Genomic DNA, 71,218 nt, shown 5'->3' on the forward strand with positions numbered 1-71,218 from the left:
CGCAGGCACAGCCAGTCGCTGCCGGGGAACTCGAGCGCGCGCTCCCGCTTCTCCTCAGCTCGGCGAGGGGCGGCGCTCGGGCTGCGGCATCGGAATGGAGAAGATCTTTAATATATCGAGTCCAACCAGCTACGTAACTGCCAAAGCAGCTGTTATACCGTGTCTCTAAGCGCTATAGCCCACACCTGCAGGGATGGGGACTCTACTGCTTCCTTGGGCAGCCTGTTCTCGCGTCATTCCCATGAAGAAATTTTTCCTGATGTCCAATCTAAACCTTCCCTTGTGCAACTTGAGGCCATTTCCTCGCTTGTCCTTTGTCAACAACACCGTCCTCCTTGCTGCAACCTCCTTTCAGGTGGCTTTGGAGAGCTATGAAGTCTCCCCTCAGCCTTTTACTCTCCAGACAAAACAGCTCCAGTTCCCTCAGCTGTTCTTTGTAACTGGTTTTCTGCACCATCTTCATTTATCTTCTCTGCACACAGCTGAAAAACTCGACACCGTTTTTGTAGAAAAATGCCCAAAACTAAGCACAGCACTCAAGGTGCAGTCTCATCATTGCTCAGTACCTCCTTAGTCCTGCTGCCCATGCTATTTCCGATACAAGCTGGAATGCCATTGGCCTTCTTGGCCACCTGGGCATGCTGCTGACTCATGTTCATCTGGCTGCTGATGAGCATTCCCAGGTCCTTTTCTGCTGTCAACCCCATTGCTTGGAGTTGTTATGACACAGGTGCCAGACTTGGCATTTGACTATACAATTGGACATGGCCCATCAATCCAGCCCATCCAGATTCCTCTGCAGAGCCTAAGAAGCAGATCAACACTCCTACCCAAACTTACAGAGGGTGTACTTCATCTCCTCACCAATATCACTGATTAAGATGTTAAAGGAAACTGGCCCTAATACTGAGCCCTGGAGAACACCACCTGTGACCACTGCCTAATGGATTTAACTCCATTCACAACAACTCTTTGGACCCATCCATTCAGCCAGTTCTTTATCTAAAGAATAATACTCTCATGCAAGCTGTGAATGCGCAGTTTCTACAGGAGAAAGCTGTAGAAAAAGTAGAAAACACACCTTGTCAAAGAAGGGAAATAATATTGCTGAATTTAGGCCACACAATCAATAAGCCTGTAACCCAGCAGGGACAAAGTTGCTTCCTCTCTGCACCATAAGTAGACCATATACAGGTTAATGAAATCACTTAAGATGTGATGTTTAAGCATCCTCAAGAGGACATACTTGGTTTAGTTTTATCACCCTATAATTCCTAAAATGTCATCAGTTTTGACTTATCATGACATTGCAATAAGGAGTGGTAATGGAAAGAAAAAATAAAGCGCTCCATGAATCAACTTCAGAAGTCTGTGTGAACTTTTGCTAGAAGTCATTATAGGATTTATCATAGAATCATAAAATCATTAAGGTTGGAAAAGACCTCTAAGATCACCCAGTCCAACCATCAGTTCACCCCCACCAGGCCCACTGCCCACGTCCCTCAGTGCCACATCCACACTGCTCTTGAACGCCTCCAGGACAGTGACTCCACCACCTCCCTGGGCAGCCTGTACCATTGCATCACCACTCTTGCTGAGAAGAAATTGTTCCTAATATCTGACCTGTACCTCCTCTGGCGCAACTTCAAGCCAGTAGAGGGAACCAATTCCACCCTGTCTGTTGCAATCAAGGTGTGTGGGCACTGCAAAAGGAAGTGCTCATACCTGGCATAATGGGTGCAACCCCACTTAACTCTCTCTTTTCCTTTCCAATGTATCTGCATCACAGGGCAGCTTAGAAATAAGGAAATTCCAAGTCCCATACAGATGAGTTTGTATTTTATAAAGCAACATATGTAATCTTTTCATAGCCTTGGAGGAGACACTTCTAAGTCAATGCAGATGACTTTTCATAGCCATGAGCACGAAATCAGGGGTCTAAATAGTTGAATGCTTCTATTTAGACATATTCATTTTATTGCACAGACTAAGAAGAGATCAAGTGGTTAGACTGCTAATCAGTAACTCACAGGATGACTTTCAGTTCTCTGTAACATCCAGCACGAGCTTCAGACAAGTCTCTATTGATTCATCAACTCTTAAATTTTCATTTTTTTACCATATGTTTTACATATTCTAAGCTATCATCTGGACCTGCCTCATTATTGCAGGACTTATACAAGTACATTTTTTTTTCCAGATAGGAAACATAATAGTTAAATGTTGAAATGCTTCCTGAATATTTTGCAGTTTTCAGCCAGGAGCCCGGTGTTCTCCTGTAGGGCCTGATCACTTTCCAGCACTACATCATTCAAGGTGGAGTGCCAAGCTGGACTTAAATTGTCCAGCCCCAAACACTACTGATTTGTATTAAAAAATATTTCTGAGCTTGCATGTATACATTGTTGTTATTATCTTTGCTTGATTTAAACCAAGATAGACAATAGAAGATTCAATGTAATGGTGTTTATGGTGTTAAAGAAATGGGATTTTACTATTTAAAATACTTCTCAAAGTGATATCCATTATAACTTTTCTAAAACAAGAAAGGCTAAATAGTTATCTTTTCATAACTTCTTTTCATAACGCCACTGTCTGATTTTTAAGAACAACCTCTCCAAGGCACGTGGTTTCTTACAAACTTGGTAAACATTAGCTCAGAAATTAAGTTGGGTTATTACTGCCTGAGAATGTAGAGAGATACTTTGTGAGCAGTCATCCTACTAAGAAGGTGACATTCTCAGAGTCTTCAATAATTAAAATGCTGTTATTTAATTAGTCTCTCCTAATTTTCTCTCAGAAGACATCATTAGGATGAGCATTCTCAGTGCATGCAGCATGAAAACGTCAACCAGTCTGTTACTCTCAACAGCTAAGAATCTAGAGATTGAGTGTCACAGAAAACCTGTGCACTGATGCTAGAACCATTGTTTCTATTGCCTTTTGAGGTGAAATACAAATTCAATGATATTTCACAGTTAAATAAACAAACATTAAAAAAATAAAATAAAGGACATAGCAAATAAAAAAGTTTATTATTCAAACATTTTATTTCCAGAAATATCTGTCTATGAACTATCAGCTTATGAACTTGTAACTAGGTACTGCTGTCCCCACTGTCTGCTGTGGGTCCCACGCTGTGGTCCATCTGCCCTGTCAGAGCTACAGGAGCATGTTGGGCTCCCAGGGGCTCCCACTGCGGGGCTGCCCAGGGCCGCCTGTTAGGCGGTGTCAGCACAGCCATGGCAAAGCATTGGCTGAGGCACGGTGGGGCAACCCAAGGAACCAGCCACTCTGGTGCCTATGGGTGCTGGAGAAGCTCCTGCTGTGCTGGGCCAGGTGTAAAAGTGGGTGCCGTGAAGAGCAGAGCATTGCAAGGCAGAGGAGCAGAAGTGGCACTTAATGGTTGCCACTCTCCGCATGCCTGCTGCAGGATCTGCTGGCAACAGGCTCCTTTCCGGCCCAGCAACCACTCTTTGCACAGGCTGGGCACCTGGGCTGCTCCTCAGAGGGCTCTCATTCAGCTCTTCCTGCAGGAGAGGAGCAGCCACATCTCTTCTAGTCAGGGCAGCTGTGCACTTGCAGTGCTTCAGCAGCTGTGGGTAATCTCTCCTGAAGCAAAGGTTGTACTAGAAGAATAACTGAAAATGTATAGGAGAAGAGTTAGTTGTGAGCAGTTTGGGACTGAAAGACAGCAAGGCACAGGAACTAAGGCTTTTAATTGCTGAAAGTAAATATGGATATTAAAATGTCTATCAGTCAGTTCAAACCTAGAGCTTAGGCTGACTATGATATGTTGCAAATGCACTGAAAGAAGTAGACTAATCACATCCTCATTTATTTATCTTTCCATTCCACATTGGATGTAACTTAAATATATTTTTTAAATATATTTTATTCACACTTCTATTACTCAGCAGTGCTACCTCTGAAGTATCTGCAAAGGCAGAGAAAGAAATCAGGATACAAACATTTACTGCCATCCCCCTCCTCTCTATTACCAAGGCTTACTTTGTTAGACTCTCCATTGCTCCCACCGGAACGCTGTGAGAGTTGGTGGAGCAACTGATGTGCCTTCCTATGAGCAGCAATGCCCCTTCTTCTGCCCGGAATGCAGGAAGTGAGATAGTTCTTATGCAGTCAGTTTGCAGCGGGGTAAATCCACGCACATTAATCTGAGGAATGAAGCCTTTCGTGCTCTCTGTCCCACAAACTCTGAAAGGCCCTTTCTTTCCCTGTGCTTCCACCTGAAACAGTTCTTCATCAATTAAAGCACAGTTCCCACTGTGACCCCACCAGGTGTTCTCAAACCAGTCACTTCCAATCAGTGTCCAGAGTTTCTCTGTAAAGCTGAGGGCTGTAAAGATACTGGTGGTGCCAATATTCTCCTCAGAAGAGGTATGAGGTGAACATTTTGTTTCGTGCTCATTGGTAAAATGCTGTGAGTCCTTTTCTTCTTCTGTTGGTGCCCTGCCAGCATTCCAAGCTCCTGGTGGAGCACAAGGAGAAGGACAGCTGAAGGACTCAGCCAGCTCCTCCAGAACCCAAACAGAAGAGGTTCATGCTGCAGATGGTTGTCTTTTTATATCTCCTGTCTCAGCCTGACCAAGTTTGCACTCACAGCCATCTCATTGAGGAGCCGCCCTTCATCCTGCTAGTTAGCAAGCAAAATCCCATGGAGCTGTTGGGGGTTTCTCTGGGAGATGCTCAGATGTCACCATGGCACCCACATGTAATTGCAGTGACATCTCCACAAGGTGCCCAGGGCCTGGCTGGTGCAGCAGCCCAAGCAGGCATTGATTACCCACACTTGTTGCTGGTCCTGCATAGGGCCACAGGTGTTGTCACTTTACTCAAGGAGCAAATAAAATTGTGTCTGAACTTCTCACCCAGACCCTTCTTCCCTTTCCCTGTGTAGCCCATGACTTGATCCCTTCTGGCCTCGATGTCCCTCTGGTTCTCCAGACTGAGGTGGGCACCATTTTCCCATGCAGTGTTAACAGAATGGTGATCTCTTCCCAGTTTGTCACCATTTCTTGCACGTGTTCTGTGACTTCAACAGCACAGCTTCTGCAAGGGAGTAGCTGTGTGCACAGGTGATGCTCCACCATGCCAGCAGTCTCCCAAAGATCACATCCCGCTCTGCAGGATTAAGTGCTTTACCTGTAGAGAATATTCTATGATGGATATATAGATGAAATGTGTTTTGCAAAATGATAGAATTTGAGCAAAAAAAAAAAAAAAGCAAAGTCACTCATACGGGCCAGCAGGAATTGTTGGACCATTGCATGGTGCTCCTAGTTGACTCTACTTACATAAGCAGCTTGTGGTTTAAATCTTATTATTCAGCACTTCAGCTGTCCATTTCACTTTGGTCCAGGCATCTTTTTTTTTTTTAGAATTAAATTTATTCAGTGTTTGTTTCTGTTCATAAGGAAGGAAGAAGGGAACCAGGCAGCAATGCTCTGTGGCAATGCTGCCCTATACTATCTTGTATTATTTCTGGAACTGCTCTCTTGGTCCAATGTATTCCGTGAAGTTTATGCTAGCTACATTTTTTTTTAAGCCAGAATACTACTAAATCTAGAATATACATATGTATATATGTACATTATTATAAACATATACATGTATACATTAATCTATACTGAACTATTACTAAAATACTCTATTATAATCAGGAAGTATTTAGGACTCCAGTGTCTAATCATGACTTTGACTTGGCCTTGATCTTTTTTTAGCTATTCATTTATATTCTGTGCAGACATCACCATGCTAGAGGACCATCCAAAGGTCACAGGGTTGGCTATTGGCAGTTGGCTGCCCTTTCAACAGCCCAAATCTATTACTGTACACATGGAAATCCCCAACTTATCTGTCAGCATATGTTTGTCAAATTCTGGGATGGTAAAATTTAACAAGATCTTGGGAAATTTGTAAAAAGGGTAGAATGTTAAGGGGCTTAGATTCTATTTACTTATTCCACAGTGGGAACCTGAGAAATTGGAAAATAAGGGACATAAAAGTGTTTGGTGAGATTGTGAGTAAAATACCCGATTGTGTTTGTCAAACAGTGCTGATGTTTGTCCAATGAACAAATGTGAGCATCATGTTGATGAAAACCTGAGGATCACACCTAGTTTGCAGTGAATCACACTTATACATGACACACAGAATTGTGAACCACATAGGACTGAGCATTCAAGATGAGCATTATTCTCTTGGTAACAACAGCAGTAAATTGCATAATCTTTTTCCAGACTGGTCTTATCTCACCTGTCACAAAATGAGAAGGAGTGCTCTAATCAGCTATGAGTACTTCTTAGGTCATTGGTGCAAAGCTCCTGAGTTAAATGCTACTTGCATCCCAGGCTTATCTCACTTGCTGGTAGAAGCAAGACAGGAAAGAAAGACGACTTTACCATTAGTGTATTTTTAACTCAATATATGAGCTTCCTGCTATAGCTAACCCAATTAGCAGGTCACTCCTAAAGTCCCCACTTCTGGGGATTTTAGAGAGGAGTTGTCTTCGCATGGGGTGGAACACTTTGAAAATGTTGACTTATTTTAAAATAGTGTTCGCAGTCCCTCACTGAGCTAAGGATCCATAATGTTTGATTCTCTCTGCACTCGTGGCAAGAGATCAAAAGTTTTTCTAATCAAACAAGATTGGAAAGGCTGATAGTCTCAGAATGGAAGTGATGCTGTTTCAACTATTTTATGTTGCAGGTACTATTCAGGTATAAAATAGTGATGAGTCACAGATACACTACACACCAAAACACAATCCAAGGACATCTGCTTTATGAGGGAAAGCAAAATCATTGAGCTCTTTCTGGTTTTGATAAGAAAGATTCTTTGGGTAAAAATAACAGATTTAGATGGCAAGTTCTGTTTTCCATGAGAAAGCCAAATCCAGGCATCAGTTAAGGCCTGGGGAGTCATCTCTCTTCAGTTTTTGAAATGGTGATGTGTGAGTTTTTTTTCCAGTGCATTGCACAGTATCTGGGAAATACAAACCAGCTGCTATTATGTTTGGCTGCTCTTGCTGGAGGTGGGAAGAATTTATCAGCATGTATGGGATGTGGAAACTTGGAGAACATCAAACTGAGGAGTGGGGGAAAGTCATTTTAGGCTGTACTTTCAAAAGATAGGAAATACTGGAACAGGATGGTGGGCTGAGGATTGGATAGCCAAAGACTTTTGCAGAAATAGCACTCAGTTGAAGTCATGAAGAGTAAAAGAAATCACAACTGTTTGCAGACTCCTAGAAACAAGCTACTATCACATCTGATCTGCATTTCTTTCACTCTGCTGATGCTAAATAAAGCAAATATAGCTAAGTGGTAGGATTGTGAGCTCAAACCTCAACTTAGGTTGGTTGGCACTTGGGCCATTGAGGTCTAAGATCTTTCCGCACTGTGTCCTGCCTTGACTAAGTGGACCAATCTGGAATTTTCTAAGGGTTAGTCTAAAGCAATAATAAGCTTTTAGGAAAAAAAGATGGAGTTTCTTTTTTCAGTTTTTTAATACCTCATTTCTCTACCCAAATATCTTAAAGACCTTGTCCAAGTAACTGAAGATTTTCTTTCTCATGTTACCCCTGTTCATATTTGGGAATTAATCTTAGGTTTTGTGATTCTATATCTTCAGAATATACTTGTTGAGAAACCTATGAAGTCTCCAGAATCTAGGCCAGTGAGAGTCTCCTGGCCCAGCTGCTTCTGAATCATAGAATGGTTTGAGTTGGAAGAGACCTTGAAGTTTATACAGTTCTAACACCCCTGACATGGGCAGAGGTCTCTTCCACTAGGTCAGGTTACTCAAAACCCCATCCAAACTGGACTTCAGTTCCAGAGATGGGGCATCAGGCCCAGGGACTGCAGAGCTCTCTTCATCCTGCTGCCAGCACAAATTGTGACCCACTAGCATGACCTGGGGAAACTTCTGCATATCCCATTATTTCCTGGCTGCTCTTTCAGCCCCATGTATCTACCAGCAGCTGGGCAATTAGCCTGACCCTATACTCAGTTAGGAATCAAAAGAATTCAAAGGATACCTTTGCAGCCCTTTCTGAGCTGCATGAACTTTCCTAAATGTAACTAAATATCATGCCTTGCCCAGTGATGCGTAGTCTTCCCTACACAATTCCTTAAGTGTTTAAAGAAGTGTTAATAACTAAACGCTATACACTTCTGTAAAGTAGGAGATATAATTCCACATTGTATAAAGAAGGAAATCATGCTGTCATGCTAAAGGCCCTGGAGGGATCCATGCCAAAATCTTGGACCATATCACAAGATTTGATTCCAACATCACATGTTAAATCCCTAAACTGTGACTCTGTATCTGAACAGTAGTCACATCACCTAGCACTTAAAAAAACCTGTTAAGATGAAAAATACACTATTGGTATTTAAGTTACACAGTAGGGAAAAAGTAATACAGTTATATAAATATCATTAATGGACAATTGCCTAAGTGTATAGGCAATGAATATAAAGATGTTACAATCACGAAATAAACAAGAGAGTTTAGCAAAGCAAATTATAATAACAAAAAGAGAATAGGTAGAAAGCTTACCTGCATCCTAGGCTCACTACAAAACTCCAGAGGAGGGGATCTCCAGAAGAGATCCTTCCTGCCCGGTAGCCAGCTCTTAAATGGGTCTAGGAGAGGTGCAGCCAGGCTCCACCCCTTCCTGCAGCACAGGTGAATTGCCTTCACTCATTGCTCGCCTCAGGTGATCAATCAGAGGTTCAGGCCGTGGTTCAGCAGTTCCCATACATTAAGTATCATTTAAGCAGCAAGACACAGTTTAAATGTAAAAATTAAGCAGAAACATTTTTTAATAACAACTTCAAAACAGATAATTGTGAAAGTACCAGTGTTGTAATATTCATGCAGCATAAGAACAGAATGGAACAGGATAGAACAGAAAAGAATAGTTCACTTGGAAGGGACATTCAAAAGATCATCTAGTCCAACTGTCTGACCAGTGTAGGGGTAAACAAAAGTTAGAGCATTTTACTGGGGATATTATCCAAATACTTCTTGAACACTGACAGCCATGGGGCTTCAACTGCCTCTCTAAGAAGCCTGTTTCGGTGTGTGACCACACTCACAGCAAAAAAAGTTTTTCCAAATATCAGCCTGAGCCTCCCCAGCACAGCTTTGCCATGCATCCAGTCATTGATTTCCAGTGAGAAGAGATCAATGCCTCCTTCTCCATTTCCTCTGCTCAGGAGATGCAAGGAGCAGTGAGGTTGCCACTTGACCTCTTCCAGACAAGACTTGACAGTCCAAGTGTCATCTCCTCACAGACCCTTCCAGTGCTATTGCCAGCTTTGCTGCCTTCCTCTGGATTCTTTCAATAACCTTTTTATACTGTGAAGCCCAGAAATGCCACACGTGAGATTCAGAGCAAATTTTCTGGTAGTCATTCTCTTGGGTGAAAGTGGTCCAAAAATATATTATAACTTCACACTGGTTATTCTGATCCACTAGCAGAAGTCCTTCTCAGCCAGCTGGCAATGAAAGCAGAAGACATTAAACCAGTGCTTGAAGTAGAACACTGTGTGGCAACAAGCCATGCCACCACTTGCTCTCTCACTTTGAACATCAACCCTCCACATATATACATGGAAGTCATCTATGTTCCTAATATCTCCAGAAACTGACAGAATAATTGCTTGCTTGATCACTTACAGAGGTTTTGGATAGGTTGGCCCAGAAGACAGCACTTTCACAGATGGAAATGTTGGAAGGCAGAGTCTACAGAACTCTGAACCATACTGCTAAATTTTTTGCTTCGTTTGAACTTCACGTGCTTAAGAGATAAAAGAAGACATTGACAATTAGACTTGCTTTGTGCATGAACTCAGAAGAACACTGTGGAATAGGATCCAGAGAGAAATCTGTAGAGAAGATGAAAAACCCAAAGCAGTCATTCAGCAACATATGATTCTATTTATGATGGTTTTGAAGAAATAAGTAACTCCCTTTGCTCTCTTAGGCAGTCTGATGTCTGCCTTTCAAGCCTTCAGTTTGAAAGTTTGAACTCTAACACCTACTGAGGTACTTCATTATGCTTCTATGCCTCCATCCTCTGCGGTAGTTTGTCTTGAATTTCTGTTACCACTGGCACGTACGTAAGAACTACAAAACAAAAGGTGGTGTTCTGATGAGACTCATGTGAGGTTATGAAGCTGAGAGCTAATAATTGATTTTACGTACTGGGATCACAGTCCAAACTAAAATAAAAAAACACTGAGTATATATTTCCAAGGGTGTCATCCATAGTATTTTTACTTAAAAACTAATAAAAATAAATCCTTATGCTTTATGTCTAGATGTCTGTGCTAAAGAATTCCAGATACATACTTCTGGTGTTTCTCCCTTAAATTCATTAGAGTGAATCCTTAGCATAACGTTGCACAGACATAGAAAATCACTGGTAACACAAACTGTTTAGTGCTACTGGTATTGGAATTAACATTTCAAGAAACGTGGGCTGTACTGATAGCTGGTTTTGTTAATTTAAAATTAGTTTTTATTTTATTATGACTATAAAAGTGTAGGAATCGAGTGAATAGATAGGAGTAATTTTCATTTTAATTATTTGAATAGCAACTTCATTAGTTCTATGTGTTTAAAGACAATAGTCAAAAGGCAAATAGGGTGATGATCTGAACTGTTTCCTGGGATGTACAATTTGTCCCCAAAAATGTGCTACCCCACCTACCTTTCACCTTTTCTTTTGATGCCAGTGGAGAATACTTGAGACTTCAGTGTTAAATATCATAACATTTCAACGTTTCGTCTGAAATAGATGGCTACCAGATGTTACAACCTAACTGCACACATCTGTTGGAATTCAAACTTCAAACATAGAGTTCCTGCATCTTGAAAGATGGGATTATTCAACATTTTTATGAGGATCCCTTAATTGAGATAATCTAGAGATCAGTATTCTGTGCTGCCTTCCTGATAAGGTGGCATTCTTGTTGCTCTCACAAGAGTATCAGGATCGAGAGATCTCAAGCAGGAGCTATGGCAGCCTGGATACAGTCCATGATGTTAAGACAATCAGCTGGTACTGACAACAGAACTAAACAAAGGGGAGTAAATAAAAAGGAAAAAGAATTAAAACAAGAAGAAGAGTACATGTCTAGTTTGTAGATTTCTTTTTATTTTTCTTCACATAGTCATCCACACTTGGATTAGTGTGGATGACTATGTGAAGAAAATCACAAAGTTAAAACTGGGATGTCAGTAGAGGACTTACACAAAAGTGGTATGGGAAATCTTTTGCTTTGTTTGACAAACATCACTGAAGCAGAGGCATTTTCTAGAAGTGATTAAGGAATTTGACATGTTAATATACCATAATGTTGAACAGTTAGAATCAAAATTGTTAATAGGTTTCAGATGGCACAACAGTATATTGTCCTGATGCAGTTCTCTTTGTATTGTCTTCAAAGGCTCTTTGACGGGAGCTGGATGAATTTCTTGAATATGTCCTCTAAGGGGCAGCATTGAAGAGCAGGTATCTATCTTCTATTCATAATCTGAGGTAAGTATAAATAAGGGACTACCAAATCAGTACTTATTCTCTGTTGTCTAGAAATAACGGTTTTCAAAGCTATTCAATACGTTTGTTTGAGAGTCATTACTGCAAATACTGTTAAAAATCCTTTAGCAGACATATTTCAGTTAAAGTGCTAAAACCACTGGCACAGAATATCGGCTGCTGCTGGGGATTCTGGCACAGGTTCTTCTGGAGGCTGACTTCTACCTGACAGCAACAAAGTTTGATAAAAAAGTGTACTGGCTTGAAAGTCTCGTGGCTGTATCCATGGGAGCATGATGACCTCAGCCATCATTGAGTAAGTCTGTAATGTTCTGCAACATTTCCTCCAAGTAAGTTCTTTAGCAAGATACATTAAGCATTTCCTTAGGACAAGAAAAGTCCAACTGAAGTGGAGTGACAACTTTTACATGACTGTAAGAGAGCTGTCCTTCTATCCTAAGACAGTTTATTATGGTTTAATGACACAATCAGTAAATAAATTTGATGTGTTTGTGTTTTAGTGCGTTCAGGAAAGTGCTAATGTTTCTTTCTAGCCAGTGCTAGCTTTGAATATTTGTCTGCTAATCTCCCAGTGCATTGCTGCATACTGTCTATCCATATCCCTCTTCATCATTCCCTATTCAGATGACCTGCTGCTATTCTTCCTGTATTTAATTTCTAAAGGTTATTTGCATCTCTGTGCTGATGTGAGTGTATGTTTGCACCTGTTAATTTCTGACAACAGCGATCCTTTTCCAGTAATATTTCTAACTTCAGCTTTCATCTTACTCTTCATCCAATAAATATTCAAGGACCTTTGGCAGCTTCCTGTCTCAGAGGTTTATGTTTTCTTCCTGTCAGCATCATTAGCTTCCCACAGTTTTTGTCTACAGATTGCTGGAGCTTTTCAATAGTCAGACTTTCAAATGATTCAAGTTGCAGTTATTTCCAGATGATCACAAGACAGGTGAAAAAAATGTTGAGTCAGCTCCTGTCATTCTGCATTACCTTGACTAAGCCAATTTTTAAAATTTTTCTTTTAACAAAAACCAAACCAAACCAAAACAAACAACCCACTTCTCTAGTTATTTCTCTACTCTACTCATTTCATGCTGACTTGAAATGGTTATCCTTATAGAAGAGATTGAGTCAATAAAGAAATGGTATTGTTATGGGTGGTGTGAAGGCATTTTTTCAATTACCATGACAGGCAAAACGGAATATACCATTTTAGTGTCTGGCAAATGCTGAGCTTTGCAATCAAGGTGTTTTGTTCTTTGTTGCTTTTGTTGTTTTCCTTAGTTCTACATGTAATGTGGAACTAAAAGTGTAACTCACCAGTTTTTATGTTTTTAAAGTCAATTCTCTGTGGCAAGGAGCAGCTTCGACCTGGTCAGACTCAATCTAAGTAAAGAGGAACAAATGTCTCCTGCAGAGGTTTCAATTTTTTTTTTTTGCTACAGCAATAATGTGCAGCAAAATCAGAAATATTCATAACTGATTCTTTTCATGCTCAGAGGAATTTGTAAAATGAAGATTTTGCTGTAGGAGCAATTTTAAGCAAAAGATATATATATTTTTTTCATTTCTCCTTGGGACATCTTCCATATGATGGAATATTTAAAGTGTATTTTTAAATAGTGACTGACAATCTGTGAAACACCATTTTAGCACGAATGAGATCATATGCTACTAAAATACTACCTATACTAGGAAGCCAAGATGAATTGAGAGTAGCAAAGCTAAAAAAGAGAAGGCAACAGGTGTTTTATTAGATAGCAGATATTGGCTTTTTTTTTACATCCGTAGAATAACTTATACTTCATTCTAAAATTGTTACAAATTTGCATGTCTCTGCTACTGAGCATCAATGACTTTCAGTGTTCCTAATTCAGTGTACGTCTCTTTAAGATGTTTTTCATGATATTCTCCTCTTGCTTATCATCAGCTTTGCAGTGTGATAAAGCATTAACAAAATTTTTCTTGGTTTCTAGGCATCTGATGTCTAAGAGTATGCTGAAAATGAAAAAGCACAAAATAAAATAAAATAAAATAAAATAAAATAAAATAAAATAAAATAAAACAAAACAACGGTGTTATAGGCATCCTGTAATTTTCATAAATATGACAGTAAGATGTATATGCAGACTGTTATAAAAAAGTATTATTTGTGTTACAATAATACAATATGTTGAATAATTTTCTTAGATACATAGATTTCAATCAGACTACAGAATAGGAGAAGCGGGATGTATCTCCTTCCCAGATTTACAATGTCTTCAACTACTAGTTTCAGCAAATCACAGTATTGAAGCACCCTGAATTTCAACTTCCCCATTGTTTAAAATGGATTTCTTCTCCAGTGTATTACTGTAAAGTAATTTTAAAATTTTTTAAAAAATGTGCTATTTAAGTTCATATTGTTATTTCTTGTAGCACCTCAGTAGTAAATACGTGACAAAAAATGGTTACAGTCAAATCATTCAACTTGATATTTCAGATTTAATGTCCTATATATAGAATGCCACAATGTTCTGGGATTCTTAAAATATGCTGCCTTACATGAAGTAGTAATTCCAGGTGACCAAGCATTGTGTAAAGCATAGAACTGATACTTAAATGAATTTAAATCTTGGCTGTTTGTACAATTTTGATATCTTAGCTCATGATTATTAGTCTTCTGGAGAAGAACCCAACTTAGGATGTGCACATTCAGTAAAGCACAGGTGTTTCTATCTTCCATTGTAAACCGTGGATAATAATACAAGGTTTAACTAGAAACACTGACATTTAAAAATATGTATACAATGGATTCCAAACATGATGATGAACTCAGTTTTCAAATACATATGCTGTTTAAACAGAGTACAACTGAAGTGTCAGTCAGGAAATGTGGAGTGTCAGAGCTTTCTGGAAAAGCCACTCCTGAGCTATTCAGCCATACTTTCTGACCAAGACCCTTCCTGTTATGACTACTGAAGATCTTGCATATGATAAGATTTTATGTGGAGAGCCTTTTTTAGGCTTTATCGTAGTGACATGTAATAAAGCCAGCTGTACCATCTAAATGTCATCTGGCAGAAGAGATTACGTAGGACCATTCCTATGTTTCCAGTCATTAAGGTTGGAAACCTAAGATCACCCAGTCCAACCACCAGCCCACCCCCACCACGCCCACTGCCCACGTCCCTCAGTGCCACATCCACACGGCTCCTGAACACCTCCAGGGAAGGTGACTGCACCACCTCCCTGGGCAGCCTGTGCCACTGCCTCACTGCTCTTGCTGAGAAGTCTTCCTGATACCCAACCTGAACCTCTCCTGGAGCAATTTGAAGCCATTCCCTCTTATCCTATTGCTGTTACCTGGGAGAAAAGGCCAACCCCAACCTCACCACAGCCTCCTCTCAGGTGGCTGTAGAGAGCAATGAGGTCTACCCTGAGCCTCCTCTTTCCAGATTGAACAACCCCAGCTCCCTCAGCTTCTCCCCATCAGACGTGTGCTCCAGACCCCTCACAGCTCTGTTACCCTTCTCTGGACACGCTCCAGGGCCTCTTTTACTGAGGGGCCCCAGACTGATTACAGTGAAACCTTGGCTCTGTAGAAACAAAAAAAAGTATTTTTTTAGTAACGTCAGTGAAACAAGGATTTTCTGTATTTCCAAATACTTTCCCAATAGCTGGTCCTAGAGCTGGAGATCAATATTAGTTGCTGATGCTATTGATCTGTAGAAAGTTGTTAGAAGTAGTGATTATGATTGGACACAAATCTCTCTCCCTCCCCTTCCAAAGTAGACATAGAGGAAAACACCATCGTTTTTCTTTTTTTGTTTTCAGAAATACATCAAGAGAAAAGGGTGAGCATAATCAGAGATGTATTTCTGCTTTTGACTAACTATTTGGGCCTACTGCTTGCTCTAAAATCAGTTCGGTTCAGAAGACTGCCTCACCAGACACCTAACTAATGGTATGGCTCTCTGATACCCTTCTGGATCATTGCTGGCGGAAGGGCAATGTGGATAGAATATCTCTGTAGTTTGGTCATTTCAGAATATGAAAAAGGTCTTGTGAGGGCAGCTGCTGAGTTCCTGAGATCTGCAATGATTACAGCAATCCTAGGCTGAAGCCAGAAACTGAGGAGGGGTGGGAGGCTGAGGATGAAGATTTGACTTCAGAGAGACTTTACACTTCAACTTGTCCTGCAACCTCTGTATATCTCAGCTGAGCCAACAGAAGAATCTAGCAGTTCCTCTACTTGGGTTAGATAAACCTTTTCCATCTAGAGCTGATAGAAATAAATATACCTTCAAAACATAACTTGAATTTTTTTTTTTTAAAAGAACCCCTTTTTCAATATTATTGTGCACTCATTTTGTAATTGTTTTCCGTTTCTTTAATTACAGTGGTAACAGTCAATCAAATAAAGTTATGTAGGCAGTATACGTGCCTGATAAAAATTTAAGCGGAAGTTTTTCTCTTTTGTGATAGTTCGAGATTTCTCTCTTAATTCCTTGCCTGCAGTTTCAAAGCTGAGAAATGCTATCAGAAATCACACTAGGAAATCCTCCGAGTTCAGTCAAGTCTCTGATTTAGTCAGCTTCAGTTATCGCCATCATTATCAGTTCATCTATAAATACAACTGCTTTCACGGCGCATGCATTCTGAAATGTGCCACTGCCTCTCTCTGAAGCTGCAGTGCTGTCGCCTGCTATTAGCCGAGCCTCGCTTCACCGCAGCCAGCGCGAACCGAGCCCAAAACACCGAGCCCATCCCCTGTTGTTAGCTCTGATCGTTGCTGCTATCATTTGATAGTCCGCTTGTAGCCGGTCCAAGTTGGCAATGTCACCCCAAGCTGATTGGAGCCACAGACATTTTTGCTGACTGGAGTCATGCTATCTTTGCCAGTTTGCTGGAATAGACACAGACACTGATTGGGTCATGCTGAAAACATTCCTGTCCTATGAAGCAAGTCTGTTTGTATTTTAGGTTTGCCAGGACTAATGAATTAAAAATCTTGGTCTCGCCACAGCTTGCTGTTTAATAATGCCTGTGACAGAAGGATTTTTTCCTCCCTGAAGCATGACAGCATCATAATCCCTCGCCACTGGAAAGGAGAGGAAGGAAAAGCAGAATTGTGAAGAAAAGCAGAAAAGGGTGATCTTCTGGGACCGCAAAGCCCATGGGAAGTGCAGGTAGCAGCATGTTGCCCTGACAGCTGTCTCAGCTTCTCAGACCTTGTCAGTTTGTTGCTATGCAGCAGGTGCAGCCTTTTCTTTTATTGAAGCTTTACTCCATAAAGGCAACGACAAGCCAAGGCAGTGGCTGGCCCTGGATTATACAAGTGCAGACACTCTACTAAGTGAGGTAAGGCAACAGGTGTGAAAACTGAACTAAACTGATAACGCTGTAACAACACTTAGATTATCTGGGTTCTGCTACAGATTTTTTATGAAGCATCAGCAGCCAGAGCTGTGGGCAATTGTCATGAGCTAGGGGGCTGCTCATTAAAGGACATTAAATTCCAGGTTGCCCACTCACATTCATCTCTGTCTACAGCGATACCGTTCATCATGTGTGGAGAAGGTGGGTGGGATGGGGGCATTCAGGCTGTGTGTTTCCTGCATCACCTTGTTTGCACACAGAATGCTTCCACCTCTCTCTGTACTCTTACTGCTTTTTGTGATGAAGAGCTTGAGGATGCTGCACAGAACTGATTGAAGGTATAACTGTAATATAAGAAACCAGACAGCAGAGTAATTGCTCTGTGATTTCTGTTTGTTGTTCTTCTTGTTGTTGTTTGTGTGTGTGTGAATTAGAATAAAATGAAAACTTTCTTTTGTGTTACGATAGAAATCACCATTACTTACTGAGAGGGTATTGATTCTTGCCCTCAAGCACCTAGAGTTAAGAGAGCTAACGTAAAGATACTAAAGACTGCAGACCATGTAACTGGGAGAAGACAACAAGTTTATTCCAAACAATACTGCTATAGAAGTTTAAATCCTTTAGCAGAATGCATCATTTTAGTTTCTTAGGCTATGATACGAATTGTGAAGTGGAAGATCACTTGTGATAGTAGATGTCAGGGGAATGATACATAATGATGAGTAGCCTTGTTTCAAGGATGTGCTTATCATTTAAAATCTTTTTGTTTTTCCTCTTTACCTTGTACTGGGGAGTAGAGAAGGAAAATAAAATCAAACAATTTTGGATTAGCAGTTCCATTGTCCTTTAAGAAATGTCTCAAATATTTCTTATAAAGTGTTTCTGGAGGAAGAAAAAAAGCTCAATAATGTCGAGAAGGTAAATGTTAGTGCTCTTCATAATAGAATATTTCAATTGACTCTAGAGATCTTTCTCTGAGACTAAAATCATACACTGTGGCAGTTATTTGACCTTCGTTCATCTCTGCCCAATAGGTATCAGTTCAAATTTTTGTGCCTTCATGAATAGTAAGGGGGAATAAGGAATAATCCCTGATACTTTTCATGTGTCAGCAGAAAAAGAAATTCTCACCTCCAAATGAGATTTATTTAATGATATTAGAATATTTGTTAATTTCAGAAAAAGTAAGACTTTTAAATTACAATTTCTTTGATTAAGGTTAATTCTAATGAATGATTGTGTAACATTGCTACAGAATAACTGTATCTGTTAGCTAAATATTAATGCAGATAAAGGCTGAAATTAATGGGCCAAATGCAAATTTGATATCCTTCCACTGGTCGCAAGGCAATGATGCCAGGGAAGAATTTGATTCACTCATGCATCACTAAGGAAGATTGTAATCCTGTAATATTCTGTTCTATTGACTTTCTGAGACTGCCAAATAACTAAGTGTAAATTGGAATGGGTTGTTGGGATTTCAGTGCAATATAATCGCTACTTCACTGAAAAACTGGAAGATTATTGGCTTAGGAAATTGGCTTGTGTTTTCACTAGCTAAATGCTATGTTCTTAGTAATATGCGGTACAACATATCACTAAGATATGTTTAGCAATTATTCAGCAACTGTTATTATTGTCATTGTTGTTGTTGCATTTTCCTGAAAAATTTGGTTTCTCATTGACCCTGGAGTTTTTACAGTGATTTAAAAGCCACTCTCATTATTTGTCCACATTGTTGGTATGAATACAATGCACTCTGGATAGCATAGTCTACAGTCCTAAAATAATTTTTTATGGGCAGATCTTTTGCATGCATGCAGTCCCATTGACTTCACGTTCTTCACACATGGAGCTAATTAGAAAGTTAATATCTGTGAATTTCAGCAGCTTTGTGCTAGGTATACAACAAGATCAAGTTTGTGTTCATCTACTTAGTAGAGTTCAGTCATACCATTCATTCAAATGGTTAATGCATGCACTTGAACTGTGAGTATAACTTTTGAATGTTTGAAGATACTTTAACTGCACTAGTACAGATCAGTAGTAACAAACTTCTTTGTTACTCAATGATTCTTCATTGCTCTGCTTGAAGTGAATTAGCAGTTTTCTTAATGGACAGGGTCTCATCTCATTAAAACCGCTTTTTGGAGCTGCTGGTCTCAGAAGAAATACCAAGGACTGCATAAGGTCCTGATCTGGGAGGCAAACCCATGCAGAAAGACCCCTACATCTGCACAGAGGTCCGCTGAAGAACCACCACCAAGGTTTGGCAAGCCACTAACTTTCTGTCCATTGACTGGAGGAGCATGGGTGGAAGGTGGGAGGTTGGGTGCCTCCTCATTGACACCATCTGGAGTGGTGTGCACGTTTCCAATCACATGGCAGGCTTGGGGTCATGTTACTCTCAACTCCCCACCCCTTCTTCCTTCTTCACCTTCAGAACCAGGCAGCATTGCCACGAGTCAAGGCTTGCTGAAGGGGCAATGGCGGGGAGCAAGCAGGTGAGGAGAGGGGAAGCTTCCTTTGCCATTGTACTTTCTAATCTGCAAATAGCAAAAGAAAGGCAGTCTGCACTTGAATCCTTTTTAAATGGATAAGTGAAATGGCATTCCCTTGGCTTTGATTCTAAACGCTGCTTGGTTAGAATGAGAAAGGTAGCTATGAATGCATGAGAAGCATTAAAACTCATTTGCTGGATGGTATCACATGCTCTGTAATAAATGTTTTGTTTATATTATTGCAGCTGGAACAGACAAGTAAAAGCATTGGCTCAAGTGCCCACATGATCACCACCGCCAGGGTACCTGCTGATAAGCCAGTACGAATTGCCTTCAGCCTGGATGAATCCCCAGGTACAATTTAATTTACAGATTAAACCACAAGGAAGTGATTGCTTTAATTATTTACATGCTTTTACTAGTGTCTACACTATCAAATGAAGTCCGGAGTTATGGGTGAATTTTCTTACTGAGCGATAGCAGTATAGTATAATCAGTTTTCTCGACCAATAGCTTTTAATGTTTCCATTAACAATTTCATTAGACTAAAATGACTGACTGACAGTTTAGATTACTTTTTTCCAATGGTTTCAGGAAGATAGACTTAAGATTTTAATTAACTATCAAAATCATTTGTATTTACAGTATGCTTGATTTTCAGGCAATTTTAAAATAATAGAAGAAAAGGGACATTTTGTACTGACAGTGAGGCTAGAACAGGAAGAGACTTTCCCTTCAACAGGAAGGTTGGAAAGTGCCACACGTGCCCAGCTTGGTGAAAGGTTTCAGGAAACGGATGCCCCGCATGGCATGTTCTCTGAGAAAGCAGCAGAAACTTCATTGATGTTTATCCTGTCAGCTAGTGCTGACTGGGCATTAATTTCCTCAAATATGCTCTGTATGCACATGGCCCCTTCAGACTTTGGAACAAATGAATATTCTTAGTTTGTATCTTAAATATTATTAAGGTCTGGGGAGCCATTGAGATGCAATAAAAAATCAGGGTGTGACAAGGTAAAATGGAAGCTAGGAAGTATCTTAAATAAAGTTGACTGAGCTGTTGAAAAAGGTGAGCCACTGTCTGAGAAGTGTTGATGATGTGAAATCTAAGGATCTCTGATAAAGATAACAAACCCACTGCTGATGAGTGCTCTGTGGGACAGGATGCACTGTGAAGTCCCTTCCTAAGCTTTCTGAGAATAGTCTTAACTTGGATATCATTTCCTCATTTTAAAAAATATTGTAGAGTGTACTTTATATTCCCTAGGTAATTATTGCATAATACCATTTTGCAGCTATTAGTTTGGAATAAAATATCATCCCTTATGCAAGGAGATTTCAAAACAAACATTTATATTATTGCACATGACTTGCAGCTTATAAAGATGAGTAATCCACAAAAATTGGGAGAAGAAATATAAGGAAATACATGTGGCTGTCTATGTGCCCTCTTTTCATAAATTACAGTAACATGCTAATTATATTTTTGTTTTGGAAAATTATAATTAATCCTTGTCACTTCTGAAGCTACAATGGCACGGTACATTTCTTATACAAGAATTGAGGCAAATCTAGATTTGGAGAACGACTGAAAAGAAAGGGGAGTGATGAATTACAGAAAGAGAATGCTTATGGGAGACACTGAAAACAAGTCAGGGAAAGCTGAGACCATGGGAAAATCAAAGAGGGTAGAGTGGTTTGTGACAGGAGACGGCAGTAGGAAATAACAAGGTTGTGAATAGCTTGGAAGAAGAGGGACATGAAAGGCAGGAAGCCTAGCTTCCTTAACATTGCATCATATTTATTTTTTACTTCTCTATCCTGCTAATAATTTCAGCCTCTCTTAACATTTACAGAAAGAATCTCACTTACAGAAAGGTAATCTTTTTCTGTTACATTCTGTTAAACCTTTCCATAGTTTTGAGTCATTTATTACATACAGACAAAAGTTCCAGCAATATGCAAAGAATCTTTGAGTAGTGATAAAACTAAATAGCAACCAGTAAAGTGACTGCCATATATTTCTCTGCCCTTAGGGGCTAGTAAGAGGTCTAACTCATGCCCTGTGATGCCCCTGCATCACAAGATTTCTGCTCTTTCTTCTAGTGGTAACATATAAATATTATTACCTTTTACATTATAAATATTATTACATTTAATATTATTAAATATTATTACATTTAGTATATTCAGAGAAGGCAAAGCAAAGAAACTTTTGTAAGGTTTCCAAATTTACAATAAACCATAGTCAGATCAAGATGGTGTGAAGAACTACATAGCACATTTTTTAAGATGAGCTGGGTACATACAGGAAGTCCTTCACCAGGGCTAAGTGGTGACAGAATCTCTCTGACTTAAACTTTTCCTTGAATTTTATCTCATTTGAAAGACACAGTGATAGGTTTCACCAAGTAACGCTGCATTATCCTTCCAGGGGCTGTACCACAGCTTACTTGGAGGAACTTGCAGCATAACTAGATATAAAAAGGGGAAATGGAATGTTTCTTCTGGGTGGTGATTATCTCACTGGCTAGGATTGTAACCAAGCACTGGGTGTGAGAAGCAGTGAAAGGAGAAACTGCTCTCAACTCATGAGAAGAGATTAGTTTGTGTTAACTGACCTACAAGACGGGAGCTCGCCTATCCTGAGTATACAAGAAATAACTTAATTGTGTTATATTATTTGACAGTCAATGCTTTGCTTTGTGCTTTGTACAGCATTTTTATATGAATGTTGGCGAACCAGTTCCTTAAAAGTCCCAAGAACAGCAGCTGATTTGAGTGCTATATAAGATGACAGTTTTATTGTGTATCTCTTATTCGTGTATATATAGATATCTATGTTTGGCTCTTTTATTCAAGTTCACTAAGCTGGCATCAAACATAGGTTTCCCAGAGTATGTCTGACATCATATTGCAACAGTTTGACTTAAGGTACTGTTTTAAATTAATGTATTTGAGATATATAATATCAGTCTATCTTATATCAATGCAAGTTAAACTGAATATGATGTTCCAGAATTTAAATAAGTGGTCCCAAATAGAAAGTTCATTTTAATTTATCAACATTGATATATTTAAACCAATTAAATCCAGTATATCCTAATTTATGTCATTAAATCTTATTTACTGACCATTTCATTAAAACATCATATCCAATTATTAAATGTACAGTACTGGATATGTATTGTGTAGTAGATCTAAAAAAAACAAAAAAAAAACTGTACAGGTAAATATCTCTTTAATTTCCCTTACAGAATAAAAACTTGAATCTAACAAAAGAATTCTGGTAGCAATGTGGTGATAAATTACTGCTCTACCTCTGATAGCACTCTCCGGGAAAAATCACAGATAACAAAAGCAAAATATATCTTTTTTAATAAAACTGACAGACAGTGAAATGACATGGTATTTTTGCTAGCATAGCAAATGACTTGTTTTATTCCTCTTTATGCCTTTGTTTTCCTAGTGACCATAAATATTTTTTTGCTTTTATATTTGATCTGGTAAGACTGTTTTGTAATAGCTGTGTCAATAGCAAGCTTCAAAGCCCTACTCCATCTTCATTTTCATTTGTAATGGCAGCAAAGACTTTTCAACTGATAATACATTGATTGAAAACTAATGGAGATTGCTAAAATATATGGGTGAAATTTAGAAAGCCGATTTTCCAAAACTGCACTCAGCCTACAAGTAAGTGGCTGGGTCTTTGGAAATGATGAGAATCATCACATACCACTCACCTCATCTCACTCTTCGTTTCTTATCTACAGACATGCTGTTAGCTCCTGAGTGGGAAACATACTGCCAGTGTGGCTGTCTGTTCAAGGGCTGGCATGATCAGCCCACTTTTGAAATCTTTTGGGCATTTCTGTGATATAAAATAAGAAATTCTAGGAGTGGGACAATATAAGAACACTGCAGTACATTCACTTTTTAGTTTGGGCTCACGCATGTCTTTGCAGCCCCAAATGTTTAATAAATCCTGCGTGCAAGACCTTATTAGGATAGGAAGTACTTACTTGTTGTATTTTGGGGAAGTTAGGAACCTACGTGAGATACCCTCAAAGGGACAGAGGCTGTACATTCCTCACAGGACACTTTAGGCTTAGGTTGAAGGTATACTGAGTAGAAGGGTTTTGCTTTTACCTCTTGTGTTATGGGCTGTGCTATTTTGGGGAGCTCTGCAACTCTTATTATTGAGCAAGCCTTCATAGCCTATTCCTGGGTCGGGCAGTGACCATTCCTCACTATTTTATGCGTGAGGTAACTGAGGGGTTGCGTAAGGTCGCTTCGGGCAGAACTGTGAATAGAACCCAGGGAGTTTCACACAGTGGTGCCAAGTCCCAGTCACTTAGCCACACAGCCTTCCAGGATGAACTCGATCAGTCTGTGCTCATCTGTCAGTAACCAGCACTGTAGCTACTGGGCCTCACTGCCCTCTTAGGGCCAAGGCCGGACCCCTTGTAACACGGTTTTCCAGTGATGTCCAACTGTCAGTTGCAGTCGGGTTTGAGCACTTTTCCTGTACAAGGGCTGATCTACTTACAGGATAACAGCCTGCTTATGTTACCAATTTAATTCTTTAATTTAGGAGGAAGAGATCTGAATACACTTGCCCACGCATGTAGGAGAGAAAATTAGTATCTGATTGTATAATTAAAGACTGGATCATAACTCAGTTACTCGAGGAAGCAGAGTTGTGATTGGCATTTCCTAAAATTTTGAGTGCTTGATTTAGCAACCTTAATGTGCTTTTAACACATTTAAATTTTTATGTTCTATTTCTGGCTATCTTTGTGAAGATCCAAGAGATACTGTAATTTGTGAGTTCATGCTGCAAACAAATCAGTTGTTGTTCTTCAAGTACTTAGTCATCGACCATTGCCCATATGCCAGTGGAGCAGGTAGAGAGGAAGAGACAGGAGTGTTACTCTTCGCTATACCAAGCATTTTGTCAGACAGTAGAATGCGAGGGATTTTACTTATTTGTCTACATCATGGAAATCTGTGCTATTGATATTTCCAGAAGGCCAAAACATGGTAAGCTTCCCAGAAAGCATGATTTGTTCTTAAATGCACACAACATTAGTGTATGTTGGGGGACTGAATGCGTAACAACATCATTAATAAGTAATAAGACTTTTGTGCAAAGAAAGTCTTAATGTAGTTCAGCTTTCTAGATCAGATTGCTTGAGTGAATCTCTGTACCATTTCTTACAATAAATGCATCATCACGTTTGTATGAGTAGGTGTGATCAGCAGAGAGACAAGAGCTCACCCAGACATCAGAGGTTGAGTGGCTTAGCCTTGCTGCCCGTGCACACCACTGCCCATCATGCCATCTTGGCATGAAGGTGTGTTGGCTGGGCAGCTTAGGGAGCTTCTTCATTTGTTATCTTGCTAGCTTTGCTGTAGGAATGGTCAGAGCTGGTTTTGAAACATCAAGATGCTTTGTCTGAGCTCAACTGAGTGGAAAGCAAAAAGAATGTGATTTAGTCTGTTCCCCTGTGCACTAAGGCAGTAGTAATTCTTTTAGAAGAAACTGCAAGAGTTTCTTGCCTCTTGATTTTCTGCATGTATCCTTAAAAGAATCTTAGGAAGTGAATAATTGCTGTCACTTGCTTTCCTCTTTTGTGAAATCTAAATGTGTTTTATTTTTACCAAGTAATTTTTGTTGTTGTGGCTGTTACTTTGACAACAGTGAAATACAGACCAACCTGAAGAAGTAATTAATTTCACTGGAAGCTATGGGGAAATCTTTTTGTTGTTGGTTTTGTGGAAAACAAGCTTGCAGTTAGCTGTGGAGATACACTTTGGTTTTGTGGGCAAATCTGTTTGGTTTTGTGGGCTAAACACTTAAGCTGAAAATTTTGATAGGAGCCCAAGAGAATTAGGAACTCAGAAAAATTTCAAGCCACCAAAGTCCCCAGCTTATCTGATGTGGTGAGCATCATTGAGAGGATGATTTAAACAAGTCTTAAACTAGCATAACTAAAAAAAACCCTAGCAGCTGTTCAATAGATGCTAGGGCAGGCCCATTATAAAATGTACTATGGTATGCCTTAATGGTTAGGATACCAATATGTTCCATTTTTAGTACCATTGACTCAGTCACTTGAGTTCAGAAAATAAGTACGGAACATCTGCTTATTGAAAGGATTTCCTCTACAGTAAATTCTCTCCTTATTCCATCCTTTCTAAAACATTTTCAAACCTTATTTACTGTTTGTTTGTTGCTTTTCCTGAGGGGAATCCAAAATATTTTCTAATATTCCGCAACATTATTTTTCCTTATTAATATCTGATTCAGTGAAAAGGTATTTTTTGGCTGATGTCTCTTCTTCTGGGGTGACTTTTTCTTTGATTTTCCTTAAGATAAAATTGTTTGAGTTCCCTCCTTACTGTTACTATACCGAAGTTGTACTGCTGAAATTGTCAAAACAAATAGGACCATTCCTCTGGTCCAGTATCTCTGTCAGAATATTCATCAGCTATTTGGCCAAATATCTGTAGAGCAGCTGTACCCCTCTCTGACTGAGTCCTATTCTGTCCTTCCTTTTAGCTCTGTCATATGATTCATCTTTCTTCTTTTAGATTATTGGTCTATTTTTAAATATCGTGCAAGAAAGCAACAGAAAATTAAAGGTAAACACTTGCATATAATCAGGGTACAACTCTGAAATAAAAGCCATTTAAATATTTTCTATAATAGGCATGTATAGGACATGGTGCACAAGTGGAAGTTGTGTGTGTGGGTGTGACTTTATGAGGAAGACATCTAGCCCATAAAAATATACTTCTTTGCTTTATTTCTTGCAGAGATTAATAAATGTTTCCTTTTCCCTTTCGTATCATTGTATTTGCCTTCCTCTGGGCATTCCTTCCTAGTGGTGTCCATCTCAGGCCAAGCTAGTTAAAAGTAAGGTCCTGACTGTCTGTTAGCCAGTACATGACCACTGATAAAGAGATAACAGTATTGGAAAAATAATTTAAACCTGCTTTGACACATAGTTCTTCAAATCCTGTTGGGGATTTGTGGTATACAGGTTTGTCAGCATAAAACAGTCTACAGGATCTGACCTATGGTAGCAATTTTCTCCAGTCAGAGCCATCCTTGTTTTATTTTGACACATTACGACTCCGTAAGCTGGCTGATAGTAACCTTCTCTTCACCTCCCATAACCTGTAGTAAGATACATAAACCGTCATCACAACCCAATGCAAAACTGATAGTGTGAAAGTCACTGAGAAAGAAATATTGCGGTGGCTAGCTGTGACACTGCGTAGTATGATTCATATTTCTGATCTCAGTCCAGCTACTAGTGGGCAGGTGTCCACACCACAACACTGACGCAACTGGCACGCTCTGTCCCACCTTTGCATGAAGCCTGTACTAAAAATAAAGAAATAAATAAAAACAAAGTTTGGCTCATTGTCATGAATGAACTAACTCTGGGAGGGAGGGAAGGATTACAATCCGCAGGTTAAAGTAAAGACATTTCCTTACAGTATGGAGAACTTTGCGGTGCTTCCTCACTTTAATCATCTCTATGTTGGTGACTATCTTCTAGTTGCCGGTGTGCCAATCTTATTTTCTTGTTCATGCAGTTGTCTTTGGATGTCTATTATTGTTGTTTTAGCCCTGGTAAGTCATTGTACTGTGATGGGGAAGTCATCTTTCCCTTTCATTCCAGTGATGAACTTTTTCATAGTAAGGATGCTGTTTGTGGAAGGTTCCTTATTTTGCACTGTAATAGATATCTCAGGGAGTAAGATTGTTTCACTGTATTGTTTTTAAATTGTCACATTCTTCTTCTGTAACGGCTTTGTTTTGTTTCTTAATCACAGCAATACAAAATAGGATTTCTGCTTTTCTAGAACCTAAACATTTCCTTATTTCCCACCCATTGATATTGTTAAAGAGTCCATTAAGGTATCTCAAATGTAGAAAAATAAGCATATACATGAAGATGTTTGCGAATATATGCAATTTAGAACTACTTTGAACAGATCATTTGAAATGCCCTTCTTGGTAGATACTAGCTTTTAATGTCATCTGTACCTTCTAGATGATGATGCTCCTGAAAACTCCTTCCCTTTGGCATTTCCAGAACTAGATCAGCAGCTGCAGGTAAGCCTTTTCTTTTTTGACTGCGGTTCTACTTGACTAGATTTGTTTTGTTAAAAGACTCTGGATGTTACACTAAGATGAAAGTTTTCAGTGGTGCTTCTCTAATCTATGAACATTTAATAAGACTGTATATTTCCGTAGAGGAAAACATTGTCTTTTTAAGATCTGAGAAAAGTGTTTCAGCATCTTTAATCCAATTGCAGAGAAATAACTACTTTAATAATCTCGCATGCATGTACTACTGCACAGTAATGAAGGGAGTTCTTGTGAGTTGATGGGAAAGGAAATGAGCCATGCATGTACACAGATTGTGCTAAGAAAGCTGGTGATCAGCTTTCTCTTAAGCATCCCGAGAGAACACAGAGGTGCATTCTGCAGTGCCATCCCATCTCAATTCTACTGAATTCATACTGCATGGCCAGCAAGCCACACAGTCGCCCTAGAAGATATCTGCAGGCAGTACAAGACAGAAGAGGTGAACTCCTTTGTGCTCGCTCCAATTTATGATGTCAGTGGAGCCCTGATTGCTGGGCAATCAGGTAGCAATTGATGGCAACTCCATAGTCTGCCAGGCACAGAGCCAGCTCTGTGTCCAGGGATTATTTCCTTTTCCTCTCTGGCAGTTCTGGAGTGTTTGTTGGCCTCTGTAAGCTACTTTAGATCATCTGTTTCCCAGGAGCATTTAGACTTCCTCTGATATTTCAATATGAAGGCAGTTGTTTCCTGAGTGTAAATTGAGAAAGGCATTAGCAGACCGTGTTGTTCAATGATGTCATCCTTCCTGTCCCCATCAACGAGTGAGACAACACTGGAGGACTGCTGACTTAAAGGACTTAATTTTCTCTCCTGCTGTTCTAGTCAAAAGGATGACTGAGGAAGGAATGGAGGATGACAGAGACTCTCTTGCTCTGTCCCTCTAATCCTGGGAATAGAGACAGGCTGCTTGGGCATAACTAGGAAAGACTAAAGGAATGAATAGCACCTTACAGTCTGAGCTGAAAAGAGCAGCAGAGACAACTGATACTTTTTCTTCCCTCAGAAGAACTCCATTTCAGAAAATCTGTATTGTTTTGTGGCAGATACATCAAATAGAAAGTCAATGACCTGCATTTTTTTTTTTGGTCAGTGACACTGTGTGTTCATGGATAAACTGCCTCATCCCTCTGCTGATCTGTGAAATGAAGTTAATAATTTTTACCTTCCTTGTTAAAGAGCACTGAAATGAGTAAGCGGAGGCTGCTCTAAAAGAGCAAAGTATGATTGTCATTACGGCTGTTGGTACCTAAAAACAAATTAGTAGTGTTAGATGTAGGTACTTTACAGGCCAAGTTATTATTTTTTATTAGGACTTTTACAGCCCATTTCTGGAGCAAGTAATGTGCTCTAAATGTGTAATTTTATGATAGGCTGAAATAAACTGGAAGCATTCAAATGTGTTGGATAAATAATGGTCTACTAAGTAAAAGAAACTTCCCTTGCCCTCATGATTTCAAGATGACAGCAAGCTCAAAGAACAATCAAGGACTTTGATTCAGATTGTATTCTTCTTATTATCCTTCATTAACTATTTTAGGGATAAATCTGAGGTAATTCAAAGGATCTTATGAGGAATATCTGATTCAAGCACTCAACATTATAATGTTAATGGTGCTGCTTCATCCATTAGCTTTTCAAGCTTTTGTGCATATTTATGTTTAGATGCCTTAATGCTGAACTGGTGGCAGTTAGTATAGGGTTCTGAGCTATGTAGAGGTAATTGTACATTTAGCTTTAGCAACAAATACTTTAATTTTTTGCTTTCCTCAATGTGGATCACAAAGTTATAAACATTTAATAGAATCAGGTTTAAATTGCTTTAAAATTCCAAAATAACAGTAGATGTAATAAAGTTATAATGTACCTAGTTACAATTTCTTATTAATCACATTTTTCAGTTAGTGTGATTGAATTTGCACAGGGTATGTCAGCCCTGTTGAGCATATGTTTGCAATTTCTGTTAATGGAACCTTGCCAGCATTGGAACAAGTAGCTCCCATACTACAGAAGCAAACTTCAACAACATGGACTTCACCAGGACCTGCAGAAGTACTGAATAGTAGTGAATAGTGGTGTCCCTTGCCACCCCATCCACGCTTTTCTGTATCCCAGAGTTAGCTAGTATAAAGCAGCGCACATCTCAGCAAGCCCTTTCATAACCATGGCATAGCTGCCTGAAATACTTGAGTTTGTAAGAATGTTGGTACATATTTTTATAATAAAAACATCACATATAGAGCCATGAGATTTTCATCACCATGCTGTAAATACAGTCAAAAGCATTAGTATTTTATTTAAAGAAAGAACTATATATGTAGGGTATGCGTCTATACAATACCAGGAACTTAAAAAAAGAAAAAAAGAAACTATCCTTGTATTTTTGAAAACTGGTGAGACCTTGAAACCTTTAAAAAGAAGAGCCCAAATTAACTGATCTTCAGGTTAGATTTTGAAAGCAGCTTGAAAGATATGTAAGTTCACCGAGCCACTTGGAAAATCAGTGCCTTAGTATTTTATGCATGCAGGCGGCAGACCACAGCCTGAGTACCAAGCAATTTGCACCTCTCTTTTGGGCTTCAAGCCCTTGCCCTTCTATCTTTGTCCCTGGCAGTCATCTTGGCTGTTTGAGCAGAATTACCTAGTGTTCCCACTTTTCCTCCCACAGTCCTGCCATGCCTCCTGCCCGGGCACTGGTGTCCGATGGCAGGGCAGAGTTCAGTGTGGCCACCCTGGCAGGGTGATCGTGCCTGCTGTCCAAGCACTGCTGCCAGCTATGCAGAGGTGGAGGTAGGATTGGCTGGAGGAAGGGTATTTCTAGGAGGCCAACTGCAAATACTTAATTCTCTGTAAGTATTCTTACTAGAGGAGAAACTAGTTGAAAGTCAGAGCTGCTTTCTGAAGAATAAAAATGATCAGTCCAGTGTTCAGACAAAAATATGTTCAGACAAAAATATTATCTTCTCCAATTACCTTTCTGAGTGTTACTTTTTCTGCTAATGTGAGAGGAAAATGTTTCAAGAAGTAATATGTAAGAAAATGATACCAGTTCTCTAATTCAGAAGTTTTGTTCTTGTTTCTTGGCCTTTAAAAAAAAGAAGTATTGTGTATGGCCAATCAGACACAATAGCTCTATATATGAGAACACAGCAGTTTATAGACAAGAAAAGCTTCATCTTTTTTGGAGCTTCGTTATTAAAAGAAAATATATACAGAAGTTCCTTATATGCTTAAATGAAACCAAACTCATGTTACTAAGTTTTTAATTTGGCTTTCCTTTGTTCGGAATGTATAATCTTCCCACTGAAAAGAACACTTTGAGGATAAAGAACTTGCTTATTTGGGCTTCGGGTTTGTGTTCTTCCCCCCATTGTACAGGCAGTATAGTCAGAGGTGAAGAGAGGCCAGGCTTGTTGCATTTGTTAGTTTGTTGTTGGGAAATGTTTCGCCTTGTGTCAGAGCTAAACCAGGCCTTGATTAGCTGCACAGTGGTGATGGCCTCTCTGACGGACATTTCACTACTGATTTTGTCTATATTTAGACATCTACATCAGCATGTAAGGCCTTACTGCACAGGTCACAGAATGTAGATGGATGTGTCTGGTATTAAAAACTTAAATTGCTAGGCCCTGTCTGCTGTCTGTCCTGCTCCAACATTTCCCGTGGTTCATCTCCAAGAAACTGTTTATTTCATCTGGGTGTTTGATTCTAACTAGGGAAGAACACAAATGTCATACAGATATATGGAGAGTTCTGTAACTCTTTATCCTTCATGAAATCATGAGCTTGAGACAAGTGCTTGTATCATATTTTGTATGAATGATAAATCTCCTGAAATCAGTAGAGTTGGATGACCATTAAATTTCCCGTGACAGAGAAAAGACTCCAACTGTTCATAATATCAGCTTGTTAAGTCAAGGAGTTGTTTTCCATGCTTGAGTAGGAAATGTCTATACAAAAGAAGTGAGGAAAACATTGCAAAAAGGACTGAATGTCACTTAAATGTGACACAAGCATTTATCAGAAACTCTGTTTATTCTGTCTGGAACTTAAATAATGGAACCATTGCTTCTGCTGACTGCCAAGACCACAGGTACACAAACAAAACAATATTTTAGAAAGTTAAAAAGTGTACAGAAGTTTTAAAAAGTTTGCTCTGTATTAAAAGTACTAAATTCCAAGAGACTTCCTATAGTACTTTGGTACTCTGTAATTAGATTTGCTTGCCAATTAACTTATTAAGTCTCCCATAACACTGCTGTAATAACTGCACTTTTAGATTCTTTGTGGCATGGGTGTTGAAAAAGCCAAAGCATCACACACTATGGTTGGAAAAGTATAGAAAATCTCTCAGGCAATGAAAGCACAACTCTCAGTTGCTTCCATCCAGCTGACCTGAATTGTTTGAAAGAAAGATAGCTGCTTATTTCCATAGTAAAAGTAGACTAGACTAGATATATCCTAGACTAGCTGCCTGAAATTGCTTGAAGAATTGCAGTTGCTACCAAAAAGGAGCTGCAATGTTCAGCTATCACATGAAAGGACAACGCCATGTAATGAAAATAGGCCACATGCAAAATATTGTCATTGGGCTTTCTGTTTTTCCAGAATGGTTTAACTGGATTTGGTTTACCAGATCTACAAAAAATAAGACACCACTCCAGACCTGGGCTAGAGATTACCTTCCAGTTGAGTCTGCATGCTCAGTAGGCAAAAATGCATGACACAGTCTTTTTCTTTAAACTTCCCAGAAACAAGTCTTGATTTCTTTTTCAAGTACCTAGAACAACAACAACAAAAATAAACACAAACAAAAATTAATAAATAAAAAATTGATTTTTTAAAGTTTTTGAATACTACAGTGACACTACTGACTACACAGAGCTTACAGATTTGACTGTGAACTTCTGTGGATTTAGAATGCTGATATTCATGTGGCGTGGGAAAATGTAGTTTGTAAAGTGAACAAATCAAGGAAAAAATGTGCAAAACAAAATTGAAAATTGTTCAGCAAAGGTAATAAGAACAACCTGTCTTAGGCAGAAAGCTCAGTGTCTTAACTGTCTTTTCATGAACTATCCTTACATATCATCTTTCAACGTCTTTCATATATTTGAAATGAAAACCTAAACAGACATTGCAGATGTCCTGTACAGACGTACATACCTATGTGCAGTAACAGAATAGCCTATAACAGGATTTCTTAGTGTCTGTTTGCTGGATTCTCTAGAAAGTTTGTCAAGGTGAGTCATTCCATAAAGTACAAGGAAAATCAGACCTTGTCGAAAATTAGGGATGGCAGGATAGACCAACGGTATCACTGAAGGCTATAGTTTCTGTAATAGCTTTGAGAACCAAATCAGAGATGCTGTGTGCACATATTTTGCCAACACAGGAAAATGAGGGTGGATGACACTGAAGCCTGAAATAAGCAGGATTAAAAGTAGCAACTGGTGGCCATTAAATATAACTTTCTTTGGCAGGAGCTTTTTTTGCTTACGTAGCAGGTATGCTTTTATATATATTAATTATGGACTGGCAAGATACTTCCTGAAGTATCTGAATGAAAAAAAACACCATACTGTAAATTGAACTTTTTTTTAAGGACTTCTGTCATTTGTCACCTATGGAAGCTGGAGTGCTCTTACTAAAAAATAGCATACAGACTTCATAGATTAGAATGGGGATGCCAGTTCTCTGCCAGAGGACTGCCCTCTGGGTAGGCACTGTAAGGCTTCATGTAGCCTGGTCACAGGCATTCAGAAAGGCATTGGAGGTGGAACAGGGAACAGAGACTGCTTAGGACAAGCTAGAGGAAAAATCTTTGTCTGAGAGGGATTAGAGGAGCGCAGCTTGGATGTAGGGTTGGAAAGTGCATGAGAGCTCTCTGTAAGCATATCACAGGCAGGATAAGGGAGCACCATTTGAATGAAAGCCAATGCTGGCATAGTAAAAAAAACTGGAAATTTGTCTTCAGCAAAATGGGACTGGAAGTAACAGAATAATTTCTAGTCTTGATGAGGCTCTGGGGCAGACCCTTAGCTGAGGCAGAGGACTTAAGCTGCTCTAACAACATGATAAGTCCGTGGACTGCAGAATTTGATTCTGATAACATGGGGCTGGATTCAGATTTTAGCACATTTCTCCCAGTCTTATTGAGATGATTATGGGCAAGTTCAGTAACTGCTACGTTACTGTTACTCTTTTCTTTTCTAAGGAAATTTGTCAACACTGTAAATGTGTGCCAATTCGGAGGTACACCTTTGGAACAAGTAAGCTTCACATCTTTCTGAGCTTTTTTTTCAGGAGTTTGCCCTTCCATCTTCTGAAAACACTTATTTTAGTGGGAATAGATGTATCATTAGTTCTCTGCACCCTTGTTTATGGCAAAAAAGTAGGCTGTTCGACATGGCTGAAATAATTTCCCTATGCTTATGTGTTGCTTGGTCTTTTATGGTGAGCAGCAAAGAAACAAACAGAGTGTTGCACCTCCACGTCTCTTGTGATTACAGTACAGCTGCTTGTTAAATAATGATGCAGAAGCCTCTGTTTTATGTACCACAGCCCAGAAATTACTCATAGGAACTGTAGGTATTACCTCCAAAACCATTCTTAGAAATGCCAATTTTACCAAAGAGCAAACCAAAATATCCAGTCACACAAAAACATGATCTACATTTCAAAGTAAAATGCATCGCCTTAATTTTTATGTACCGAATAAGCATCTTTTCACAAATAGAAATAAAGTTATTGATTTATTGTGTAAGAGCATCCGTCAAAGTTGAAACAGAATTGTATGAACGGAATATCAGTAAACTATATCTTTTATTGTCTGTTTATTTTGAGCGATAAAATATCAATGTAAGAAAAAATGACACTGAAGAGGAAACAATGGTAGGAGTTTGAAAGCCAGCAACTGGTTCTAAGTGGGAATTAGATATTAAGGCTCAGCATGACTAGATAATTTTAACTCTCTAAATATATCTTTTGAGTGGGAAGCTGGAATACAGAAACTGAATGCTGCTTTAATTTTTAAACTGATTTAAACCAGCTAGTTTTGCGGAAACTATGTTGAAAGCAAAAGCAGGTTTCTTCTTCTTTGAAGTATCACTCTGGGGACTTTCCCTCACTGGGTATTGTTAAAGATTGTTTTATTATGATGCATTTGTTGTTTGCTGATCTCTGGTAGATACCAGAGATGCTACTTTGGCTCACCCTTGCATTCTTGGATTAGAGCGCCGAGACTTCTATATTCTGTCCTGTTAAATTTGTGGATATTATTTGGGTGACTATATGAATGGTGCTATTGCTCATCCACATTGAAATGCAATTAAAAGCCCATTCCTAGGACCACTCACCCAGTAATGAACAGCCCTTTCTCTGGGGTCCCAAATTCTCCGAGCTTAGAACTATGCCATGAAAACTATTCTGCTGTGGCATTTCTTACATTCAGAAGATGGAAAACGACTATCTGTTTTAAATTTTCAATGCGGAACTGCATACCATCTGCAAATACTTTCAGAGGTCCATACATTAGTTACATTTTTGCACTGGTGTGCATCTCAAGCCAACACACTCTGCCTCTTGGATAAAAACATTTTCAACGTTTATTTCTGAATATGTTTGATAAAAGATGTATTGCCAGTTTAGCTAGAACACAAGATTGCAAGACCATGGATAGGAAATGTCTGAAGACTTGTGCTTTTCTTTTTCTAAGAACGCACTTGGAGGAATATTACGCTACAAATAAGAGTCAAAATAGAATGACAAGAAATAAAAATCTGCTTATATTGTGAAAGGCAATTGGATGTTCTTTAACTGGACAGTAAAGAAACTATTTTAAGTGCTTCCTTTTGCTTCAAACAGGTGGCTCAAGCATGCTATTTGGACTTCATTTACAGTCAATTGATTCATGGCTAATAACTTAAAAATAATACACTTCCTGAAAGTGCTGTGGTCACGATGTGCCAGCCAAGCTTGAGGCCCAAATTAAGTCGTACTCTTTTAAGGAACAGAATACACTGACACTTAACCACACTGTATTTTCAAGTTTTTAGTTGAAATTCTTATGAAGAGACTTAGGACAGGGTGATTTAATCTGCTGTACTTAGTATGCACTGGAACAACAACAACAAATCTTTCTGTAATAATGTATAATTATTAATAATAATAAGGTATACAGGTTAGGGGATACAATGCTTTTACGTAACTTCACTATTTTTTATCAGATTTTTTAACTACTGTCATCTTTCTATTCTGAATCTCACATGCTCCTCTCATGGAAATTGGACACACTTTGCCAATGCTCTCATAACATTTCTGCTAACTAAGTATATCCTCTTCTACAGGAACTAGCGATGCAGGGAAACTGGAGACAGTCTTGAGCAAACTACTTAGAAATTGAGGCATGGCTGGGTCACATGCACTATGAAATCTTGGTTTTACCAGAGTCAGCAGTGTAGCTCCTTGTGAATCCAGCCCTAGTGTCTCAATTCACAGTCTTGTCCATTTTTATTTTAATAATAAGCTGGAAGAAGCAGTGCTTCTATGAAAAAGAGTGTTTAGTCAATAACTTTCCACCTTTTATTCTCCTTTTGAGAATTGGAGAATAAGGGCTACTTTACACTCAAAGTACCCTTCTCTTCAGTTCTGTAGTTTCTGCAGTGTAAAGATGCTCACATATTTTGTACATATGACTGATGTGTCAGCTTTATCATTCTTACTTTGCTATAGCTGAAAAAGGAATAGGTAAGGGAGAAATCTTTCTTTAAACAGTCTTTCATGATACTTTGCAAAGTTGTTGTGAAAAGCTCTGAAAATCCTTACAAAGATTGAAGGTTATGCATATTCATGTGCAGAAAAGCATTCTTTCCCTTCTGTGGAAAGCCATCGCTAGGATTATTTTCAATACAGTAGCTTTTCTCAAAAGTATTCAACTTTTTCTCTAAGTATTCTCACAGAGATGAACTGACAATTGTATCTTTCAAAATATGTGTTTATTCCTAATATTGCATTCAAAAGCAGTATTTTTTTCTTCTTCTGTTCATAAAGCCTCTGCCTCCTTGTCATGACTCTAAGGAATCGATGCAGGTGTACAAACAACACTGCAAAATAGCAGAAGAGTATCATGAGGTGAAAAAAGAAATTGCTCTGCTGGAAGAAAGAAAGTGAGTAACTTTCCCACAGTATTTACTGCTGTATATTCTCCTTGTAAAACTCCATTCTAAATGCGAGGGTCTTAGATGACACTTTGTGACCTTATTCCTCTGCGTGACAGTCACAGTACAGCACAACAGGCCCTTCGTTAGGATTAACTGAGTCCACTAAGAACACAGAGCTTTCAAAGCTTTGGGCCCTCAGTTATACCAAGTCCCCTAAAACCCTCACTGACAGCATCGGGACGCTTTATCCTTGTCACATAGCAATCTAGATCATCTGGAGCAGTTACCTTGTTAGTTTTAGGGCTGGTTTTACCCAGTGTAACTTTGTACGTTTTAATGAAAAGCATAATGGATCAGTTTGATGTCAATTATTTGGCAATGCTAGTAAATTTTTTTCTGAGTGTCATCGCTATGTACATTCATATTTCAGGTGCTCACATCCAGAGTGCTTAAGCTGGAGGGAGACTTTTAAATTATTTTTAAAATTTTTGTCTATGTCTTATGTCATAGCCCTGTCATCTTCACATGACTATTAAATGACAAAGTGGGTTTTCTGGGACTCTTTCTACAAGAAACCTGACAAAAAGGAATTCTGTGAGGGAGGAAAAAGGGTGAGTGGCAGTAAACCCCAAGCAATAGCAGTTACTGCAAAGAAGACTTTCTACTTCAAGTGCTTTTTTATTTTGACATTTACATTGAGGGTGATTTCAAGAAGTGCTGCTGTCCTCTAGGACAGTTATCTCAGTGTGGATAGCTGAGATTTATTGGGAAAATAAAACCACACAACCATACTTCCAAATGCTGCATGAAGTTCTTGTGATTGCTGTAGTTAAAGGCGAAAGAAAGACTATAGCTCTTAACATGTTTGGAAGATAAGCATTCATAGCATAGCAGTGTGGCTGGGAAAAGCTCTAGCAAAGAAGGTTTTGATTAGAGGAGGAACCATTCTAGATGTGTCATGGCAATCTTAGCACCAGTTGACCACACAGTTCAGCCACGTTTGCATCTGCGGGAGTCTGCAGCTTCAAAAGCTGCACCCCAAACTGAGGGGGTGGAAACTGGTGGAATTCTGTGGTCTTGTAAGTAATATACAAGTAATATACAAGTAAGTAAGTAATAAGCGAGAGATCACTGTGAAACCAAACTTTGTAGAGTAAGAAAGTGATGCTTGTCTTTATCAGAGTTGATGGCTGTAGACAAAATATTGTTAGTTGTTGCCAAATGTATCAGAAACAGTTGAGGTTTTCCAGTACCAAATCCTCTTCCACTGTGGGATCTGCATGGCACTCAATTGCTAACATATTGGCACAGAGGTTAAAAAAAGAAGAAAACGATAACCTAAAGAATCTTAACACTACATTCTCTCAGTGACTGCACTTGATTCATCATTAATTAAACTTGGCCAGTGGAAAGCAACTGACATGTTAAAAATTGTGTAGAGAGAAGATATACAGTTCAAATAATTTTACAATGACTTATCAAATTTGATCATTTATTATAAGCTGTTTATGTGTCTATTTTTATAACCAAGGGAATTCACAGGGAACCATATGTGCTTATCCTTTCTGTAAATGCCAACTGAATATAAAATATTGAATGTTGGTGCTTAACTTCAGACACAGATTCAAATGATAGCCTTAGATTAATTGTATTTTAGAGCCCACCAATACAAATTCATTATTGTTATTGACGCATTCCTGAATCAGCTCTACACATTTACAAAGTTATCTTGAGACTCTTGAAAACTAAACTAATATGTATGTTCTGCATTTGCAAGAATGAAAAAAAGAATGCTGTTTGAGTGCATTTTTGCAATCTGTGGTACTAGCTACATTACAAATATTTTCTCCTTGAAAATGGGAGATGCATGCATGGAATTGTTTACTTGAGCTTAAAAACTATCTAATAAGCCTCTGAGACCAGAAGAAAGTTTCTCAGCAGTTGTAATTCTGGATGAATTAAAGGGCTTCAAGCTGCCAGTTTCCTTCATTTCACTAGAGGATGCAAACAGTGGAACAACCTGAGGAAGTTTCCATATTTCTACCTCTGTTGAACTTGTGTGGTGGACATAAGATTTCGTGCTCCAGAAAATACAATAATGCAAGAGCAGCTGAATAAGGCAGCAAATAGAATTCTATTATGATCCTTCTTACAAGCCTCCTAATTGCACATTTATGGCCCAGATGCTCACGTGCTTCGTAGCCGTGAAGTCCCAAGAAGTGAAAGATGTCTGTGCAGCATCTTTCCCCACCTTTCAAATCTTCTAATCAAAAGAAATAGAGAAACAAGCATTAGGATCAAAGATTCCTATTTCCTACCGGTAGGTGCACTGTAGGTATTTGATTTTGAGGCTTAAAAAGCTGCAAATACCAACTGAAACTTTTTCTCCAGGAAACTATTTATGAAGTCCCTCCCTCCATATAAATCTCGATCTTTCGGTGCTTTGGAGGAGGGGTCAGGGTACTGTCTTTCCTCTTTGGGGTGTCTTTCTTTTCTGTAGCAGTACGTTTGTTTTTTAAACCTTTGAGAAAATGAGACATTGTTATCCCTTAAAGTTTGGTTGAAGTTAGATGGTGGATTAAAATCTTACTAGGAAATACACACCTCTACACACATGTAAGGATGCAGGACCTGAACACATTTACCTTATTTTTTATATAAAACTATGTTGAAAGGGGTATGAGTGTAGAGATAAGCAAGACATAAATGAAATTTTTGGTTTAGCAATCAGTGATTTATATCCGAAATTATTCTCAATAGTAACAGTTTGAAAGTTATAGGAAATTTATAGATTATCATATGCTGAACTGAAAACGTGAAGAATGGATCATGATGGCTGGAGTGACATGCATATTGAGTATTCCTTTCTCAGAAGAGAACGATGCTTTGTCTTTTCTAAAAGAAGTCCAAGGTGATGCAGAGATTTTAGACTAAAGAAGAGTTATAATCAAATGGAAAATGTAGAGATGTTGTAGCTTTCTGAACCATGAGTAGATGAGGAAATGTTACAGTCGTCTTAATTTTCTAAATTTGAATTTGAATGTATGGAAGTGGAGAATCACAATTGCTTAATACACCTATCTATTTCTTTTAAATATCCACTTGATAAAATGGACAAAGAATCCCTTGTAATGGGAACAAATAATTTGTGCAGGGTTGTTCAGCTTCCGTTTTTACTAAAGACAGTGAGAAGTGCTATTGGCTGATGGCCCTGCTAGTCTTCTGAATTTCTTCTTCACAAGTCAATTCACCTGTGGAACTCAAATGTTGAGTGGCAGCGTCGGCACCTGTGGTGCCTACTACTAGTAACACTGTGCATACAGACTATTGATGGTAGTTGTCAGGCACAAAGCAGAAAATAAGATTTTTTTTCATTTTAATTTGGTGGTTAGGAGAAAGAAAGTCAACCTGAAATTATTAAAGTTATTGGAGGTCTGGTGGTTTGGTGGTTTTTTTTTTCAGCCTCCAAAGTTCAGAGTAACCTTTCATATATAGAAATAACACATAGGTATACTTATAAAAGAAGCATCTTTAAGAAATAAAAAGATGAATAAAATTAAAGTAGTTACTCTTTTTGAAACTTTTCAGTGGTTTTCAATTCTTAGTTTGGCTTATCTCTCCCTGGAGTGTGTGGGTTATCTGTAGCTGGAGTACTGAAAGGGAGTAGTGTGAAATGACTGGGGTTGCTTTTCTTCAGAGCTTGAACAGAGGCTTATTTTGCCCCTTCTATTTTGTGTGCAGTACAGATAGAAAGAGAATCTACTAGACTAGTAGTGAGAGAGAAGATGACAACTATTTCATAAGAAAATGGGAAATGTGAAAGGCAGGTTGCAGGTTCAAAAATGGAAAAATCAGAGGGCAAAGCAATGAGAAGGTAGACTGAGGTTACAAAAAAGACAAAAGGAAGCAAGAAATTGAAATAATTTAAGGGAACATTAAATAGATTTGCTTTGCTAATATAATTCATCATAGCTCTGTTTGCAGTCTTGACTCAGACTCTTCCCTTTTATGCCAGCAATACGAAGTAGGAGGGACAAAATCAGTCTGGAATGGGAGACATGATCAAAAAGAAAGAAAAGGGTGGGGAAGTGAGAACACACCACATTTAGGTCACAGAATGTTATTTAATTTATGTTCCAGAAACACACATGTATTTCCATAACAGATGTTTTTGGGTATCTAAGTTTGGGTGAAAGGGATGGGATAGCTGGTTATTTTGAGCACTTGTTATATTGCTATTACTAGATAATGACCCTGGATTATGTAGTTAAATATTAGAGTTGCCATGGTTGCTAGCTATACCTTATATTCTTAGCTCTGGCTGCTTTTCTCTTTTTCCTCCCAGACAATTCTAATATAACTGTCCAGAAAATATCACTCGACCACCACCTGGTTTAGGATCACTCTTCTTCTTTGCGATGGTTATAGTTGTTTTTCCTTCCTTTACATGTTACAGTAGGTATGCAGTGGAGATGTCCACTGAATTTTGTGAGAGCCTTCTATGTGCTTCAATGTGTTACTGTGACCTTGGAGTGTTTCTAAGGTCTCAAATTCAAGTGGCTCCTTCAGGCACACTTTTTGGTGTCACTTTCCCTGGGCTGTTAAGGAAAGCCTTCTTCAGACTTCCAGGTACTGCAGAAAAAGACTGATGTTAAGGCATAAAAACTACCTTTTACCTTACTATGTTTTTTTTTCATTCCAGACTTGATTTTTCATTAACTTACGCACATCCAAAATACTTGTTAACTTGCCAAGCCAGTAGAAATGAAAGCTTTTCAAGTATAAAGAGAAACCACAACTTCCCCTGTTGTAGTAAGAAATACTTATCTTTTACCTGCTGGTTTTTGAGAAATAGCTTTATTTACATTAAAAAAGTCTGTCTCACAGTTTAAAAATTAGTTACTGGACTTTAAACCTGCAAGGTTAGTCTCCTCAGTCAGCAGTTATCATACGGGGGTCTCGTGATTCCTCCTGACGTGAAAGCTGTGTCAAATATGGGAAAAGTAAATGACCTTATGGCCACCAGAACACGTCAGCTAGGAAGACGTGCATTGCACCACGTGTATGATCCTGAATACATTGTTCACAACTGCAGGGAGACGAGCCTGTGTCTTTGCACCGTGGAAGCAGTTTTCCTTGAGTCTGGTTTATCTCTCTGCCAATAGATTTATCTGGAGACAAGTATATCTGCTTCATCTGTCACTTTATTTGGTATTTATCCATTGTGAATATTACTATAAAGTAATTCTGTTCATTGCATGGGTAAAGTCATTAAAACCAGGACTAAAGCAATACTTTCCCTAAGATCATGCTGATTTTCTTTTCTTTTCTTTTTTTCCTTCTCTGTTATTGCTTATGGTTTATTGGTTTATGATGCAAATCACACTGGTCTTCCTTTCCCACCCTAACCCCTCCCCAGAAAAGAGCACTTAAAGTGCATGTTACAGATTGTCTCAAAGCTTTAAGTACCTCAACACCATTTTAGAAAATACCTTATAAGTGCTGTTAATATTTAAACGTGGGGTAACCATTAACAGCAAACACAGATTACACAATGATAAATCTATTTATTAGGCATCCATAACAAAGGCTAGATGGTGCAAGAGCTTAGTACGGTGTTCTTTAACCTCTGAGAGCTAAGTTCAAATCCTGGATTAGATCAGAAGCAAATGTTAGTTACTGTCTTCATCCTTTGTAAGCTTCGTAAACCACACCATTCATAACATTTAGCAATTCCCTGGTATTCTAATTTTAGATCTCTGTGGCAGGCTGGTAGTATTTGCCTGAAACATCACCCTACCCTGTAAACAGGTGTTGATCCTGATGGGAAGGGAATAAGTAGGTTCTGCTGACTCAGAAGAGGGCAATTTTACTACCTCAGGGCAAGGAAGGGAGGTCCTAGAGTCTGGACTGCAGAAATGAGTTTACTTTGATCTTAACTCATTTTTGCTTTCTTCAACAGCAAAAAAAAAAAAAATAAAAAAATATATAAATGCTGCTTGAGTTTCATTAGATAGCAGCATGAAAACCATGCCTGCAAGCAGCCTTATCAAATCAGGACTGGCACTCATTAATAGAGCTGTCTGAGTTTGTACACTGTCTGCCTGTTCCACCTCTGGCTCAACTCCAAATAGGGTAGGCAGTACCTTTCTTTCACAAGTGCTAAAATTTCCCATGGAAAAGGTTTATCTGCTCTTACTATGCTGATTACTTACTAGTGTGTTCACTGCTCCTGCCTTTATGAACCTCATAAAGAGTGAGAAAATAATTATTCCTAATTAATTAGTTTAGAAGACTCCTCGGCCAGCACCCTGTAGTTTGAAAAAGAGTCATATAATCCTTCCGCCCAGCACTGCACCAGTAGAATAATTACAAGAAAGTACTGCTAAAGCTCTCTTTTGGCCCTAAGAGACAAAAAACATTTCAGCGGAAGCTGAAGGGGCTGAAGTGATTAAGCTAGTAAAATTTCACTGCCTTAAATACATTTCTTACTCTCCAAATCTTACCTGCTTTTTTTTTTTTTTGCGTGTTCAATAGCCTCATTAACAGGAACTGGAATATCAAACTGTCTGGCATGATCAGTTCATCTAGCCTACTTTGAAGAGCAGAATATCTAGCACAGCCTAAACAATGAAAAATTAATCTGTTAATGGCTCTGCTGGTTTTAAAATTTTTACAACTACATTATGCCAAATGTTAACAGAATTCTACTAAGGGCTGGAAAAGACCTCTAAGATCATCCAGTCCATCCATCAGCCCACCCCCACCACGCCCACTGCCCACGTCCCTCAGTGCCACATCCACACGGCTCTTGAACACCTCCAGGGACGGTGACTGCACCACCTCCCTGGGCAGCCTGTGCCACTGCATCACCTGTGCATTACACCAGTGGTCTAAAACAAAGCTGAAACATAGCTACAGGAGAGCTTCTATATACTGCAACTTGGGGGTGATTTAAAGTGCTGTAAAGCCTGCTAACTCTTCCCTATTTCTTTTTTGTATGGGAAGCATTTTTTTGAGAAATGGGTCTGCCACGGCTCTCTTACAACTCGTTGAGCTGCAGTAACTGCAGATGTAAACAGTCAGCAAAGCCTTGGGTAAACGATGCTATCTCTCAAAGCTGCAGTAAAGAGAGAGAAGGATTAAATTAATCTTAAAAGAAGGCCAGATAGGACAATTGTTTGAAAACCCAGGTGCTTAAAGTCTTACTGCTAGAAGTGGTGGTTTTGCAGGTGTAAGTAATGCAAGCGATCAGCAAATACTGAAATGTTTTCTTTTTGTGAATGCTCTGGCCTACGGAAGCGGAATCACTAATCTGTAAGAATTTCCTGCATGAAAGCACTGGTTCGGTTTGCCAGGGGACTCCTTCAAAGACTGCAGAAAAAGCAGTCTGCTTTGAAGGCATTACGTCTTCCAACAGATGATCTACAAGCATTGTTTTGGCGTGACTGAGAAAGTCACAGGGCTCCAAAGAGTTAAAAGATTAACTAAGCGCTGAGATAGAGTGATCAAAAGAGCCAAGAACCCTTTAAAAGAGGCTTCTTGTAGCAGAGATGAAAAATGATTTGACTCAAAGGGAAATAAAACAGAGGTCAGACTAGTCTGCTGGGTAACAAAGTGGAGTGCGATTAGATATCCCATATGCACTCAGCGTGTTTTGTTTTAAGGCCTCCACTATCTTAACTCCTGTGGAGGGAATTTCAGCGGATGATCTACAGTAGCCTGCGACTTCTGGCCAAATCTGGGAACATAGGGCACCAGGTGATTCCAGTTGGGTTGGAGCAACAGCTTGAATTCTTGGGTGTCTGCTCTCAAAAAGGCCAGGAGGGGTCAGGTTTCAGTTGGTGACCATGCTTCAGCAGCAGAACTAAGGTCTGAGTATAAAAACTGAAAAGAAGCAATTTGTTTAGTTCAGATCTGTGTGCCTAGTGTGCTCTAGAATCCTTGAAACCTTGATGGCCTTCAAATATATTTGGCATGCTAGAGAAAAGTAAATTGCTACTCTTCTCACACAGGCAGCATTTAGCATTCAGTCTCTAGGATGTTGGTCCTCCCCATACAGCTGCACGGTGAACTCGTACTGAAGAGAGAGATATTTACTTAAAGGTCCTCAGCATTTTTCAGGTTTGGCCTCAGGAGAACAAACCAATCAGAGAATTCATCGTTTAAAGGAAAAAGAGCATCTGTAGCAGATATGTTTTTAGGTGTGTATTTCATAGCAGCTCAGGTAATGCCATATCAACAAGGTGTACTGCAGCTTTCTCCTAACCCATGACAATACGTATTTTGCTTGCTGCCATTTTTAATCTTTGTGAATTTCTTTTTAATATTATTGCCAGAAAGGAGCTGATTGCCAGACTGGAACAAGTGGAAAAAGAAAGCATGGATGCTGCTCAGCTGGCCAAGGAGTATGCAGAACTGACAGAGGAGAACCGAACACTGAAGCTGGCCCAGACGCAGTGTGTAGAACAACTGGAAAAGCTCAGAATACAGTACCAAAAAAGGCAGGGATCCTCATAACTCGCAACTAGCTTATGTCAGGCAGTTAATACAGGATTGATCCTGTGCTGGAAAGAGATTTTAAAATAAAGGTCTGTTTAATATGTTATAATACTTTACTACAGATACAGAGTATGTAGAAGTCTATATTTGATTTAATGCTTGCCAGCCAGTAGCTTAATATAATGGATATTTCATCCATTATATAATGGATATTTTATTTCAAGTAACATAATTGAAGTTAATCTATCCCCATTATATGTTCTAGTAGATCAGGTTTCTTTTCTAAACATATTTCTTCCAATTTAAGAAGATATGGACACACTAGAAAATGATATAAATAGTCTCTGTGTTGGGAATTTGGACCATACTAAGGCATACAGCAGGGACAATGTTAATATATGGAATACACATATGTTAATTTTAGTTTGGTGAAGATTTTTAAAATTATATTCCTCATGCCTAAAGTGTTTGGAAGTTATCTTAAAACAGATCTCCTCATGGGTAAAAACTAGACTTTATTATCCCGTGTCAGCTTTACACTGTTGTATAAAATCAGATAAGTTGTACATTAAAATTGAATTAACCCAGTTACTAGTTATGAAGTGAGAGTAGTGACAACAGTAATTTGCAAGTTTTGAAATTGCAGGGAACAGATGAGATCAGGCTTTCCTTCCCCAAACGTAGATGACCTGAGAGTCTTTTTTATTGTGCTCTTTGCCATCTGAGAAATGAAAAGTTAATATATGAATGCTACCGTCATAGTTGTAACTGAGAACATGTCAGTAAGCGTATCATGAGGGTATTTTGTTCTCATCTTCTGGTCTGCTTGGAAACGTAAGTAACTATAAGTACAGACAAGAGTTCCATGATACACAAATAACTTGGAATTAAAATGCTTGTTTTACTTGCTCTATTTATCCCTGTATTTTCCTAATTCAATTGAAATTCTTTGTTATACTTCCATTTCTATTCATACAGTATTTTTTTCATTAAAAGCAAATACAGAAAAACCATTTTATGTTCTGAACATTATTAAACCTCCCTGTATTTTTAGCTCAAATTGTTAATTCGTCTTGTTACATTTCCATGAGGTTGGAATTCAATACAAACTTGATTTGTCATCAGTTCTAAAATGTCTTAGTAATTGAAAATTTAAGATTTTTGCCATAACTTTAAGTGTGACTATTATCAGTAACCTCTTAGGTTTTAGGTTCATCTGAACATTTCCTAGGGAAGTCTCTTGGCACCCCAGCGACTCTGGCAGCAGAGACTGGAGCATGAGCTCCAGTCACCTCGTGCATGTCACCTCAGTGTTCCCCATGGCGCAGAGTGAAGGCAGGCCCTGCTTTGCTGCCAGTGCCTCACATTGCAACAGGAGAGCATGAGATCATGGGATTGCAGCCTTGTGCCCACTTCTCCATCTGGGATGCCAAGGCAGTGTATATGCACAGCACTTGTTCTATCACCCCACCCCAGCGGAGACGTAAAGGGTAATAAGCAATCACATGTGCTTGTTTGCTGTTGGAGTACTTAATGAGCAGTAAAAGATTGTGCAGTGGTCAAGGCCACAAGCCTGCTGGAGTTCAAGACACGTTTGGACATAGGTTTTCATAGAAGGACTCAGACACAGAGTTTGAATTTTGGGTGGCCTTGTGTGGAGTCAGGAGATGAACTTGATGATCCTTGTAGGTCCCTTCCAACCCAAGAGATTCTGTGATTCTGTCCCTCTTTCTGAACCCACTGTTATTTGAGGACCCGGTTTGCACTCCGTGTTGTGAACACTGGAGAGAAAAAAATACGATAATGAATAAAAAGCACTTGGGATGTCAAACTTGGGAATGCTGGAAAAGCCATTCTGATGGCTAACATACCTTGTGCAGGCTTGAGGATTCTGTTTGGAGCACTGGATGCTGTGGAATCTGGGATCACAATATCTCAGAATCGTAGGGGTTGGAAGGGATGTCTGGAGACTATAGAATCCAATTCCCTGCTAAAGCAGGTTCCCTACAGCAGGTCGCACAATGTGATTCAAAGAGAGTAGACGAGTGGAATTTTCAAAGGAAAGGGGCAAGGAAAGAAATGCAAAAGGCTCAGATAGCAGGAGTTTCTACACATATAAAACTAGCAGATACAGTCTGTTACAAGAGAAAGTATATTCCTTGTTATTATTTGGCAAATATTAGCAAAAATAAACATGCAACTACAATGACGAACAGATTTGCTTAAGACCACTTAGAAAGAAGTAAATGGGTTTAAAGAAACAAGACCTGTGCTATCCATTTCCTATTTTTACGAACTTCCTTCCATCGTAACAAGTGCTGAACAAGCTTAATTTAAGTATTCCAGTTAGCAAGGATATGACTCATGCGGTCTCAAAGCAGCCAGATCCTAGGGTACTTTTACATGTGAAAAGTCTGGAGGATAAGAACCTGCAGCAGGTTTGGGTTTGGCAGCATGTTTTTTTAATGTTCCTCTTTCCGAGGTTATCTCTATTCCGGTGGCTTTTGTGGATTAATCATCTTCGGAAATGTGTCATCTCCCTTGTCTAAAAAGCTTTGTTGCCACCGAGGCCCTTGTGACCATGACATGGAGCTCATTTTCCCCCACCTAACATTCTGCGCTTGCTTGATGCTCAGGATGACAGCACCGGAACGGACAAGGGGGCTGCTGGTGGGAGAAGCCGTGTCACTCTTCTCCTGGAGGAGAATGCAAAATGGGCACTGACTAAAGAAGAAGGTCTCAGGGAGAGAAATTTTGCTTCAGGCATAAGCATAGCAGGAGGATTCTGGCCAGCATGACTATGAGGAAGGTTGGCAGAACGCATTGTGGCTCCAATTTCCCAACTCAGTGAGCATTAATACCCACAAAAGTTGGACTTTCAACTCTTGAAGTGTTCTCTGATGCTAAATGCCCCAGTCTGTGATACTCTGTGCATCTCCAAGCAGGCTGTATTAATGGCTTTTTGCATTCTAATCTGTGTGCCTCAGTTCTATATGAGAGAAGGGGTGGGAGCACATACTAAGAAAATTAATGCATCTTTCACTGTAGGAAAGGTAAGTGGGAGACCCATGGATAATGAAGTGGTGAACATGGTGATTTGAGATGTGGTGAATGCCCAGCCCCTGGAGACACTCAGGGTCAGGCTGGATGGGGCCCTAAGCAATCTTATCTAGCTGTAGCTATGCCTGTTCATTGCGGGGAGTTCAATCACATGGCCTTTAAGGATCCCTTTCAACTCAAATGATTCTATAATTCTATGAATATCCTTGGAAAATCCATACAGATACTCTTGAATGTCTTCAAGTGGCACCGAAAGGTGTGTAATAAGGGAGCCCTGAAGCTGTTTCTGAATGAGGAGGAGAATACCAAGTACCAAAAAGCTGCCCCCAGTTGCCTATCCTGCTTGGCTTGTCTGAGGAGAGACCAAGTGCTGGGTCCTATAGCACACCAGGTGCAAGGAGAGGGAGAGGAGGGGAGCAAGGTAAAGTTGGATGGGCAGTCTTCACTGTTTCCTCTCTTGGATGCCTTGATTTGGAGATGATGCTTCAGATGAACAAAAAGCTGTTCAATCTTTAATTTAAAATTAAAGAAAACCTACCTTCTTGGAATAGATTCTTCAGCATTCCTTAAAAGGCGTATCGTGTGTTAGTCACACCCAGATGAATAAAAGACTGCTATCATTCACAAAATACCTCAACCAAGGCTTTCTAGATGCACAGTCCAGTGGTTCAAGCTGTAGAAAGCAAGGGCTTTAGCATGAGTCATTCGGCATTTCTGTGTGACCATCATCAGTTCCCCCTTCTAAACCTCAGTTCCTTCAGTTCCCTCATTCTCAGCCCATGCATCCTTACCCCTTCTGGAGAACAGAGCAATAGCCCGGAGTGCAGATCCAGTTGACTGGTGATGTCATGACATAGTCTGATGATCACTGTGTTCTTCACATGTCTTCCAAAAGTTTTGGTTGTAGGACGCTGTGATTGGGTGCTGGGGCATGGCAGCAAAGTGCTCAGCCAGCTTGCAGCTGCCAGCTTTGAGGTGCTTTGACCTTCTCTGAACTATTTAGGAAAATATGAGAACGAGTATCTGTGGATTTAGTTATTTGTCTCAATTGTGCATTAAATTTTAATAGATAAATTAGGGAAATGAAATAAGGATGTGTGTGCTGATGTAACAAATGCATGGACAGATGCAAGACTGTGCTTTGGATGGTTATGGTGAGCACAGGGATACGAGAGCTGCGAGAAGGGGAACTGGTGAGTGAGCTGTGTGCTCTGACTGCTGCCTTGCTTGCTTTTTATGGCTGACATTAGAGGGGTGTACAGACGGTTATTCTTAGCCCAAAATTAAAAAGCTTCTCTTGGAGGTTTTTTTACTGGGATATTTTATACTGGATATTTTACATTGAAATATTTATTTCCAAATATTTACATTATGGGAATGTTCATAGAATCACAGAATGGCCTGGATTGAAAAGGACCACAACGATCATCTAGTTTCAACCCCCCTGCTATATGCAGAGTCACCAACCACCAGATCAGGCTGCCCAGAGCCACATCCAGCCTGGCCTTGAATGCCTCCAGGGATGGGGCATCCACAGCCTCCTTGGGCAACCTGTTCCAGTGTCACCACCCTCTGAGTGAAAAACTTCCTCCTAATATCTAACCTAAACCTCCCCTGTCTCAGTTTAAAACCATTTCCCCCTTGTCCTATCCACCCTTGCAAACAGCCGTTCCCTCCTGTTTATATGCTCCCTTCAAGTATTGGAAGGCCACAATGAGGTTTCCCCAGAGCCTTCTATTCTCCAAGCTAAACAAGCACAGAATCACAGAATCGTAGGGGTTGGAAGGGACCTCCAGAGATCATTGAGTCCAACCCCCCTGCCAAAGCAGGTTCCTTACACCAAGTTGCACAGGTAGGTGTCTAGGCGGGTCTTGAACATCTCCAGAGAAGCAGACTCCACAACCTCCCTGGGCAGCCTGTTCCAGTGCTCCATCACCCTCACTGTAAAGAAGTTCTTGCACACATTTGTGTGGAGCTTCCTAATCTGCAGTTTCTGGCTGTTTCCCCTTGTCCTGTCTCCACACAGTCTGGCCTCGCCACTGTGCCCCCACACCTTAGATACTTATAGACCTGAATCAGGTCCCCTCTCAGTCTTCTTTTCTCAAAGCTAAACAGACCCAGTTCACTCAGCCTTTCTTCATAGGGGAGATGCTCCAGACCCTTCACCATCTTTGTGGCCCCCCGCTGGACTCTTTCCAAGAGATCCCTGTATTTTTTGTACTGGGGAGCCCAGAACTGGACACAATACTCCAGATGAGACCTTACCAGGGCAGAGTAGAGGGCGAGGATCACCGTTGGCCTTTTTGGCCACGAGGGCACACTGCTGGCTCATGGCCAACCTGTCGTCCACCAGGACACCCAGGTCCCTCTCTGCAGAGCTCCTCTCCAGCAGCTCATCCCCCAACCTGTACCAGTGCATGCAATTATTCCTCCCTAGATGCAACCCTAGGTGAGTTCCCTCAACCTTTCTTCATAGGAGAGGTGCTCCAGCATACTGATCATCTTAGTGGCCCTCCTCTGGACTCATTGCAAGAGCTCTGCATCTTTCTTGTACTGTTTCTTTCTTACATGCCTAATATGAATAGAGCTACCTGGGGTAAACAAGCTTATAGTTTTGCAGAGTGTTCTCATATACAAAGAATAACCAGCATTGGTATATGACTCTCTTCTGCTGGTGTAGATGTATCTATGCTAATTACTATATTTGCATTAAAATTAATTAAAAATAATTAAATTACAGATTCCGGCCTATATGTAGTAAAAACTACTCTGAAAGTAGAGCTCTTTGGCACTGAAATAAATGCATCCCGAGTAGTTGGCTTTTACTGCTACCACCACAAAAGTGCAGTATGTTTGTTGTACTAACTAGACCCCCAGTGACCCACATGAAGGGAAAGTGACATGATGTTCTGGGAGGGAAAACCTCCCACTTCTGCTTTGTGACTTCCCTGCCAGCGCACAGCCCTCCTCCGCAGCCCGCTCCCTACAGTGGGCTCCCAGCTCTTCCTCTGGCGTGTGCCTGTCAGCGGCCCTGCTGCATGGGGCTGGCTGGAGCGTGTCTGCCCCTGAGAGCTGCTAACAGCAGCCAGCAGCAAAGTCATCTTTTGAAAATGTTACCTGCTGAAAGCTTCAGCTTCCTTCTGCTCAAATCCTTCTGCGTTCATGTCAGCACAGAGATTTACTGATAAAATATCAGTACAGACAATACTAAGAAAGTGGTAATATTCACAGAAGGCAGACGTGTTCAGACATATTCATAGCAATACAGTCCTAAATGTAATTTTTTGGTGGTCCTGTGTGGAGCCACAAGTTACACTTGATGATCCTTACAAGTCCCTTCCAACTTGGAATATTCTTTAATTCTTTATTCAGTATATTTGGGAGGCTCAGCTCTTTTTTGTACGTCTATTCAGAAAAGACCGTCTGCTGCTCACATACAAAATAATACCTCCTTGTGGAATACTTCCTGGTGAAGGGTCAAGAGGACAAGGCATACAAGGAGCGGTTGAGGCCCCTCACTGTGCTCAGCCCAGAGCAGAGGAGCTGAGGGGAGGCCTGATGGCGGCTGCAGCTCCTCACAGGGATCGGAGGGGCAGCGCTGAGCTCTGCTCCGTGTGACAGCGACAGGGCCCGAGGGAACGGCATGGAGCTGTGTCAGGGGAGGGGCGGCTGGGGGTGAGGGACAGGGTCTGCATCACAGGGCGGTGGGCACGACCCCCAGTGCAGGAGCTAAAAGAGAATTTGGACAATGCTGACAGATGTAGGGTTTGATTTTGGGTGATCATGAGTGGAGACAGAATTTGACGTGGTGATCTTCATCAGTCCCTTCCAGCTTGGGATATTCTCTAATTATCAGCAGGCCAAGGAGAATGAGAATCACAGAATCATAGAGGTAGGATGGTACCTCTGGAGACCATTGAGCCCAACGCCTACTAAAGCAGTTGCCTATAGCAGGTCGCACAGGAAAACGTTTATACAGGTCCTGAATATCTTAAAAGAAGGAGACTCCACAGCCTCTCTGGGCAGCCTGTTCCAGTGTTTTGTCAACCTCACAGTACAAAAGTTCATGTTCAGATGGAACTCACTTGTGCCCATTCCCCCTTGTTCTGTTGCTGGGTTCCACATTTTCTGAGTGTAGGACTTGAAAGTGATATGCAAAACTATTGAGCACTTGCAACTGCAACCTGAGTCATTTGATACATTACTTTGAACATAATAAGAGCTAGATAAGATTGATTTACTATTGAAAAGGAATACACAAACTGTGAAATAATTTCAAAAAAGGAGTATTCTTTCAGAGAAAGAAAAAAACTGTGGTAAAAGTTCCCAGCTAGACTAATTTACATCCAGCCATTCATTAAAATGTGTTAAAAAATCTATTTACGACCTTTTGAAAAACATCTCATAAATCTGTAGAAGGTAATGTGACTGTGTGAGCTCCCTCTAGTGGGTATCGTCACATCTACCAATGTCATTGAGAAGCAGATACAGACATCTGAGTAAATGTTTTCAGTATGTAATTATATTTATCCGAGTGGAATTTTGATTATTTATTTAAGTAGTTACAACTACTAGTTCTTTATCTAGTTTAGGAGAAGATACCAATTTCTCACTATCTAATCACAGCTCCATGAAGCTATCGAAGAGAGATATCCAATATTTTTTTTTACATACTATGAATACTTACATGGGGGTACAGTTTTCAGCAAAGCCTTGGACAGCAGCTAACATAAACTCCAGAGCTGAATGAGTTCTGGCATTCTAGAGAAGAGAGAGAGTTCACAATACTTACATGTCATATGTGTCCAAAATAGTTCTGTTGACTTCAGCTGGATTTACATTGATCTGTGTGGATTCCTGCCTGGAAATCAGACCTAAAGAGCTTTACAAAGTACTATCTAGTATTAATCAATTGCAGAATTTTTAGGCAAAAGGTATTTATATAATAGCAGAAAAATTAAGAATGATATGTACTTCAAAAAAGACTACAGTATGACGACTCATTATTCCTCCTGTTGGTGAATTAAATCTCATACAGCATTGTTTTCATGAGTTACACATTAATAAATAAATAAATAAATAAATAATGCAATATTGTCTTCTTATTTTTCTTTCTTTATTCAGGATAAGCAATCTGAACATCCCGAGTGCCAGGCTTCGGAAGTGAGCCCTAACGCACGGGCCATGTTCCAGCCACAGGTCAAGTTTCAGTGACCTAAAGTGGTTGTGCTGGAATATGAGGATTGTTTTGCAAGCCATGAGTTTGGTGGCTTCTGCACAGCCCATGGTTCATTTGAACAACCGTATTTTATGAAAATTTGGATTCACAGAAGGAAAAAGAGCAGAAAAAGCATGCTAATAAGTTTGCTTTGCTGCTACAACTGTTTCAGATTTCCCCTTTAGTTAAGAAAAAGAGGTTTATGTTTCCTCACCTGGCTAAATCTGGCAAGAGATAAAACTCTAGTTACATCGTATTGTAAAAGGAGGCATGAAGAAAGAAAATGTAAGCAGAATTTTACAAAAGGCAACAGACAACATTTTTATTTGTAGTTTGTGATAGCTGTGTAACTCCTAATATGAACATACATGCCATATTTTCAGATGTTTATGATGATCTCCTAATCCTGTAATCTCAGCTCAAGAGTGTTAATTCAAAGTTTTACCATAAGAATGTTCTATTATTATCCAAAAGAGAATAATCACTGATTTTTTACTACAAGAAAGTAGCCTTTAAATTCCTGAACGCATGTTCTGAAGTGAAGGAGTTCTCATCTAAGTGAGCAAGGCTGCCAGGTAGGTAATCAGCAAGGCCAAGAAGGCCCCGCATAGCAAACTACGTTTAGGCCCTGATTCAACACAGCACTTACTGTGGAGCACAGTGTCCATACCAAACAAATCTCTTAAACGTGTACCTAACTTGAAGAAATGAGTAGGTCCCACCCACGGGCAGCAGTCATACCCATTCTCACTACACAACTACAGCTGTGCCAATGCTTATTGGAGAGAGTCATTATATGGACCTGTGAGTTTAAAGAAAAGCAAGCAAACATAGAAAAAAAAAAATCAAATATTTACAAAGCACTGTAAAACACATCTAGAAATTGTTCTTGACTGGGTGTGATAGAGAAAAAATGTTTCTGGGAGTTGTGACTGTGGCACCCTTGTTTCTGAGAAGCTCTGTATCCCTTCTGTTTCAGATGCAGGTGTTGGGAGGGGAGGGGTGCCCGGATAAAGGGATGTTCTCTGCTCTCCATGTGAGCGCATGCTCAAATTTAGCTTTATAATAAACATAAAAAGTTTTAAGTTTGCATACTGTTAGTTGCATTGAAGCTAACCTGTTTTCTAGCTGAATTTATTCCTTAATCCAAGAGGACTGGTATATTTGTTACTGTTCAGCACATGGATTGTTCTCCTCTTCAAATGCATACTTCAAACATGAAGTACACATGACCACTGATTTGTGTTTGTGATTTCATCTTTGTTTTGCTACCCATGCTATTGATATTCTTCTTTTGGTCACTGTGAATTGTGAAGGAGGAAGATGTCATCTTCAAATACAAATGGGTCTAGGAAGGAAGAAGATTCTGTCTTTAAACCTGGTTAGAACCCATTGCTACTTTTCTGATTTGTTTTAGCATCACTAATCACTATTAATCAAAACCAAATACCCTTCCACCCCTTCTCTTTCATTCCCCTCCTCCTTTCTTCTTTCTCTTTTCTCTCTATCCAGGAATATTTAAGCATATGCTTAGAAAAGATAAGTGATTTAAAGTAGAGTGCCTTTGTAATGCAGATAGGCAGTGAGCTCAGACTTACCATAATATGTACAGCTGAACAAACAGAATGACTATTTCAGTATGATCTTAAGCATCGGAGCTTTTTGTCTGATGACACACTTTCCTATTTCAAGAGTAAGGATTACTTAATCTCTGTCTGAAATGAGCAGAGGGTTTACGAAACACATTATATCCAGATAGTCTCAGCCTTACTGCAGCACCATTGAGGGCTTATTTAGAAACAATAAATGAGAATTACCAATCCCATTTAATTAGCCATACAATTATAAATGCCATTTCAGTTACAAGAGTCAATACTAACCAGAGGATGAGGTTAGAAGTAGAACTCAGTGGACTTCGATTACTCGCAGTATAATTTAAGTCAAGTTTTGAAAACTGAATAATGTTTGAATAAGCATCATACAGTAGTCTCCCAAGGCTTCATTGTCAGGAACTGGGCAACAGCACTTTTTGAATGTCATATCTCTTTAAATAAATCAAAATTGTTACAATGCAGCAAGCCAGACTTCACCTCAGAAAATTTAGGTTGTGTAAAGATCTCCTCTGACATGTGAGAAGGCCTTGGACAACATAGAAAGTGCCGTGGTTCAAAAAAATGTGAGCAAATCAGATTGTTTGTTACGTGGGGCTGCTGCTATTCTGAGAACACAGTCAATAGCATCTATCCTAATGGTAAGTGCCTTCTACAGTGGTCTTTTACTTTTCCACAGACTGTATGGGGACCTTGGGGTCCAGTCCCCCACCAGCTGGTTCTCAAAAGGGTTCTTACTTACTGCATCTTGTATGTGTATGAAAGAGCCATTCATTCACTGAAATCTTGGCTCTCAGCACTTAACGCTTCTGGGAATACTGCTGAGAATGAAACTCTTGGTACTCTGAGTCATGCTATGTGGATGTAAAAAGTACCTAAAACTCAGATTCTGAGTATCCTTAGCACTTAATTTTTTTTTTTTGTCTTCATTTGAAAACACCCACTCAGAAAGCAGACATATAAATAAGCTGTTCTGGCAGCCCCACAGAAGCAGGTATGGCATGGGTAAGAGCTGAACAAACATGAAAGAGAGCTTGAAATCCTTCTGGTGTGTCTCTGCAGCTATAGTTATTGCTCTCTTGAATTTAGAGGTCTGACATAAAGCCCTATTGTGTGCCATGTACATTGCAGCCATTTTGTGTGACTCCTTCCTTATTGAGCCATCTACAGGTTTTATAGGGGAAAGTGGAGCCAAAGAAGCTGCTCCACTCCTTGCAAGTAGCAGGAAGCAGAGAGGTCTTCAGAGAACAGAAAGAGAAAGCATTGGTTACCAGAGCTCTACAGGGACCATTTTGTGGCAAAGAAGCAGCCAGAAGGGCTTCGAGACCTGCAGACCAAATGCTCCTGCAGCTCTAGCAGGGCACTCAACAATAAGAGAAGACATGAAATGGCAGAAACTGTGCTGTTAAAAATATATATATTTTTAAATAGTACTGTGGTGCTGCAATGAAGATGTGTGGGAGACAAATGGACAGTTGTCTGTTATCACCCCCAAGCTGTTGGAGTTCAAGAATCATCTGGACAATGCTCTCCGATATAGGGTTTGAATTCTGAGTGGTGCTGTGTGGAACCAGGAACTGGACTCCATGATTTTTGGGTACCTTATGACCCAGGGTGTTCTGAGTCTACCAACGGCCTTAGACAGCTGCTGATATGGATAACTATATTCCAGAACTTGAGCTTTCTGTGGATTCAACATGAAACTTCTTTGAAGTGGTACAAGATAATTACTACTGCTGTAGCCTATAAAAGATAACTAAAAAATAAGTGAGATGCTGCCTCTGAAGAGTTTCTGATGTGAAACCTGACAAATGGAAATCCTGGAGATGGACAGCACATAGGTGGTATTGATCATTGCTTTTTTAACGTGCTGAAGGAAAAAATTACTTGGTCATTTGAGCTAGGAAATACGGGAAATATACCCTATGAACTTTGCTCACATGCACTCTTTGACCCAAAGAGGGTTTTGATGACACTTCAGTATGAGAATAGACTTTTTACTCTATCTCATTAGAGTAATAGAGATCAGGAAATAAGATATTCACTGTAAACCTTGTGACAGTTTACATAGGTCTCCTGGAGTTTCCTTGCAACACCCTCCAGGATTGTTTCCCTGTGAAACCTCATGGGCAGAAAAGTGGGCAGTGATGTCTACCACCTCAGTGCAGCCTGCAGGCCCGACAGCCTGGGACAGGCCTGCAGTCTCCTCTCTATTGCTGTGGTAATTCTGTGAATTCAACTCCAACTTCAGCTTTCTGTGTAATTATTTCAGAAAAATCTGCCTACAGTTTTTCCATGCATTAGTAGTATGAAAAACAATCTCTTTGGATACAGCAGAAATGTGAAATGGCAGTGCTGGTTACAAGCAGTCTTGTGGCTGAACTTCTCCATTACCTGTTCACTCTGCTAGAAACCTGTTCCTCATTCCCTTCAGTCAACAACCATTTCATTGCATTTTTATTTATTTTTGTTAAAACTGCCCAAACCTGCTGTCAGATGCCTTTTTTCAAGAGTTTCTCCTTCTCTGTAGAAAAGTTTATTTGATGCCCATACCAAAACTGCTAGAAAAATTGAATTTATTGGTAGCAACATAGTAGCTGCCTCAATTCGTTAACAGGTAGTTTACCTTTCTTGATGGGCAGCTTTTCCCTGACTGTACGAGCATAGTTGTCTTATGAATACACAAGTTGTACATATACACAAGTTGTACATATACTAGTATTCATGTATGTGTATGTGCTAGTTGTATTATTAATGTTATCAGGTACTAGTCGTTTTATGAATAATTCTGCTTTCCAAATTAACATGCTTCTCCTAACAAATAATTGGTTTCTTTTTCCTCATTGCTCTTCTGAGCCCCTTTTGCTCTATACTGCTCTGAAGCAGGAGCAGCAACTCTTCTCCCAGGTAGGAACTTACTTCTTTATTGCTAGCATGCCTGCTTTGGCATGATAGTCAGAGGCACCTTTCCTACCTGGAACACATTTTCCTAGAAGCTTGTTTCATGCTTTTATCTGATAACACAAACGTCTTTAACAGGAGTTGTTTGCCTTGCTCCAGTGAAATTGTAGAACAAACACGTGTTGTAGTTACCTAAGTGTATCTTACATATTGAAAGGACATTAAAAATAGAGTCCTATAACACCAAATGCTGTAACAGTTTCTATAAGCAAGAAGATTAAATTCAGCAAGACAATTTTTCTTAGCACTTCTCGTTTGTTTTCCAGACAGACTTTCAGAATTTTCAGAATTAACGAATTGTGCTACAGTGGTTTATCAATGGTTAAATTCTATGCTTTCACTGTAAGGATTTCCCAGGGCATTATCTACCTAAACACTATTTTTTCCCTTTGGTTGAAGTTTCATTTTTAATATATGCATTCTATAATACTTGCTCAGCTATAGAATCATTGAATCATAAAGGCTAGAAAAGACCACTAAGATCAACCATCAACCCACCCCCCATGCCCACTAACCATGTCCCTCAGTGCCACATTGTACCTTGAAAATAGAAACAGCCTCAAAAAGAACCTCCTCACTTGAACCCCTTTGAACTCAGTGGAGCTAGACAATTTCAAACCCAGCTATAGTGTTATCAAGCCAATAAATCAAGTACATCTTGGCTCTAGCAGTTAGCTAGCACATTTGGCTGAGTGTCCTGCATTGCTGTTTGAAACCTTGACAGCATCTGAACAAGCTCAGTTTAATCCAAGCTAATTTTCACACAGTTAATGGCCTGTTGCCTGTTTTAAACCTCCCCCCCCCTTTTTTTTTTTAATACACTTAAAACAATATGGATTTAATATGGATTAAAATAAAATCCTTGTGATTTGTTTAGGAGAGAAGCTGTTTGAGCACCACAAAAGGCTGATGTCTTGAGAACTATTGGAAAGAGGATTTCCTGGAAACTGATGATGGCACAGTTTTGTTATTCATGATTCTACCAAAACCATTCCAAAAGAACAGTGTGTTTAAAATACATTAGCTGGATGATGTGTGATGCTTCCTTCCTCTCCTTTTTCTCCGGTTCATATTTTATATCTTTTAGCTCTCCAGAAGGAACATGAAAGAGCAAAACCTGCAAAGAGAATGCGATCCTTTCATTTACAGGATGGTGCTTTGCTTGCCACGGAGCTGCAGCACTCAGAATGAATCTTTATGTAAGTGTATGAGGTACAATGTCATTAAAAGAATGCCACCACAAATAAGATGAGACATTTCATTTAGACACTGTTCTAAATTTAATACTGAAAACAGCAAAATACAACTTGGGAAGAAGCTTCTAAGGTAGGTTTCTCTGTTCTTAGATGCATCAGCGGTGTGAAAACTTGGCAGAAGGTGAATTTGAACAACTGCAGCACTTGCGATAATCTCTAGTTTTATTTCAAAACCAGAAAGTACCTAGAAAATACAACAGACTGTTCAGTCAGCAATTTTTTTGTGCTGCATCATTTCCACTGCAATTGGCAAATAACGAAAAAACAAGCAGGCTGCTCACGTCCGGACAGAAGCAAAGCTTCTGTGGCACTGTACAAGAGAGAACTTTTAGAACAAAGTTTATGGCACTGCACTCATTTGAGAAGCTTCTAGCAATTTGGAAGTGGTTATCCGACAGTATTTCTTGCTTTATGCAACAGCGAGCACTGCTATCAGTGACAGGCAACTTTGTATTAATAGAAACATGTGAAGCTTACTCATCGTGCCCTTACCAATACAACTGCCAGCAACATAAAGGCAGTTACACATTTCTTGTTGGTAGAAAGACAGCCACTAATACCAATAAATACAATTATGACACATAACCTCTCCCGGGCAAAGTGGTAAGACAAAATGGCTGCAATCTCAAACTGTATTTTGTTTATATATCGTTTTGTATTTTAGCTGATCTGAATGAACTTTGACAGAAAGGTTTAGAAGCCTTATATAAAGATCTGCAGGGGAAAAAAAGAATGTAGTTACTCAAAGACAAAAAAATGAGTCGTTATTGATTTTTATTAAGCATTTGTCCCACCAAGCAGTACTAAAATAACATAAATGAAAACGATGGAGAACAAAAATCCCTGGTATTTCACAAAATTATATTTAATAGAATCGTATTTCTTGATATGTAACTTAGCAGGGTAAATGTCCAATGGATTTTTTAAAGCTTGCTCATCCAGATCTCAGTCCGAGGAACACATTTGCCTGTAGACACATGTTAAATGTCTTACCAGAGGAGAGACTTTACGTATACTATATTCCATTTCACTCTTTCTTTGCGGTGTTTAGCACACAGCCCTAGAGCAGCTGGGTAATCTTTCATAAACAGTGTCCTGTACTATAAACTTCAGTCCCACAGCCTATGTTATTACCTGGACACTGTTTCTGCCATCCTGAATGCTGCTCTTCCATTTATTACTTTGTTCCAGAGCATTTTTAAAAACATCCCTGGAACATTTGTTCACTTCTCCCTATTTAACTGCAAATTTACATGTGACTTCTGCACATACTTTTTAAGTTCATAGAAAATATAGGTGTTGTGTTCATTTCTACTTTGCTTGAAAAAATTACGTTTTTCTTACTTAGACAATGATGTTCAGATTTCTTCTCCTCACACTCCATCAGCTGTGAGGTTTCTGCTTTGTTTCTCTGCTAGAAAGGAATGCGCAGTATATCATAACTCACAGTGTCATGTAGTAATAATCCCTGTACAACACCATCACTAACTGCCTCATTCAGCACATTTTCCCCATTTTCTGAGAGTTCAGATGAAATATGACAGGTGGTATCATTTTTTTTTTTCCAAGGTAGTGATTCATAAGCTTTCAGCTGAAACCTTAGGATTTGTTCTGCCTTAGAAGGAACTAGCATGAGGTAACTGCAACTATTTCTGATTTGCAACATTGTCGTAGAGTGTAAGGCATTCACATTTTCTTCAGCAAGAACTTGCTCTCACGTGGTAGGAATGCCTGTGAACAAGCACTCAGAACTGCAGACTCATATCTTATCAGCAAGAAACACTGCCATGTTCTGCTGGGGCTGCACACGGAGATTTAAACAGCTTGACTGTGACTTGCATAACTCCACGTGAACACCAGAATCCCAAATTTTCCAAGTGACCCTGATGTGGGGGATGTGAGAAGCAGGCAGCGTGCTGGTACAGCCCACCCTGGAGCACACAACTCCTTTGAGCAATGTACACCCTTCCCCCTAAATGTTTTCTGAGAAGTAAAGCAGTCAATGTGGAAGCAAACTGTATTTTTTAGGGGACTGAAGCCCCTGTGTGAGCTCTGCAAACAGGAGATAGGGGTTCCTTTCAGAAAGATACAAAATACGCATCAGAACATATCACCAACATACAGACATCTTTTCAGTACTGTACTCAAGCCTAAGATACATCTGGATTTTGAAAAAATAGCTCAAGGCATAAAGGAATATACTGGACTATGACCCAATATATCTAAATAAGTATTCACCAACTTTTTGGGGTGTTTTTATAGGGTCTCTTGAAAACCTCCCAGGCAAGATAAGCTCTGCATGGGACAGTGTCCAAGCCCCAGCAAAAATCCAAGATCTACACTGACATTAATTGTAACATTTAGACAATTGACTGACAAAAAACATGCCTCAGAAAACGTTGTAATCATTAGAAAGTAGCAGAAGTGGCATCGGAGGTTTCTGATGAATAGATATGGCAGCTTAGTCAGTGACTAGGCAGCTGGGCCTTCTTCAGCCCTTCTTCAATACTTCATCCCAGTCATGGACAGGCTCAGAGGAGTCTCATCAATGTATGCAAATAACTGAGGTGTGGATGCAGAGTGGAAAGGGCCTGCCTCTTTTCAGTGGTGCCAGCGCCAGGTCAAGAGGCAATGGGTACAAACTGGATGCAGAAGGTTCCCTCTGAATACCAGGAAGCATTCGCGTACTGTGTGGGTGCTGGAGCACTGGCACGGGCTGCCTATAGAGGCTGTGGATTCTTGTCCTTGGAGATGTCCAAAAGCCATCCTGACGTGGCTCAGGGCACGTAGTCCTGCCCTGGGTGGCCTTGCTGGAGCAGAGGTTGGGCCAGGTGGACCCAGAGGGCCCAGCCAGCCTCAGCTGCTCTCTGATTCTTCAAGGGAAAAGTGGATAAGAAACTGTATTTCTGAGGTAAACTCCCTTATGAAGTGCTTTCCAGAAGGTCCTACTTTGCACTGTGAGAAATACACCTGCAAAATGTTTCTGGAAAAAGCTGTCAGTTTTGGATCACCAACTGTCCAAAGAAGGGAAAAGAAAAGCAGGAATAGGAAACTATCAAGAAGATTACTGTATCCACTCACTCAAATACAATACACTCAAAAGATTAACAAAAGACTAACAGAGAACCAAGTTATCAGGAAATGACTATATAATAAATAATGTCATTTCTATAACCAGATCCAGGTTTGTAAGTACACTTTCCAATTGTAAACTTGCTGTTTGTAGCAACTTTCATCCTCCAACAATAGATGACCACTACTCTGTACATCACCTAATGTTTTATTTTTGAGAAGGGACTCCATCCCAAACAGACCCAGCACAGAGACATGCAGGTACATTTTTTTTTGACACATTGGTGATCATAACTCCACCACAACTGTGTCTTCTCTGCACTATTTGGTTACCTTTTGCTGCACGTAGCAATTCTGGACTCTCTGTGACTTTCACAGAACTAAGCTGGAAACAAAATTAAAAGCAGAGTTAAAATTGGCCTCATTTTCCTTTCGGTATGAGTTGTGCACTTGAACCGTGACTCACCAGGGCTCACAGTCACACCCAAGAGAACCATGCGCTGAGTGGCCAATTGCCTGCGCACAGGAGGAAATCCAGATCGAGGGCTGATGGGCCCGGGCGGGCTGCCTCCTCCCACTGGATCACCGCAGTGACGTTCAGACTTGCGATCGCTCCACCTTCTCAGATGAGACTCCAACCTGGTAATCAGTACCAGAAACTGAACGGCTTCTGTTGTGGGGCGTTTAATTTGCAGTTCTAAACAGAAGCAGGCACTGAATCAATTTTTTCCTCTGTTATGACAAATGGGAAAACATACAACCTCAGAAAAATAAATCCTTTTTATTTTTTAAATATATTTCAGAAAGATATAATAACAATAATAGCAATTAGTACACTGAACGGTCAAACTCTTTTCCTGGCAGGTAATTCTATGATCAATATAGAAGCGGTAGGTTACAACAACAACACCATGTTGTGAAATTAAAACCCAGCCAAGTATTTGAATGTATGATATTCTTTCCCAATTTTTGTAGGCTTTCCAGTCTTAACCAAGCTTTCAGATAAATCACTCACTTTTGCAATCCTCCTGCGTAACAAAAGCAAACTAGTTGATCATAATGAACTTATTTGAGCAAAACAGTGGCTTACTTATTTTAACAGTGGCTTAGTTATTTTATAAAAAGGTAATGTTATGTTAATATTTGCCATACTGCAAAGGAACCTACGCTTTCAAGTCTTTTTGCCACTGTCAGATACTCCAATAGCAAAATGTAATGTTATCATTCACTGTTCTGCTACGAACATATTTATGATAGCTGAAGTGTCAGTCCTTCACAAGGTTTCCATCAAATCATTTAAAAGTGAATCCTTCTTCAGGCATTAGAGTCCAAAGGCACATATGCTCAGATAAATTGAAATGACAATTCATTTCTATATTTTCTTCAGAGTCCTTGAAATGTTTCTGGCTAATTCCAGAAAACCTACCCTTCTGAATCACTTAACCAGTGTTTTTGTTGTTCATCTGTCTGTCTTGGTTGCGTCTGACCTCTGTAATGATTGTAATAGAAAAACATTCCGCTTTTCTTTCCTTTCTTCACTATGACTCAACATCCTTCTCCTCTCAGGGGTATGACTACAGTTCTTAGGGAATCGGTCCAAAGTTTTAATGTTTCAAGTATTGTGGAGATCTTTTGAATCTGCATATGTTTGAAAGAGAAGCCGTTTTTTTCCCTACCTTCCAGAGTCTCTCCCACAAATACTTTTGTTTCTTTAAGAGCACTCAGTATCTCCTTCCGTAGATATAGTGAATGTTTCTTAGGCTTTAATCTAGGGAAGATATTTTGCATTTTACTGGAAGAGCAACAAACCAGTACTCCAGATATCTCTGATAACTTAGCACTAACGAGTGGACTGTGCAGTCAGAGCAGCTTTGAGCAAGAGCTATAACAGTGTCCCAAGCCAGACACATATGAGAGAATGATCTACCAGCTCTCAGCCCCTCTAAACCAAGAGCCATTCAAGTTGCTATTTGAGACTATCAATAGACTATGTTATGTGTTAAAGAAAACAGATGGGCTCTTCTTTCTTCTTTTCTCTCAGCACCACTGAGGGCATTTTTTGAGATGATGGCTCTCTCACCCAGCATGAGGTCATAGGAGAAGGGAAAACCAAAATGATGCAGTGTGTCATGTATATAGTTTGTGAAGGGGCACCCCAGTGTGAGGTTTCACCTGGTCTCCCTACATCTTCCCAAGTACTCAGCATTTCCACAAATCTGTCTGCAGATCCGCATCTGGCTGAAAACAGCTTCTGCAGGTTTCAAACTTTGTGGTTTTCTACTGCACTGAACTAATTCATTTAAAATCCACACAGCTGCTATGCCACAGCATTACTTGAGAATGCTCATCAAGCTCTAGACAACATACACTGCCTTTCCCACAAACACCAAAGTTTCCTCCCAAACTTCAAAAGAGACGTTGTGTGACAATGTGTGACGTGGGCAGTCTGACTGCAGTCGTTTCATCTCACCTCCTGAACATTTCTGGTCTTTTCTCAGATGCCTCAGGCCAACAATTTCTGTCAGGCAAAATTAAAGCCACTAACAGTTGTTCTCCAAGTTTCCGAGAAAGCAAATCTATTTTTTCATGAATAAATCAGTTGTCCTCTTTCAAGCTAAGCACTTGGATGGGTCTCCTTTAGCAATTCTCAGTTGCTGGGCTCCTCATTCACCTCCCTCAGACCATCCCAGCATCCTTCTGATGCTCCTCAGCTAGAAACTTTAACATGTTTCCCATCTTCTTTTGCCATTGTTTACATGTGGTTTATAACCCTTTTCACGTGCACATACACACACACACAAAGTTGTTCTTTAGAATCAAAACAAACAAATGGGACCCCACTTTTTTTTTCCCCCATGGAAATGTTATTATTTTGTTTAAAGTTGCTGTTTTTAAAAACATTATCTGAAAAAAAAAAGATCAGCTTTTAACTGAGGGGGCAGTTTTCACTTTAAGAAGCTTCGATGAGAATTTGGACCAAATCAACTTTGAGATAATCATATTTATAGTTGCATTTTTAAAGAACAGTCCACTAGAGTATGATTTACTTCCAGATGAAAAGCATTTTTCCTCCTTCTTTTTTATAAACAGGGAATTTAAAAATATTTTCCTGTGAGTAACAGTATGCTTTCCCAGAATGAACAAAAGACTTTTGTAAGCAAGAAACCATGAAAAATAAGCATGTGTGTTTTTAAGAATTAGAACAGTACCCCCCACACACAGCAAAAGACAGTATGGAAAGAAATTCACTTGGCTGCTTATGTACTGGTGAGAAAATGTAGAAAGTCTTCAGAGGCCATTTAGAAGAACTTATTTAATGATTTTAAAAATAGTTTTAAAATATGAGGCAGATATACATACAGCCTGTACATGTTGACACAGCCCTGAGGTTTCCTTACTTAAATACATTACATGCAAATTAGCTACTGGATAGCTAGATTTTCAGATAGGAAATGTAGTCTAAGGATAGATTAAAAAATAGCTTTTGTGTTTGCAAGCTGACAGGAGGGAATGGTTTGGGCTGCAGTTAGCAGAATGCAAACACCATGGTGTTCTGCATGGTTTCTGCTATACTGGATGCAGATGTGTGCCCCAGCTTCCAGCCATAGCACCAGCCTCCTGCAGGTCCCCCTGAGGGACACTGGCACTGATATTGTGGTGGGGTTGGGCCAGTCCCAGATGCAAACTGTTGCCTTGCCACCTGCCACCAAGCATGCTTGCCGTGCACATGTGCAGCACAGCTGCTGCATGCATGCATGGAAAATATGTTGCTGGAGATGCTGGAATGCTGCGCATGCATCCATTTGTTTCAGTACTTACGACACTGCTTCAGAAAAGCATCAGACCTGCTCCATGTGCTGTACAGTGCATTCAGTCCATGCAAGGAGAAGTAGTGTGTCTGGGACGAGTTCACTACACCTGATTTAATACAGTGGTCTGTTAGCTCATTTGGCTCATGACTAGAAATGCTGGGTTCATTGTATATGCCTCATCACTCCATCACAGTGTAAGTATGGGGACAGAGACAGAAACCCTCTTTTGACACCAAGCGTCATGCTCAGCCAGAAAGAACTGGGCACGAAAAGCAGGAGATGAGCCCTTAGCAGTTACATTTCTCAGTGACTTTTGCCAATGCCTTTAACACATTCTGATCCAGCATCCAGCAGAAGTATGGATGGAGGCACAGATTCAAGTAACCCACAGTCTTCTGAGGATTATCCACCAAACCTAATCCAGTTATCTCTGTTCCCAATGCAGATAGATAAGCGATCCAGGCAAAACTCCAAAAGGAGTTTTGTCACCTGACTCAGACATCTACCATAGGAAGGGGAAAACTACCCTGTAGAGATGCCTAGCTCATCCTATCTCATGAACTGCACAGGAATGTAAATAAATTGCTTATACTAGACAGCTGGTGGATAAAGATAGGTGGGATGAGTCTCACCTTTTGCGTTGGGATGTGTTGCAACTAAATGAGAATTTATTAGCCAAGATTCAGTGGTATGAAACTAGCTTCAGCATAGGAACTGAGGGCAACTGCAGAAAAAGTCAAACACATATTAAAGATAGAACCACAGAATCATAGAATGGCTTAGACTGGAAGGAACACCAAGGATCATCAAGCTCCAACCCCCTTGCCGCATGTAGGGCTGCCAACCTCCATATCTAATACTAGACCTGGCTGCCCAGAATCTCATGAATGTGACTGTTTTAGGCCGTGCCTGTTTGACCCAAAACCAAACTCTGTAAATTACATCACTTTCATCTATCTGGGCCATTACCCTACAAAGACAAGGCAGAGCTTAGCGAAACCTAGCCACAAAGTAGCAAGAGCTGAGAATGGTGCGCTGAGTGTGTCTGATGCAATAAATGACACAAGCAAAAAGATAGCAATAGTCGTGCTTTTACATGTCTTAAATGTATCAGAAAAAGAGACATTCTTCCTTTTCTCTTAATTACATTCTTTTATTCTTATTCCTTCTCATGCTCTCTAATCCCGTGAGCATTTGTAATTTCAATTTATACAGTGTTTAATCTTTAAAATATTCATCATTAATCTGCAGGAAGATACACTTCCTTATTTTGTCAGCTTACTTCCCAGATCTCCTTTTTGCTGGTTTTACTTCTCCTTTTTAGGAAAAAAGAAAAGGTATTTTTTTTTTTTTCCATTTTTCCAGTTGTGTCTAATTTCAGTAAGGAAAGTATTTATTCAGTTCTTCTGTGTGACTGTGAGTGAGAAACAAGCTGTTACACCATCATTTCTTTTCCTATTGTGTGGGAACTCAGCATTGCATCATCCTTAGCACTGAGAACAAGAGATGAAGATCCCTCCTTGCTGGGTGCGGTCCACGGTTTGGTAGCCAATCTTCAAGCCAAAGTAAGAGTTCTAAACAGTTTTTTAAAGCTGCTTGTTTTGTGTCTGAGCACTTGGGGACTGGGAGTTACCAACATGTGTAAGGGCGTGAGAACTGCAAGTCATAGAAAGCATTAAGAACAACTAGAAAAACTTAGATTCAGAAAGCATTGCTACTTAAAATCTAAGAACTCGTAGTACTCACATCTCAAGCATAAATATACTATTTGGATATAATGATAAAATGGCTGTTCTTAAAGATTTTGCCAATCAATTGCTTATGGTATTTTATAATGAAAATCTGGCCACTGGCATGGATGTTCATACAGGTACATAGTTCTGTTTGCTGTAGGCCTTTCAGAGAAAGCACTGCTTGACTAAATCTCATGTACAGACAATACAGTAGATTGTTTATTCGTGTTGCTTTTATTTGTTCTGCATGGTTATCAGTTACAAATGACAACTATTACTTGGCCTACATTAAACACTCTTAAAGAATCCAGGAACAAGTAAAAGTAAAATGAAAGGTGTGTCGCTTTGGAGTGTGGTTAAAGTTTATGTGCCTACAGCAGGCATAGCAAAAAGACAAACTGACTTCTACCTGGTGCAAATCTAGACAAGGTGTTAACATCTATACCAAAAGCCGTCCATTGAGGAAAAGGCAGCTTTATTTCACAGACATTTGCACCTGCATGCAGAGTTTACAAAGTAAATACTGCAGTTCTTCAAGGGCTGGAGCAATCGGGAACCCTTCAATAAACAAGCTGGAACTCCTATTCCAGGGGTAGTTGTAGATCTACTTTACGATGCTTCAGGTTGTCGTTTTTATTTGGATGGTGGGGAAGATTTCTCCTAAAGAAATGGAGACAAAAAACAAACCTCAACAAAATACACCTTTCAAAATGGGAGCTAAAAGACTTAGAGAAAGTATACAAGGAAACACGAAACCTGCCTGTGAAATGCAACCAGTCCCCACCTAAAAAAAAAAAGTGCCGTTGAGAACTCACTCTTAAGCTAACAACAAAAACAACGAATCAATAAAGAGCGGGGACTTCCTGTCTGTTATCAGTTTTAATCTGGTATAATGACCACTGAAGAAAGACATTGAAAAATTCCTCTCTAGGTTGTAGTGAAAATGAAACAGTTTGGTGTTCAAGTTCTCCTCAGTTCACAGAGTGGGATCTGGAACCAGCTCGCACATTTTTGTGAGTTCTAGCTAGTTAACCACTGGAAATAAAGAAGAATTTAATTATCACTCTCATGGTAACTCTTTAGAAATTGAGTATAAATACGTGTAGGAGTAAAATAATATCTAAAAGAACTTTCCCTCAAAATGCTCAGGAAGGCTAAAAGTATAGAGTACCCATTGAAAAAGGAGCTTGTCGAAGTTATAAGGCACATAAGCACAGGGCAGGACAGCCTTTTTTTTTTCATAGAATCAATCTAATTTCAATTTCACAGAATATCTCAAGTTGTAGAGACCCATAAGGATCAGAGAATCCAACTACTGGCTTCACACAGGACCACCCAAAAATCAGATCTATCAACGGTTTGAAACCGTTGTTGAGATGCTTCTTGATCTCTAGTAATGACCACTGCCCTGGGAAGCCTGTTCCAGTTCCCAATCACTCTCTGATGAAGAATCTTTCCCTAACACCCAATCTGACCCACCTCCCCTGATGCAGCTTCATACTACTCCCTCAGGTTATATCACTTGTCACCTGAGAGAGGACATTGGCACCAAATTAAAAAAAATTACTATGATGTAAAAATATAATTCTATGATTCCTATGTAAACAAAATTGTTACACTCCGTTAACATTCTGTAATAACGACATTCCTATTGTCAGTATTACTGACAGTGCATCTTTCAGCCTTCCCATCATTAAAGTTTTATTTGGGACGTGCAGTTTCCAGAAGGAGGTTGCCTTAATTGGGTTCCATGGGCAGACAAATGGAGTTTATCCCTCTCCCATATGGCCAACAGATATTTTTTTTCCTTTTAATATACAATGAAGCTGAGTTCTTTCCATTTGTCCTTTATTGGACTTTGCATTTTTTTTTCAGGATGATACTGAGGAGAATAAGCTGCCCTCAGGCCACATTTTAGCACTAAGAGTAGCAGCTAGGTCTTTTTGAGTTGCTCTAGAGATTGAGGCAAACATCTCCAGGAAATCCTGAAAACCTTCCAGTCCTGGACAGCAGCTCCTAAGACACCTCTGAATTACCTTAGACTGAACTTTCACGTGTAGATGGCACCACGCAAAAACACTCATTGGGATCCAAAAGCTGCATTCATGTTGTGATGGGGCTCCCAGTCTGCCTTTCAACAGGGCTGCTACCTCAACGCCAACTCCACCCTGCTCTCCCTTGCCTGTGCTAGCTGAAAGTCATCTCCTCGCACCTTGCTCATCCACACACTTCATTCCCACTACCATCCTGCCAGGGCAGTGGTGCAGTCCCCATTCTTCAAGATGTTTAAGAACATGGTTTGGTGATAGGATTCAGCAGACTGATGATTGGATTGGTGATTGTGTCCAGGCTTGGGACCCCCAGCACAAGAAGGATGTGTACTTGCTGGAACAGGCGCACAGGAGGGCATGAATATGATCAGAGAGCTGGAGCACCTCTCCTGTGAAGACAGGCTGAGGGAGCTAGGCTTGTTCAACCTGAAGAAGACTCTGAAGAGACCTCATTGTGGCCTTCCAGTGCTTGAAGGGAGCTTATAAACAGGATGGAGATGGACTTTTTACACAGTGTAGTAGAGATGGACCAGGGGAAATAGCTTTAAACTAAAAGAAATCTAGATTGGATGTTAGAAATTCTTTCCTCGGAGGGCAGTGAGGAGCTGGCACAGCTGCCCAGAGAAGCTGTGGTGCCCCATCCCTGGAGGTGCTTAAGGCCAGGTTGGATGGGGCTCTGGGCAGCCTGAGCTGGTGGGGGGCAGCACTGCCCACGGCAGGGGTTGGGGTGAGTGGGCTTTGAGCTTCTTTCCAGCCCAAACCATTCTGTGATCTTATAATTTGATGATCTTGAAGGTCTTTTCCCACCTAAACAATGTTACAGTCCTATGCTATGACCCTATCTTTCCTTCTGTGTGGCACAAAGCCGACGGCTCAGGTAGACACGCTGTGCTGCATATCGCTTCCAGCAGACCCGGCCCTGTCCCTGTCAAGCAGTGCTTCAGCCCACACGGCACACGCTCAGTGAGTAACTTTTACCAGCAAAGCCAACCCAAGGCCGGCACCTCAACGAAACGCCAGCCTAACGTTTCCCACTGGAACGGCATCACCACTCACGTCACTCACCGAGCGGGCGGGGCGCTGCGGAGCACGCGCTCTGCGTTCTTCTGTGGGCGTCTGCGCGGCGGCGGGGAGCGCGGCGGCCAATGGGCAGGCGGGGT

The 71,218-nt window shown here is 39.9% G+C and overlaps 1 protein-coding gene and 1 long non-coding RNA gene across 4 annotated transcripts; one reads left to right on the forward strand and one right to left on the reverse strand.

Moving 5' to 3' along the window:
* The first annotated feature begins 16,289 nt into the window (after positions 1-16,289).
* Positions 16,290-46,298, forward strand: MAP3K7CL (MAP3K7 C-terminal like). 3 transcript variants are annotated; one of them, XM_019620473.2, is made up of 8 exons: positions 16,293-16,933; positions 17,212-17,289; positions 19,077-19,221; positions 19,398-19,458; positions 19,701-19,809; positions 27,528-27,589; positions 36,674-36,789; positions 45,123-46,298. In XM_019620473.2, the coding sequence occupies exons 4-8, from the start codon at positions 19,441-19,443 to the stop codon at positions 45,301-45,303; spliced, it is 486 nt and encodes a 161-aa protein (XP_019476018.1). In that variant the 5' UTR covers positions 16,293-16,933; positions 17,212-17,289; positions 19,077-19,221; positions 19,398-19,440; the 3' UTR covers positions 45,304-46,298. The 3 variants fall into 3 exon arrangements, with proteins under 3 accessions (XP_010720864.1, XP_019476018.1, XP_003202929.1); XM_003202881.4 differs by lacking the exon at positions 17,212-17,289; XM_010722562.3 differs by lacking the exons at positions 17,212-17,289; positions 19,398-19,458 and having other exon boundaries at positions 16,290-16,933.
* Positions 46,299-68,222: 21,924 nt separating this feature from the next.
* LOC109370127 lies at positions 68,223-71,212 on the reverse strand. Its single transcript, XR_002119966.1, has 2 exons — positions 71,124-71,212; positions 68,223-68,667 (listed from the first exon to the last, which is right to left on the reverse strand). It is a non-coding gene; the product is annotated as an uncharacterized LOC109370127 (long non-coding RNA).
* Positions 71,213-71,218: the final 6 nt, after the last annotated feature.

The sequence above is a fragment of the Meleagris gallopavo genome, chromosome 1 (genome assembly GCF_000146605.3).
Source record: "Meleagris gallopavo isolate NT-WF06-2002-E0010 breed Aviagen turkey brand Nicholas breeding stock chromosome 1, Turkey_5.1, whole genome shotgun sequence".
NCBI lineage: Eukaryota > Metazoa > Chordata > Aves > Galliformes > Phasianidae > Meleagris > Meleagris gallopavo.

Bases quoted from the DNA above. Each gene is read 5' to 3' on its own strand.
- MAP3K7CL (XM_019620473.2), top strand. The intron at 19,810-27,527 runs GTACAATTTAAT...TGTACCTTCTAG, and splicing joins CAGCCTGGATGAATCCCCAG to ATGATGATGCTCCTGAAAAC. The intron at 27,590-36,673 runs GTAAGCCTTTTC...CTGTTCATAAAG, and splicing joins AACTAGATCAGCAGCTGCAG to CCTCTGCCTCCTTGTCATGA.